The 51,035-nt window shown below is 36.8% G+C and overlaps 3 protein-coding genes, 1 non-coding gene and 1 pseudogene across 6 annotated transcripts; 1 reads left to right on the top strand and 4 right to left on the bottom strand.

Moving 5' to 3' along the window:
* Window positions 1-8,518: 8,518 nt before the first annotated feature.
* LOC148585868 (uncharacterized) lies at window positions 8,519-14,718 on the bottom strand. Its single transcript, XM_088516798.1, has 2 exons — window positions 14,622-14,718; window positions 8,519-8,889 (listed from the first exon to the last, which is right to left on the bottom strand). The coding sequence occupies exons 1-2, from the start codon at window positions 14,716-14,718 to the stop codon at window positions 8,519-8,521; spliced, it is 468 nt and encodes a 155-aa protein (XP_088372924.1).
* Window positions 13,656-13,729, top strand: TRNAW-CCA (transfer RNA tryptophan (anticodon CCA)). Its single transcript has one exon. It is a non-coding gene; the product is annotated as a tRNA-Trp (tRNA).
* A 1,075-nt stretch (window positions 14,719-15,793) lies between the features above and the next one.
* LOC148585869 (uncharacterized) lies at window positions 15,794-17,200 on the bottom strand (annotated as a pseudogene).
* Window positions 17,201-18,991: 1,791 nt separating this feature from the next.
* LOC132182341 (NAD(P)-linked oxidoreductase superfamily protein) lies at window positions 18,992-24,703 on the bottom strand. Its single transcript, XM_059595558.2, has 10 exons — window positions 24,231-24,703; window positions 22,871-22,962; window positions 22,740-22,780; window positions 22,483-22,647; window positions 22,334-22,356; window positions 22,143-22,214; window positions 21,765-21,932; window positions 19,999-20,081; window positions 19,865-19,927; window positions 18,992-19,430 (listed from the first exon to the last, which is right to left on the bottom strand). The coding sequence occupies exons 1-10, from the start codon at window positions 24,439-24,441 to the stop codon at window positions 19,245-19,247; spliced, it is 1,104 nt and encodes a 367-aa protein (XP_059451541.2). The 5' UTR covers window positions 24,442-24,703; the 3' UTR covers window positions 18,992-19,244.
* Window positions 24,704-35,111: 10,408 nt separating this feature from the next.
* LOC132181167 (Reticulon family protein) lies at window positions 35,112-43,247 on the bottom strand. 3 transcript variants are annotated; one of them, XM_059594256.2, is made up of 6 exons: window positions 43,050-43,247; window positions 39,522-39,707; window positions 39,259-39,439; window positions 39,003-39,150; window positions 38,240-38,309; window positions 35,112-35,533 (listed from the first exon to the last, which is right to left on the bottom strand). In XM_059594256.2, exons 2-6 carry the CDS (start codon window positions 39,700-39,702, stop codon window positions 35,364-35,366), a joined length of 750 nt encoding a protein of 249 aa, XP_059450239.2. In that variant the 5' UTR covers window positions 39,703-39,707; window positions 43,050-43,247; the 3' UTR covers window positions 35,112-35,363. The 3 variants fall into 3 exon arrangements, with proteins under 3 accessions (XP_059450239.2, XP_059450237.2, XP_059450241.2); XM_059594254.2 differs by having other exon boundaries at window positions 39,522-39,712; window positions 43,050-43,246; XM_059594258.2 differs by lacking the exon at window positions 43,050-43,247 and adding an exon at window positions 42,226-42,345 and having other exon boundaries at window positions 39,522-39,712.
* Window positions 43,248-51,035: the final 7,788 nt, after the last annotated feature.

Here is a 51,035-nt window from a genome sequence, read left to right on the forward strand (position 1 = left end):
ATTTCTAAGACCTCATATCTCCAAATAAAGTCTCAATGCAATAGAAAACACAATGGAATGCTAAGCCCTACTCTAAACAAGATCAATGGTATAACATGTCTAAAGTTTCAAACCAATGTCTAAGCTACTCTAGAAAGCATTAAAAGAGCATAACGACTTAGAAAGAAAGTTAAGTGCATAAGGTTATCTCCTAGAAGCAACTTTCAAGAAAACACCTCTCCTTCTCCACAAAACACACAATCTCACAAGAACACACTCACAAAAGGGTTTCTGGGAGCCTGAGGGAGAGAATGGGTGTGAGAAACCTTGAGGGTAGGGGGTATTTATAGCAGAGGGTGCTACCAACTTCTCTGAAAAGTAACGGACGTCCGGTATTATAGGGGCGTACATCCGGTACTATTTACCCAACGGTCCAAAGGCTGTAGCATACATCCAGATATTAACCAAGGACTATTCCAAAAGTAGCATACGTCTGTGTGGTCCCCAGCATATGTCTGTGTCCTATTGGTAGAGTACAGCGTATTATTGGTAAAGTATAGCGTATTATTGGTCCCCCCATGTACGTCCTCTACTATAGACAAGAGCATATGTCTGGCAACCCTAGCTACGTCCAATGAGACAGTCCAAAATTTCTAAAATGCCCTTCTAACTGTCCCTAGTGACCCAAAGTCCAAATTAACCCTCTAACTAGGCTACCTAAGCTTAGTTAATTATTTGGGTCACTACATTCTCCCCTCCTTATAAAAATTTCATGCTCGAAATTTCTTAGCCCCAAAACACAAGAAGAAACAGTAACATCACCTTAACATCCATAGTCTTATAAGGTTCGTGCTCATCTTCATCCTTGAAAAAATCGTATCCCATTTGTTCTTCTATCACTGAGCTCCTTCATCCAATATAAAGTGATCTACGTCGGCATCGTCAAAAGTTGTAGCAAATCCACTTGTAAGTCACCAAGGGTGTCGTTTTCGATGTTACCCACACTATATTGACCATCGTCAAACTTGACGACCCAAACGAGTAGCTTCACATGGAGTCGAGCTAGTGGGTATTCTAGACATGATGCTATACTTCCTAACCGGAAGCAAACTTTTCTTAATCGACTACTCTTAGGCAATCCAAATGTAGCGGTCACCCAAAACCATAACGGATAAGCATACAGTCCAAGAGAAAAGAAATTAACCATACGAATAAAATCCTTAAACCTCAATGTAAAGACATCATACTCAGTATTTCCTACACTGTACTAGTCCTCGTCAATCTGAACACCCAAGTCGAGTAATTTCAAATACAGTCCGAAATGGGTATCTATGCCATAACCCCAATCAAGTCATAAACAAATGTGGATAATGGTTCCGCATGTCCTGCTCCATTTCTCACCATGATACTTCCTTGACACCATGATTACACCATAATACCTTAACGATAGGAATCGTCTTGGTGCACAACACTTGCTTCTTCCAATCCATGATCTTCACTGGCTCGTCGGTGTACATCAATCCTTCCTGGATCTTCAAAGGTTTGTACTTCACCACTACGTCTAGATTAGCGATGTACTCCCTTAATACCGAGACATGAAAAATATCATGTGTTCCTAGCATGTATGAGGGTAAGGCAACCTTGGATGCCAATCTCCCCTTCCTTTCCAAATCGCATCACTCCCCTCATCAGTGATATCTTAAGGAATACACGATTTCTTACTTCGAATTTCAAAGGTTGACCTCGGTTATCGGCGTAGCTCTTCTGCCGGCCTTAGGATGTACTCATCCTTTGTTTGATTGTAAGCACTTTGTTACGAGTATATTGATTCATTTTAGGCCCTAATGTCTACCTCTCATTGACGTTGTCCCAATATAAGGGCGACTGACACTTACATCCATAAAGTGCTTCGTAAGGTGGCATTCCAATAGTCGCTTGTAGCTAATATTGTAGGTTCAATCAAAGGTAGGTACTACTCCAACTACCTCTGAAGTCCAACACGCAAGCCTATGACATGTCCTCCAGGATTTGGCTAGTCCGCTCCAACTGACCATCCGTCTGTGGGTGAAAATCGGTACTAAACTCCAATTACGTCCTCTTTTTCATCCTTATACATCTTGGTACTTTTGGGATGTACTGTATACGGAGAATGATGAGCTTGCTCATGGTCTCCTTCCTTAGTCCTTCGTTTTCCGACACACACTCATTTGAAATGGGTGAGCAACCAATCATCCTTAAGGCAAAACCCTTGTGCCTTAGCAACTGCTTGATCTAGGTACACTCAGGGTCCTCCAACTAAGCAACCTTAATCCTAGCAAGCAATTACCGTCGACTTCCTACTCAATCAGTTACTACATTAGCCTTGCTAGGATGATAATTGATCTTGCGATCATAACCCTTAGATTAGCTCTAGCCACCTCCTTTGTCTCCACAAACATCTATACCCTATAACTTCTTAGTCCATTCAGGTACAGAAAGATTCGCTAGAATCTCTTAGCTCATATGTAATCCAAAATCATGTAATCCATGCATACAAGATCCAAAGGTACAAGATTCACTAATTGCTCTTTACCAATATACTAGAATCAAAGTTCAAAAATATCAATGCCTTAACATCTTTCTAATGGGCAATTAACAAAATCATGAAGTGTATCATCAACACATCAATCATAGTGTAACAAGCATCATGCATTAACAAAACTCTTAGTTAATGTTACACTTTTAGGTCCAAAACCTCAAATCAAGTGCAAGTACAAAGCAAAATACAACTGGTCAATGTCTGAGTATACATCCAGTACCTCAGCCCCTAACTCCAAAACAAAGCGAACCCGCATGTATTAAACAATTCTAGGGGCTACGTTTATCCCTGGTCCTGCCATCCTTTCCTTCCAAGTAGACCAATACCATTCCTTTTGGCCTGGTTGCAGTTTCAAACGAAGTGTCCCATCTTGCCACATCCGCAGGCAAATTCTTCCTTGATCTATATTTCCCAAAATGCAACCTGCCACACCTATGCCACCAACGACTTTGTTTCTTGTTGAACAATAGCTCTTGGAGTGTCCTCCTCCTTAAGCTCCAAGAGTACTCCCAATAGAACTCTTCCTTGAATTGGGTCCACGTAATATCATCCTCGCTTCCTAATTCTATCACTAGCAAGTTCCTCTTAGCGTACCACCATTGCCTTGCTTCTCCAGTGAACTTGTAGGCCACGTACTTGACTCTTTGCTCCTCAGTGCAATCCATAACTCGTAGCAGTTCCTCCAAGTTCGTAAGCCAATCCCTTGCCTCTCCAGAGTTCAGGTTCCCTTTAAAGGCAGGGAAAGGATGGTCATAAAACTCCTTAAAAGAGCAACATTTGTTCCCACTTGGAGTCCCTTCTCCTCGTACATTGACCAAAGCCTCCACTAGAAGACTTGCCACAGTTTCCAATGCTTAAGTGGCGTCCAAAACGTTTCTTGTCTTTTCATCAGGTTGGGATGGTCCCTTACCATTGTTGCTCCCAATGCCATCGTGCAGTGACATCTCTGCAGTCACAACGATTATCAGCCCCTACTTCAAAGCCCTACGTCACGTCTCGCTCAAAACGTCAAACCTAATCACAAACCTATTCTTACTAAGGACCTAAACTACTACCTCCTGATCCAAAGTCCTAATGTAGATCTAAGCTTAAGACCTTATGTAACTATCTTAGTGCAGATCAAACCTAATCTCCAAAGTTGCATCATCAAAGCGGTCTTAATCCTGACTTCAACACCATATCGAATTCCAAAAATCCTCAAGATCATCAAGATTCACAACTCTGTATCCCTTGTATACATTTAATCCATCCTATGCTCTAGTACACTACAAAAATGGAATGATTAACTCGGAGTTTTTGACGTGTCAATGGTATTGACACGTCAAAAACCCCTTTCAACGTGCGCCTTTTGACGTTTCTCAACGGTTAAAACAAGGGGTGTCAAAAATTTCAGGTTTTTGACGTGTCTACAGTGCCACGTCAAAAATTTTTGATGTGCTGAAATTCAGCACGTTAAATTTTTTTTTGATGTGGCAACACTGCCACGTCAAAAATGTTGTTGACGTGGCAGTGTTGCCACGTCAAAACTTTTGGCCATCTTTTTTTTTCAATTAAAAAATTTATTAATTTAAATTATTTTTCAATTAAAATTATATATATATATATATATATATATATATATATATATATATATATATATATATATTAATTATTTTCACCCCATCGTGTTTCTCCCCCAGCTCTCTCCCTCTCTTCTTTTCTCCATTTTCTCACTCTCTCTCTTCTTTCCTCCATTTTCATAAACCCAAACCCAAAAAATCAGAAACCAAATCAAAAAATCAACCTGAAAAAGTCAAAAACCCAAACGTGAAACTCAACAAATCTTCAAAAACCCAAAAAATCTTCTTATCTTCTTATCTTCTATTCTTCTTCTTCTTCTCTTCTCCTTTTTTTTTTTTTTTTTTTTGCAGATCTGCTTCTCTTCTCCTTTTCTTTTTCTTCTTCTTCATCTTCTTTGTCTCCTTTTTCTTCTTCCTCTAGAGGGAGCTGGCCGGCTGCATTTGCTGTAGAGAGAAGAGGCTAGGGAGATTGAGAGAGGAGAGAGAGAGAGCTAAGTCTGGAAATGAAAGAAAAAGGACCAAATAAGTTGAATATATAAAAGAAGATAGGGAAAAAGAGGGAAAAAGTTAAAAACCCACTCATTTTTTTTAGTGACGTGCCAACATTTAACACGTTAGAAATTTCTGAGGTGTTATAATTAGCACATCAGAAATTTCTGACGTGCTAGTTTTAGCACGTCAGAAAAAAGTTTTTTTTTTTTTCCTATATTACTGCATGGAGAATAAAAAAATTTTTGAGCAGAAATAATTTCTGACGTGCTGGTTTTAGCACGTCAGAAATAAACCAGATTTAAAAAAAAAAAAATTGGAACAGAAATAATTTCTGACGTGCTAAAACTTGCATGTCAGAAATAAACCAGATTTAAAAATAATAATAATAATAATACCTAATTATAATTATAATTAATTGTAATTTTTGACGTGTTACTTAGACACGTCAAAAAGTTTTGACGTGTAAGAAATGCCACGTCAAAAACTTTTGACGTGTCAAAAGAACACGTCAAAAATTTTTGACGTGTCATCCTAACACGTCAAAACTTTTTGACATGTAAAAATGGCACGTCAAAAAGTTTTGACATGTTCCATTAACACGTCAAAAATTTTTGACGTGTTAAAATCTAAAACGTTAAAAATGTTTTTTTTGACGTGTCTATTTAGACACGTCAAAATTTATTGACGTGGCAAACATGAATTACTATTTGACACGTCAATAAAGTGCAGGGTTTTTGTAGTGGTAGATCATCTCCTACAATTCGCCCAAGCAAAAGCTCTAATAAATCATGACCTAATACCTAATAGAGCAATTCCTATGGTCCGAAGAGCAACTGCTCTGAAACCAACTATAACGCCCCAAAAATTAATTAAGTGGTAATTAATTCCACGTTTCGTCTCCCAGTCTTATCCCACGCGAAACAAGACTCAGGGACCTCTACTCCTCAAAAGAGATGATACTAAAGAGGGCAACAAAAGATTCTATAAACATTAATCATTACAACCAGAGCGTCTACCAAGGAACATCAAAGTAGATGAAATCATACTATACACATCATCATCTTTACAAGGGATTCATACTATGCCTCTATATGCAAGCATGCATAAAAGCTCCTAAGCCCACAACATAACTCAAAAGTACTAGTTACCATGAGTACCCGCCTAAGCTTGCAACAAATCCTTAAGCATCTCCCGGGTCGAATCCTCCACAATAACCAGAAGCTTCGCTAGATCGATCTCTACTAAACTATCTATAACCGCATAGTTGTACATATAGAGAAAAAAGGAAAATAATACAAGGGTAAATCCGACGACTTAGTGAGTATAAATGCACATGACGTACCCATCATTAAATGGTGAACTCAGTTATTTATAAAGCACATGTAACATTATGAGATGACAGTTTATCATGGATGTGATATAGATATAATATATGCTTATAATCATGAGTAACAGTAACAACTCAACCGTATGGTCTACCCGAGATATTACCCATTCTCAGCAGGGTTGACGCTATCTCGAGAGACCTGTAGTACAACACCGATGCCTTGGATATTGCATGCTACCGTACATAACATTAGTGGCACGACTGAGTCCGACCTCGGGTGGCTCACACCAGTAGTGACCATCCATTAGGGAATGGCTGGGCCTTAGTCAAGAAACCATTGGATCCAAAGTCCACACACACACATTTGACTATAAAGTTAACCTGTATAGTAAGCCCACGGCCGTTATCCCGTACGTACCAGTGTACCATGTCATACGATACAATAAATCTTATCAATCTTTTACATGCATAGTTTTACAAGCCTCATTGTTATCTTATTAATCAATACACGTTTTCACAAAAGAGAGTTCACAGTAGTTTTAAAATGTATTTCATAAGAGTTGCAAAATATGTATGTTTGATATATATAAGATAGACGTGCAATGCAGTAAAGTAATAAAAAGCATCCACGTGAGTTTCTACTCACCTGGGTCATAAGGTTCGTCCGTAAAATTCACTTGAGGCTCCATAACCTCTAATACTGAGAAAAGACATATCATTAGTTCTAAATCCAAATAAAACAAACCTAGAACATGACAACAGAGGCTATCGGACGACTTGGTCAAAACGTTGTTTCCCCTGAAATGCTTTTGACCATATGTCCTGGCTCGAGGCCGTATGTCCGCTCAGAAAGTTTTAGGTAGAACCTTGTTTGTTCCAAAATGTCCACCTATCCTCCCAAACTGCTTCTAAACCCATCTAAATTGATTTCTAAGACCTTCTATCTCCAAATAAGATCTCCATGCAATAGAAAACACAATGGAATGCTAAGCCCAACTCTAAACAAGATCAATGGTATAACATGTCTAAAGTTTCAAACCAACGCCTAAGCTACTCTGGAATGCATTAAAAGAGCATAACGACTTAAAAAGAAAAGTTAAGCGTAGAGGGTTACCTCCTGGAAGCAACCTTCAAGAAAACACCTCTCTTATTATAGGAAACACACAATCTCACAAGAACACACTCACAAAAGTGTTTCTGGGAGCCTGGGGTGAAAATGGGTGTGAGAAACCTTGAGGGTAGGGGGTATTTATTGCGGAGGGTGCTACCAACTTCTCTGGAAAGTTACGGGCGTCCGGTACTATAGCGGCGTACATCTAGTACTATTTACCTAGCGGTCAAAAGGCTATAGTGTACGTCCAGGTATTAACCAAGGGGTATTCCAAAAGTAGTGTACGTCCGTGTGGTCCCCACCGTATGTCCGTGTATTATTGGCAGAGTACTCGGCGTACTATTAACAGTGTACGTACGATGGTCCCCCCGCGTACGTCCTCTACTACAAACAAGAGCGTACGTCCGGCAACCCTAGCGTAAGTTCAGTCAGACAGTCAAAAATTTCCAAAATACCTTTCTAGCTATCCTTAGTGACCCAAAGTCTAAATTAACCCTCTAACTAAGCTACCTAAGCTTAGTTAATTATTTGGGTCACTACACTTTTAGGACTTGGTTTGTAAAGAAACCAAGTGTTGGGTCTTTCTGTTTGTCCGAGGATGAGCTTTGACTTTTCTGCGAATGTTCTTAGAGAAAACCAAGGGCAAAATCTGACCTTTTTTTAGGACTTGGTTTGTAAAGAAACCAAGTGTTTAGTCTTTCTTTCTGTCCGAGTGTGAGCTTTGACTCTTCTTTGATCACGGATATATAGAAGACCGAGGGCAAAATCTAACCACTCTTTTAGGACTTGGTTTGAAAAGACCAAGTGTTTAGTCTCTCTATGTTTTCGGATTTTTCGCTTCCTATTCTTGTTCTTTGACATTCTTTCCCATTTCTGTTGCCCCGGGGAGTTTACCCACCTTTGCTTTTCTGGGGAATTTTTCTGCTTCTGCTATTCGAGGGATTTTTCCCGCTTTTGCTTTTTCGAGTTTTCACGCTTTTGGTTTTCTGGGGAGTTTTCCCGCTTCTACTATTCCATGGAGTTTTCCCTCTTCCGCTTTTCTGGGGAGTTTCCCGCTTCTACTTTTCCAGGGTGTTTTCCCACTTCTATTTCTGCTAAAGGGAACTAGCATTGATTGTCCGCCGGTCGATTGACCGGGGACACTCTGATGCTTAAGTCAATATAGGAATATCCTTGACTGTGGCATCAATAAAGTGTCCAATTTTAATTGGGAATTGAGTGGCAATATAATGAAAAATAAAGAGTTCAAAATAAATATAAAGGAAAGAGTTTAATTGTTTCTCATTGATAGTACTTCTTTAAGTGCTCTACATTCCAAGGTATGGGTAGAGGTCTCTCATCTTCCACCTACAAGTATTATGCTCCTTGCCAGTGATTGTGCACGACTCTGTAGGGTCCTTCCCATGTTGTCCTAGTTTGCCTTCTGCAGGGTCTCTAGTGGCAATCATGATCTTTCGGAGTACCCAGTCCCCCTATTTGAACTCCTTGTGCTTGACTTTCTTGTTGAAGTATTTGGCCATGTTGCGTTGGTAGGTGTCATTGGTGACTCCGGCCATATCCTGCTTCTCCTGCAATAAATCCAGGTTTAGCCTGATGCCTTCATCATTTAACCCCAAGTTGTAGCCCTTGACTTGGAAACTAACAGACCCGACTTCCACTAAAATGACTGCTTCGATCCCGAAGGCTAAGGGAAAATGGGTCTCAATCATGGGTGTTCTTTCGGTAGTCCTGTATGACCACAGTACTTCCGGTAAGAACTCCACCCAAGCTCCCTTCTTGTCTTCCAACTTCTTCTTCAAAGTCTTCATCAAGGTTTTGTTGGTTGCTTCTACATTCCCATTTGCTAGAGGGTGTCCCAGTGAGGGCAAATAATTTCGAATGTGCAATTTTTTGCACCATGCTCAAAATGGCTCGCAGTCGAATTGTTTCCTATTGTCTATTACAAAAGCGTGTGGAATCCCATATTGACAGACCATTGACTTCCAAAGGAAACTTTTTATGGTCCCAGTTGTGATTATGGCTAGAGCCTCGACTTCGGCCCACTTTGTGAAGTAATTGACTGCAACCACTATGAACTTGCTGCCTCCCTTACGCACGGGTAAGGGTCCCACGATGTCGACTTCCCATTGTGTAAAAGACCATGGTGATGAGACTGGACTCAATTCCTCCGAGGGGTTGGTAATGACCTTGTCGAACCTCTGTCATTTGTCTCCATCTCGTTGGAGTCTTTGTTCATCCTGGTGCTAGTAATACCTCGCCCTAACCATTTTATAAGCCAACATCTGACTCCCGGAATGACTGCCGCACACTCCCTTGTGTATCTCTTGCAGCACGTACTTCCTTCCCGGCCAGAGATGCATTTTAGCAAAGGTGGGGTGTAGCCTCTTTTGTAGTGAACGTTTTTGATCAAGGTATACCTAGCTTATCTCATCTGTACTTTGTGTGCTACCTTCTTTTCGTTGAGGACCTTTCCTTCTTTTAAGTAGTCGATAATCTATTTTGTCCATTCCGAGCCTTCCTCGATATGGATGACCTCTTCTTTTTTCGTTATTGAGGGCTCGGTCAGGTCCTGGACCTTCCGGTTAGAGGCTTCACTTTCTTCATCTATCCCGGATCCGAGTCGCGCCAATGCATCCACCCGAGTATTGTCTTCCCGCGGTATCTTTGTGACCACTATCTACTCAAAGATCTCCTTCAATTGTTACACTCTGGCTAGGTACTGCTTCATCTTTTTGCCCCGTGCTTCGTATTCTCCCCTTATGTGGCCCGTGACAACTTAAGAATCGCTCCTTATCTCATGGTTCTTGGCCCCCATCTCCCAAGCTATTTCCATTTTGGCAATGACAGCTTCGTACTCAACTTCGTTGTAATACTCTGATCCCATATTGGGAAGATGAGAAGAAGGGCACATAGGGTGGTTTATAAAGATAGTCATGGGTGCTAAGTCCCACATTGCCTAGTTACTAGGTGAAACTGGGCTTTATAATGAATTATAGAGAAGCTCTAAATTGACTAGTCCTTTTGGAGTAATAGCTCAGATGTGGATAGCGTTTTTCCCTAGGTCGTTACATTCGTTGTTGGAAGTGGTGAAAGTCAGCCGGATTGTAGATTCAAACACTTCTCCTTCTGAGTTGGTTAATAATGTGGTCTTTTTGTGTGCAAAAATAATCAATAATAAAATCACCACTCACAATAAGACGAATACGTGTATGATGGGGCTATGTAAAGGGTGTCGAACCTCAAGGGCTACACAGATGTTGTTATCAAGCTTGTCAAGATGAAATATAATTCAATTCAAAAGATGATCATTTGTTTTTGGATTTATAAAGTAAATGCATAAAATAAAGCAAGAGTAGATTGTGATGAGAGAGAGAAAAGGGAGTTGATTTCACCACTAACCGCATAACAATGGTCAACCATAAATTAATAAGGGAAATTAATATTATGCATGAGATAGGGCTTGTCTCACTCAAGTAATGAATAAAATAGCATAATTCAGAGATAAGTATAATCCATTTTCAGTTGGCATGGACTGATAAGCGCCAAATGTTGCACATTCCAGCCCCTGTAAACTCGCAAGTGTTAATTCCTTAGCGTTGTTATTTGTTTTTTGTTTTTGTGTTTCAGGGTTTTTTTTATACAAAATGCAATTAATTCCATTGATTTTGACCTTAAGCACACTTTGAGAAGACCTAGCACACGTCTCAGTATTTTGACCATAATTTTCTGCTCGAGTATTAGATTAAGGTAAAACTAGTGGTAGTGGAAAGTTAACTCAAAATAATACAATTCATTGTAACATATAAATTTCCTAATTCGGACATTTGCTATGCCAAAATCATCCCGCAAGATAAGAGAACAAAGTAGCCTACGTGCGTAGGTGCTCTTGAGCGCACCACAGGTGGGATCGAGCACACCTCAGCCCATGTGCATAGGTGGGCTCGAGCGCACTCATGTTGGAAAGTCTGGAAGATGCTGAAATTGATAAGTAAAGCTTTTTTAGGTCTCCTAATGCGACTAGGAGACTGAATTATGGTTTTTCTGGGATTCCTAGTGCTTCTAGGGTTTGTTTTACACCATATAAATAGGTCTCTAAGACTTGAAGAGAGGTGTGCTTAGTTTTAGACAGAAATTATCTTCTTGGAGGCTTGGAGTGTCGAAGAGAAAAGCAACATGGCAAGAGGCCATCCCAGCACCAGTATGAGGAATTAATTCGTAATAGGGCGTTGATGTAGCCATTTCCAAGTAAAAATGGTTTAATTGTATTTTAATTTGGGTTTTTCTATATTCATGATGGTTGTATAACTGTGAGAATTTATCATAATATTTATATTCAATCATTATAAAATTCTTAGCTTGTCTTAAAAAGTCGTTTATATTGATTTAACTCAATCCTTCATATTTTCTGTGATTATAAGAATGATTGTTATACAACGGTTTTAACTGACACATGATCAATAGGATTTGATAGGCCTTGCCTAGAAAAGACGGATTGTACTACATCCTAGTTTTGTGTAATTTAGGTAGACAGTTCATGCCAACCGAAGATGGGTTATGCTTATTCATTGATTGTGTGTAGCCTATTAAGGAATTAGATAATCCATACCTAAGGAAGATGGATCATACCGCATCTTAGTGGTTAGGTGGACGGTCCGAGCCAACCGAAGATGGATTATATTTATTTCTTAATAATGGCAAATTTCTTGACTACTCGAGTGAGACGAGCATGCATAATATGAATTTAGCTAATTAATTTATAATTGACCAATGTTATGCGGTTATTGGGGAAATCAACCCCCTATTATATCTCTCATGCTATTTACTTTTACGTTTCTGCATTTAGTTTAAAAACAAAACAAATCACTCATCTTTTAAATTGAGTTATATTTAATCTTGAAAAGCTTGATAACAACACTCACGCAATCCTTGAGGTTCGACACCCTCTTTATAGCCCTATCCCACAAGGATTTGTTCTATTGCGAGTGATTATTTTTATTATTGATATTTTTTAACACAAAAGGACCACATCACGAACCATCTACCTAATCTCTAGATGCGGTACAATATGTCTTCCCTAAATATGAACTATCAAATATCTTAATCAGTTACACACAATCAATGGATAATCATAACTCATCTTCGGTTAGTGCAGATAGTCTGCTTAAATTACACTAAACTAGGGTGTAGACAAGTTCGTCTTCCCTAGGCATGACCTATCAAATTCTATTGATTATGTGTTAGTTAAAACCATTGTATAAGAATCATTCATATAATCACAGAAGATATGAAGAACTGAGTTCAATCAATATAAAAGACTTTTTAAGACAAGAGAAGAATTTCATAATGATTGAATATAAACATTAAGATCAATTCTCATAGTTATACAACCATCATGCATACAGAAAAACTCAAATTAAAATACAATTAAACCATTGTTACTTGGAAAGGGCTACATGAACTCCCTATTACAGAATTAGTTGCTCATGCTGGTGATGGGATGGCCTTCTACCATGTTCATCTTCTCTTCAACTCTTCAAGTGTCTAAAAAGATATTTTCTGTCTAAAACTAAGCACACTTTTCACTTGAAGTTTGAGGCCTATTTATAGGGTGTAAAACAAACCCTAGAAGCCATGAAAATCCTAGAAAAATCGTAAGTCAGTCTCCCAGTCGGATTAAGAGAGCTAAAAAGGCTTTCCATAGTAGTTCCGGACTCCAGGGTGTCTTTGCCGCCCATGTGGGCTCGAGCGCACTGTAGCTAGGCTCAAGCTCAGCTATAGTAACCTGCAATAGTAACTTGCTACAGTAACATGCTACAATAATTTTGCTACAGTAACTTGAAATGCATTTTAAGAACAAATTCAATGAGATTAATTGTATTTTTCCTTATGAACCTGAAAACACAAAAAAAAAAAAAAAAACACAAAATCAAATAGATAATAGTGCTAAGGAATTAACATATACTATTAGTTAAGGAGCTTGAATGTGAGAGCAAATGAACGGCGGTAAAATATATCAGAAAATTTTAGTTTTTTTATTCTTCCGTATTCCGATCAGGCACCAAATCCTTTTTTGGTAAGACCCGCATAGAAATATGCTAATGACGTGAGGGGCGCGCTCTACCACTGAGCTAATAGCCTGTCGTGCGGGCCTCCTGCCGGGGCCCGCTATGCAAGAAATTTTTGGACTTAGTTTGAGGGTTTTATTGAATCATCGTAGTTGTAGTATGAATCTGAGGTTTTAATCGATTCATAGGGTCTTAACAAGAGAATTCCTATCAATAATAAAGAAAACAGAAGTAAAGCTGCATTACACACAAATAAAAATTGGTAAATAGAAGATTTAATGCTAGAATCAGACCTGCTATTAACGTGGGTATTTCCGTCTCCAAAGTAGGATCCGTAGCTCAAATTAAAGCCATGAAACAAGTAGCCGGCAAATTAAAATTGGAATTGGCACAATTCGCAGAATTAGAAGCCTTTTCGCAATTCGCTTCTGATCTCGATAAAGCTACTCAGAATCAATTGGCACCAGAATGTTTCAGTTTATGCTCCTACCTATTATCTGGATATACCAAGAAAGATGTACAGTCTAATGAGGCTACTTATGAAGCGCTCTTAGTTCAGTTCGGTAGAACGTGGGTCTCCAAAACCCGATGTCGTAGGTTCAAATCCTACAGAGCGTGATTCCATTCTTGTTATTCTTAGGTCGAAAATTACAATGAAATAGGAGGTCAATCAAAAAAAGATATATTAATTAATCAAAGGTCCAACTGATTGCCCCGAAATGACCTAGCCCAATAGGGAAATCCCAATTCATTGGGCCTTTTGATGCAATCAAATATTCGGCGCTTATTAGTTAACACCACACCGACTCCACTTCTCTTTCTTATGGACAATACGTCTACGTACGCCACCCACGCTTCTCCGAGAGAAAGTTTTTCCTCTTCTAGAAAGTTGCAGAATTTGACTACGAAATCTGCTAGTGCTTGTCGCTTTATCGTCACCCTTGGGTGGTATTCTATATCGATCTCCACGAGTTCGATCGCCCAGTTGACTAGCCTATCTGAGATATCGGGTTTCTGCAGAATCTTCTTCAAGGGACACTTAGTTAGCACCCTAACAGTATGGGCCTAGAAGTAGGGTCTTAACCTCCTAGCTGAGACCAATAATGCAAATGCTAGCTTCTCTACCTGTGATTATCTCTCTTCTGCTCCATGAAGGGCTTGGCTAATGACGAACTTACAGTAGATGGAGACACCGCCAGATAACGATGGGCTCTTAAGGTACTCCTTTAGCTCCCAGAGAGCTCTATCACAATCTTTGTACTAGGAAAAGGCCTTCCTCAAAATCTTGAAAAATGGCAAGCATTTATCCGTGGAGCGGGAGATGAACTTGTTCAAAGCAGTGATCCTTCCCGTGAGCTGCTGTATCTGCTTTATGTTTTGAGGGGCCTGCATATCCAGCACTACCCTTATCTTCTCGAATTTGGCTTCAATCCTCTTTAGGATACCAGGAATCCGAGGAACTTTCCCGAGGATACTCCGAATGCGCACTTTTTTAGGTTAAGCTTCATACCGTACTTCCTCAGCGTTTGGAATGCTTCGTCCAAGTCATGGATATTTTTGACAGCTTGTATGCCCTTCGCCAGCATGTCGTCTACATAGACCTCCATGTTCCTTCCAATTTGGTGCTTAAACATCTTGTTTACGAGCCTCTAGTATGTTGCCCCAGCATTTTTTAACCCGAAGGGCATCACCTTCAAGTCACGGTCAATTTTGAAAGAAGTTCTTTCCTAGTCTGCTTCGTGTATAGATATCTGGTTGTAGCCAAAAAAGGTGTCTATGAAGCTTAGCTGCTCATGCCCGGACATCGAATCCATAAGGATATCTATGTGTTGGAGTGGGTAGCTGTCTTTCAGGCATGCCTTGTTGAGATCTGTGAAGTCTACGTACATCCTCCACCGCCCATTGGACTTCTTCACCAGTACTACATTGGTTATCCACTCCGGGTAAGAGACTTCCCTTGTGAATCCTGCATCCAGCAGCGTCTTAATTTCCACTTCCACTGCCTGGCTCTTCTCGAGAGCGTAGGATCTCCTCTTCTGAATCACTGGTTTGTGATTAGGGTTCGCATTGAGTCGATGCACCATTACTCGCAGATCAATTCCCAGCATATCCTCATGGCTCCATGCAAACACGTCTCAATTTCCCCGAAGGAAAGTTACTAGCTCATCTTTTATTCCCGATCCTACTCGCACCCTTTGGTCAGGGTTTCCCACCGAGAACTCCTCTAGTTCCTCGACAAGTTCCCCACCTTGTAATTGCTACTTCTCTTCTTCTGAGTACCCCCCCTCGGGAGTGGAGGGGTTTTGATAATTCTTCAACACTAAGTGGTAGCATTGTCAAGCGCTCCACTAATCTCCTTCTACTTCGCCTATTTTGCCCTCAATTGGAAACTTCATCTTGAGGTGGGGAGTTGAAGTGATAGCTCAGAGTTCGTTAAGGGCGACCCTAATGATAATGGCATTGTATGCCGAGGGTATGTCCACCAACAGGAACTTTGCAGGATGGTTGTCTGCTTGGGGACCGTTCCTACTGTGACCGGCAGTTCGATGCATCCAAGTCCTATTCTCTTGTGAATCTCGTCAATGGGAAGCGTTCCGGGGCAATCCTCTCCCGTGGGATGTTGAGTTGTTTAAAAGCCAATAGGTACAGAATATCAGCTGAACTCCCGTTGTCCACTAAAATCTAATGGATATTATGATTGGCCACAGTCAAAGTGGTGACCAGGGCATCTCTGTGCGGGAGCAATACTCTTGCGCAATCATCATCTGAAAACTCGATTATCGAGGATTCTTCCTTCTGGAACTTCGGAGGTCTCTCTACAGCGTAGACCTCCCAATCCTTTGCTTGCGAAGCATAGGCCTTCCTCGAGGAATTAGACTCTCCACCCCCTCCGAATCCTTTTACAATTGTTCGAATTTCAACTAGAACGCCTCGATTCCCGGCATCTCCATGGCGTTGGTTCCTGCTTCACTCTCGTATTCGATCAGCTCCATTTTCTCCATTGTCCCAAGGTGGTCTCTCCTGATCTCAGTCATTACCTTGAGGGTGATGCTCTCTGGGATGATGATCCCGTTGCTCCTCTCGCGGAGGTTATTCCCGAGGCTTGTATTCCTGGGGCTGTTGGTTCTGGGGCTGGCCTCTTCGGTTATCATCCTGTTGATTCCTTTGCTCTCCCAAAAACCGAACCAGTTTCCTGTTCTTGATGAATTTCTCTATTGCCATACAAAGGGCTATACAACCCTTAGTGTTATGCCCCGCTCCTTCATGGAACTCGCAGTATTTGTCCTTGTTCCTGTTCAGAGGAACGCTTGTTATTCTGGGTGGCCTTCGGAAAGCCAGGTCATTCTTGATCTCCATTAAGATCTCATGGACCCCGGTACTGAGTGGTGTGAAGTCGAAGTCTTTGAATTTCTTCTTCTGCACTTCTTCCCCCAAGAAACCGATTTCTCGAAATCTTTCCTTTTTTTCTTAGAGGTCTTTTCTTGCAGTCTCCTTGTGCTAGTTAGCGCCTTCAATGTTTCATCTTGATTGATGAACTCTTCATTCTTGTCCATCAATCTCCGATGGGTGGGTGGCTGCTTCCAAGCCAGTTTTCTCATTAGCGCCTCTTCAGGAGATATTCCCTAGTACAATGCAGAGAAAATCATATCCTCAAGTGGATCTTCAACTCCCATCTTCTCCAAATTGAACTGGACGATGAATTCTTTGAGGGATTCGTCGTCTCGCTATTGCAGGGTTAACAAATAACCCGACGGTTTCTTCCTTACTCGCGTAGCCAGGAACTAGGTCAGGGACATTTTGCCCAGATCTTCGAATTTGTCGACGGAGTTTGTAGGTAGCCTCCTGAACCAATCCCGAGCATTTCCCGAAAGGGTGAGAGGGAATGCTCAGTAGGCCACTTCGTCGGAGGTGTCGTGGAGATCTAGGTGGGTCAGAAATTCTCCAAGTGCTCAATGGGATCCCCCATTCCCACATAGCTCAGTATTTGGGAATCTTGAACTTCTTGGGTAACTTAAATTTTGCTACCCGTTTAGTGAAGGGTGAGCCTGTGCCCATCAGCAATTTGTCAACCAACGTTGACTTTCCTTCCTCCTTGCACCTCCGCAAACTTTCGCTCCAACTTTCACTCTAGTTCTTTCACGATTTTGTTAACATCCTCCGGGTCATTCTCCTGTCTTCATTCCTTCTAGTGATTGCTTTGCCGAGGTTGATCTTAACGGTTGTTCTTCTCCTTACGCCTCTCCTGTCGCGCACCTTCTAGGTTCGTCTAGCTTTGTTCGTCCTCCAGGTAAACCTGCGAGTTAGACAGATCCATTCTTCAATCAAATAGCTCTTCGTTTCTCTAAATCAAGGCTGCTACTTGTTCTTCCAAAGCAGCTATGTGATTCTGCTCTTATGTTCTTTGGTTGAGTGGCTCGTTGGGAGGTAGGAGTACTCTTCCTCCGTTCTCCAAAGCCTGGTTTCACGAATTCAGCTAATTTGGTTGGGCATTGTGGTTTTGCTGGACCTTTGCCCAGGCTTGGTTGCTGGAGCGTGTTTCGACTGCCATACTAGATATATTTTTATGAGAAACGAAACAATCATTCCCACAGACAGTGCCAAACTATTAAAACAGTTTCCAACACGGTGTGAAAGTGTCCTCCAAGATCGAACCTAGAAGAATAAACAAGGTAAACACGAAGAGAAAGCGCCCTGTATTGAGTGAGATCTCCTTCCGATGCTCAAGTAAGATCTTTGAGAAAAGTGTATATATTCTTTATGTATACTGTGTAAGTTGATACCTGGAGTTCAACCTATTTATAGGCTGATAGATTTACTTGAACTAGAACTCTATATTCGATCTTATTCGAGCCTTGTAGCAATCTTATTCGAACCTTGTAGCTTGATTTGAATTGAGAGTAACAGTTGTATGTAAGCTCTAACACTATCCTTATGATATTGGATAATCATCAAAGGAGTCTCTAACTCAATGGGAGTCAACCATTGAATACCAGAAGTTAGTTTGGCAACTGTGCTTGATCATAGTAATAAGATAATCCTCGGGAAGCTATGGGGTTGACAGCCTCGGGGGATCTATCCTAGGGTAACCGGGCCTTGGTAGTATCTTTCCTCTTCTCACTGTCTACTCTAGTGGGCTGGACCTTTATTAACTATGGACTATGTTAACGAGGACTTAGCCCATGGTTTTGTTTATGGGAAGTTTATTCTCCCAACAGTATTGAAACCTAGAAGCAACCACAATTGCAAGCAAAGACCAAATTCCTAATGACCGATCAGTTGGAATGGGAGGCTACGTGTGTTGATATAAATAACCATCATAGACACACTCAAATAACCTTTATATGAAAAATAATCAAGCAACAATTGTAGTCAATCACGTGGCAAGCATACTAGGTAATTAGCAATCTACAGCCCACCATCTAATCGGACAATCACCCAATCACCCTCACAAGGAAACTCACTCAACTCCTCTTAGAATCTTCTCCGCATGAAAACTCAGCAAATACCAATAGCTAGCAATGCAACCAAAAAGGAAACAATACATCTATCACCCAATAGGGAAAACTACACACTGTTGACACTAATGTTACAGTGTTAGACCACTCCCAAAGAGCCTCTCTCATTAGGAGCATACATCTCTAAGTAAGTACATTCTCTCACACTCTCTTCATTCGGTTCTCTAAAAAATCATATTGACTTAAGCATTAGAGGAAACCGCTGGCCTGGAAAGGACCAAGGGATCCTGTGGTTTCCTGTGACTTTTTCTCTTTATTTTGCAGAAGTTATATCGCCGGTTCAACCGTCCAAAAATCACTTCAACAAAAACAATCACAAGCAAGTGGCGTGCCTCTTTCTCGGTTGACAGTAAGCACCTTCATGAAAGCAGAACTTTTCAAATAAAAAAGGTTCATTCCAATAGAATCACCAACCTATGATACAGAATTTCAGTCTAAATCCAGTTCCAAATCCTGAAAGGTCGTATATCTTGTAAGCCTGTATAAATTGCAGTACCCATTTGCTTAGTGAGATTCATATACAGAAGTGAAATCTATTAACGTTTGTAATTGATGTAAGAAGTGTTCTTTCAGAGCTTAGTGAATAAGAGATTTATTTTTTCATGTTTGTATAAACTTTACAATTTCTCAACAGGGAAACCAACTACAGGTTTAATCTCCGAGGCCAAAGAGCGCAGCTCATTTATTTCTTCATCAGTAAGCCTCCAGCCAAGTGCTCCTGCAAATTCCTCAGCTTGTTCTGCAGTTTTGGCTCCTGGTATTGGCACAACATTCTCCTGGGCTATTAGCCAGTTAAGAACCACCTATAAAGAGGAACCTGATCATTAGTAAACCTCAGTGCAATGAATCAGTCATGCAGGTCACTTGGAAACCTAACAACAAGCCTTTTTCTAATTTCAGGAATTTTGCAAATGGAACCATTAATATGTAGTTTTAAACCTGATTTATTGTACATAAGCCACAGGAAGATGGTCTACAAAAAAAAGGATACTAGATAAAACTTGCTGTCTCAGATGTGCATAGTATCTATTCCAAACATGAATGGAATAGCACAAGCCAGTATGTATGAAGTGTTTGTTTCTTGTGTATGAATTCCAGTACAACTAAAGTTGCTACAATACAGATTTCTTAGCGAAATTTTCCTTGCCACTGCTTCAGCAGGCTAGAAATAACAAATGTAGAGCATCTGTGTTGATGAGATCACATGATATAGAACATTTAAAGAAGAAAAACAAACCTGTGTGGGAGTTTTACTGTAGCCCTCTCCTATTTCTCCGATTCTGTTCAGTAGCGGCTGGAGCTGCACGGCCAGAAGTATTTTAACAATGTAATTGGAACTAAAAGTTAATAGATCATTTCCACAGGCCTTACCCTTGTTAGAAACTCAGGAGTATAAATCCGCCTTCGAGGACCAGTTGGTGGATTTTCTGGTGAATACTTTCCCGTAAGAATGCCTACAATGTGTTAAAAACATTATATATCACTGTACTTCTCTCTCTCTCTCACTCATGAGCATATATTACTGTACTTCTCACATTATATGTCTAACCATTTATTAAGCTTGGCTTACAGATTACATTGCAGCAGGACCGTGCTAAATGATTGAACCACTTTAACAAACAGTTGAGAAGGTCTTGGGACTGTAAGAGAACCCAGCTTGGATTAACAAGTCTGTATGCAAATAAACTCTATTTGAAGTGCTTATAAAACTAAGGTAAACTTCATAACCATAGACTTGTTTGTCAGGCAAAAATATTGTCTTCCCTAATTTGTGTTTCCCTAATTTGCGTTAATATTTTCATATCTAGTTTATTTTCTTTTATCTCAAAAACATTTAGCAGTGGCTATCACTTCATGGGCGATTGCAACCGTTTACCGGACTTATATGGAATGGTAATGGTACAATTTTAATAGAATGACTATCTACCAAAAAACAGGACAGCATTTATCACCTATTGCTCCCACTGACTATCTATTAAACTTTCCTGTGCAAGATAGACACTCCCACTTTATCTACACTTAAAAGGAACTACAATCAACCATAACAAACACAAAACCGGATAAGTTGTTCACAAGAATGAATCAGATAGTAAAGAAATACATGGTTTTAAATATCTATTGCAAAAAACACAATGCCTCTCTCTCTCTCTCTCTCTCTCTCTCTATATATATATATATATATCCCCCCTTTTTTTCTTCAAAAAAAAGTGAAAATTCTAAAGACCGAAGGCCATTTGTGGATATTGTCCACATCGGGTCACCATATATTTCACTTTTTTTTAAAATTTTTTTTTTTAAAAAAAAATGGGATATTTTGCGCATTTTAACAAAAAAATTGGTGAAATTAAAAGGGAAAAATTATTGGGATACTGATATTGCAAAAATTAAAAGTTTGAGGTTTTGATTGTAAAAACGCTGACACTTTGGGAGGTAAGTGAAGTTTCCCCCATCTATATATCTATTAACTTTGAATTTAGATTCTAATTAAATTGGATCCTAATAAAATTGAGTTAGATCCATTTATTATCAGTTTTAGATTTTATATGTGGATCTTAACCTTCGGATCTATTGATTGATTTTGGATCTAATTTACTCATCTCACCTATTAAAAGATAGTTTGAGCCCACGCTTGAGGGAGAGTGTTTATGTATTCATTAAATTATTAAATTTACTTCTTCCTATTAGCTTAAGCTTTTGAAATAAGTGGTTGATTTAACAAGAGGAATTGGTTTTCTTTTTCCTTCAACAAAACTGCAGCATATAGTGGAATAGTAATAGACACAGATACATATTAAAACAAAAGTACTAATGGAAACCAAAGACAAAGAATAAAATGCTGTAGAAAAGAAAAGAGTGTTTGAATTCTCGGATGGATAAGCCTATTTCCTTCCAACCTCATATACACCTTTTGCTTTTGAAATTTCTGGTCAAAGTGCTCAAGTTTATATCATTGGTCCTCACAATTTGCAGTCATACTAGGATAAGTAAGATTCATTAAACTGAGAGTACAATGTTTCTCCCTGCGCATCTTATTGCCAATTGGGGCTAGCTTATGATTTCAGTGGAAATGACTAATATGTATATGTAGCACCTTATAAACATAATGAAGCAAGACCGTAGAAGTGTAGGAAATTTACCTTGAGCTATAGGTGAATATGCGATCAAAGAGATCCCAAGTTCATCACAGGCAGCCTTCACACCGTTCTCCTCCGGTGCCCTATATATGAGGCTGTAATTGACTTGGTTTGAGGCCAGTGGGATACCTCTCTTTTTAAGCTTGTTGTATGCATCACGCAGTCGCTTTTCTGAAATACAGAAAAATCTCACCATCAAGTTAAGGAAGAAACTTTTCCAAGCCATCTTCATTCATTAAAAAAAAAAAAAAAAAGAAAAAAAAAAAAAAAGGAAACAGGAAAACAAAAAGAAGACAATGATTACTCATGGAAAAAAAAGTTATGCATGTTTTAATCTGTGTAGCTCAGTAAATAGTAAGAAGCTAAATAGCAGAAATATACCATTGTAGTTTGAAACACCAACAGCCTTCACTAGGCCCTGCTCAACAGCATCTCCAATACCATCAATATACCCTGAAAATGATTTTTCAATGAACTAAGCCTCTTCAGAATCCGGGATTTCTGTAAACACCTGATTCTATTAGTTACACGAATTTTATTGTTCAATGAGACAGTAGAAACACATTAACAACCTTCATTTCCCCATATTCCAGGCCTGCAATTAGCAAGGAACACTTGGTTAGCTAGTATTGCCTTTATTCATTAATTAAAAAAAAAAAAAAAAAAAAAAATTGAAGAATGCTTATATAGAAATCATACAAAAGGCTCATGAATCACAGACCAATGGAGTTGATACAGGTCTACTGAAGAAAGTCCAAGGCGACAGAGGGAATCCTTAAGGGCATTAAGTACACTCTCACGGCCAAGTCTCCATGGCAAAGCTGCAAACTTGGTTGCAACAGCAACCTCCACTGTTGGATCCTTTTCCTTCCTTTCCCTGATAAATCTGTAACGTAGTGCAAGAACTCTAGCAGGTTCATCCGACTGTGTATTGTCTGAAGTAGAAATTTAAACCACAGTCAAATTGGTAGAATGTACCTTCCCAGTAGAGTTTCTGAATTTATTGCACCCATTGAAAACTGCAAAAAATGATAATATTTTTTAGACAGCTAACACTTTCACTGCATTTAATGGATAAGAATGGAATAAAAATAAGGCCCACTGCTCACCCTAGAGCCATAAACTTCAGCAGTATCAAAGAAAGTTATCCCACGATCAACACTAACATCAAACGCAGCCTTAGCAGCCTTCAATTTTCTATCTGAAATCATCACATAGAAAAAAGAAATGTGAACATTTTCTACAGTTGATTATCAGGAAAAATTTGTGGCTAATCACTTAGGTTGATGACGAGGGTTATTTCTTTTGTGGCTAATCACTTATGTTGGCACACAACAAACTGGGAATTACAGGCAGTACCCTTTGTTTTTTTTGTACAAAACAAGGATGGAGATGGTCTTTTAGAAATGGTGGGTGATTTCTTCAGACTGTATAATTCAAATTAGACGTGTCTGTGGAAGTGTCTTGTTAGAATAGAAGAAGTTGAGGGGAATAGATAGAACTCCTGCAACTCCTTAGGTGGCTTTCTTTGTTTGAACAGCTTCCTTGGGCAAGAATCTCAAAATGAAGAACCTCACCAAGCATAAGAAGACTATTATCAATTGGTGACACGTGTAGGAGTAATGGGGAAACAGTGGATCAATTCAGTACTTCATTTTTTAGTTCTTAGAGGTTTATGGTCTCTCCGGCATTAGCCAGGTCATCTCTAGAAATGAGGTGAAGTACCTGGCCTTTTTCTGCAGATTTTTAGTATTTCAAATTTGAGCTAAACATTTTTTTTTTTTAATTCAAAATTAAAATGTGCGTTTCAAATTATAGAAAAACACATTTACATTTTCATTGGGAAAGCATATACCCCATCAAACAAGTAACCGAGTTATATTCCTACAATTGTGTCAATGTTCACATATCCAGCCGTTTTTAGGAAGAAAAGATAATTCTCATAAATAATTGCTAGACAATTGGTTCTCATTTTATTCGGAGCCTCTTGGGTCATGCCTAGCAATATTGCAGAGCTACTTCAATGTTAAAAGAGGCAAGGTCGTGGACAATCCAAAGAGGCCATATAGAAAGTCATCCCTAGTTTACTTATGTGGAGCATTTATCGAGTCAAGTGTTCTTCAACTAAAATCTTCCTTTTTGAGTGCCCTCTTTAGATTGGGCTCTAACTTTGGTTCCTAATTTCTCGTAGATTTTGTTAACTTTTTAGATTTTCAACCCCTGTAGAGTGGTTGCTTCAAGTGAGCTTCCCTCTTCTTCTAATAAATTATCAGTCATCAAAATAATTGCTAGAAAAAGAAAATACATAAATGAACATAAAATGGCATACTAGTTCAAAACACCAAGTATAGGGCCAAGCAAAACTTGTTTAAATCTACAGTTTATAAGAAAGATTAAGTACCAATTCCAAATGGGAATCTCAAAAACAATTTTTTTTCCCCATTTCTTGAGAGAATTGAAGGAACTTACCATCCCATTCAAAGTTATTCCAATAGCTGGTGTCACCCCAAGACCAGGCTCCAATCCCAAGCCTTGTGACCTTCAATTCTGAGCCCCCAAGCTTCACCTTCTCTTTCTCTGATTTCAAAGCAGTGAAGTCCTCAGAAGCAACAGCTCTTGTTCTTTGAACTCTGCTGTGACTGAATGCAGAAAAGCAGGCACTGCTAACATGCATGGCCATGATTCCTTGTAATTACACAACTCCAAAAACAACTAATTCAAAACAAGAAATGGGTTTCGCAGATTCCAGAAAATACTTTGTGAAAGTGAACTAAAATGCCAGGATTTCAGAAGAATTGGATTAGAAAGTGAACAGTGGGACACAAAATGGGATCAGGGATGATGCCTTCAGAGGCGGAGAATAGATGGTTGGTGACAGAAATTTTCGTGGGCAAACGGAAGCGCAGAGAAATGGTTTTGAAACGAACACGTCAGATGGTCACTTTGGGTGGTCGTATTCCTCAAAAGTTAAAAGCGTGTTGATATTTCTCTGCATACATGCAGCCAATGAGCCAATTAGAAATTTTGAGACGAAAAAACTCAAAAAGTAAAAGACAGATTAATGCGATGGCGGCCACATTTATTTATTTTTTATTTATTTATTTTTATTTTTAATTTCCTCAGATTCGTATTCAATAAAATAATGAATCCCCAAAGGGTTGATCAATATGGTAACACTAAATAAGATATCTAATTGATAGCAAATATAATGTGTTAGAACACTGTCCCCAAGCCAAATATCGAGCCAAGGAGACTTGTAAAAAAGACTTAAAGGTTAGAGAGGTATTTATTTCTCTCACTCGGTTCTTAAAAAATAATATCTACCTAAGACGAGGAAAAAGACATGAAAAAAAATATTATGAGAGTATCTAGCATTTCTCTAATAGAAATGTCAATGAAACTACCTTCAACACTACTTAACTCTACAATAATGAGGTGAAGGGGATAAATTGATAGATTATATAGGCAAAGAGATAAAAATAAATAAATAAAATGAGGTACCTAAGAAAGCTACTTCGTTTACATTTTGCTCATGCAACACTAGGTCTCCTACATCGAATTCCTAGGTTTAACCGTCGTGTTGAAGTACTTGGCCATCTTTTGTTTGTAGGCTGCCATGCATTGCCACTTTTGTCCTTTTCTCATCAAGGAGATCGAGAATCTAGACCCTACACATTTTGCTCTTAGCCATGGTTGCTGGTAGCCGGCGAGTCCTTTTTCAACTAGCATCATTGCTTCACTGCCAAAGGCCAATGCGAAGGAAGTGGTAGGGCTACATGTTGTTGTCTTGTATGCCCACAGTATTCCAAGGAGCTGTTATGCCCAAAACTCATGGACTTGATTTAACCGGGTTTTTATTATCTTGAAGATGGTTTTGTGGGTGGCTTCGGCTTGTCCATTAGGCACACCAATATTGAAAAGCTTTGTTGTCAAACTGCTTTCCATTTTTTGACAACAACGCATGCGAAAATTCGTAAATATTCTTCTCGGTAATTGTAGCTAAAGCCTTCACGTCTGATACCCACTTCGATAAATAGTCCATTGCAACCACAACTTCACTTACCTCTTTCCTAGTGGGAGGGGCCTAACTATGTCGATTCCTCACATCACAAAGTGTAACACTCAAAATTGGCCATGACCATTTGGGTAGAGTTATTGGCAATTTTACCAATTCGGTTAATTGTAAAGTAACTGAAAGGATCATCTGTCAAGCATATTCAGAGTAAATATAACAGAATGTGAAAATGACAAATCTGAAATATCTAGAAATCACAAGGTATGCATATATTATCATTAATCATAGAGTGAAAGCTACTAATCGAAATACAATTATTATAATCAAACCTGGTATATACAAAATAAACTCTTGGTTTCTTTCCATTAAAAGTCATCTTAAAACAGATAACCTGACAAATCGCAAATATTGAGTAAGTCTAAGACTTAGTAAGTGAACCTCACACTTGAGTATGGAATGAGCTCTTGTTTATATGTAGAAGTAAACATGTATTTTTGGTAAGCAAATGAGGTGTTGCCTCTGTTATTACACCATAAAAGTATAATTTTGGTTCCGGAGATGTGTAGGTGTAATCCAAGTGACAATCACTTATAAGTTTTAATGCAGAAAACTAATGCATTATTAGGTTATAACTATTATACATGATCTACTCAAGATATTACCCTTTCTTAGTATGGTTGACGCTGTCTCAAGAGACATATAATACAATACCGATGTCTCGGCTATTGTACACTACCGTCCATAGCACTAGTAGTTTAACCAAATCCGACCTCGAGTGGCCCACGCTACTAATGATGTACGTTGTGTAATGACCTGCCAAGCAAACATGGCTGCGCCGATCATAAACAACCTATGTAACACACACTTTGAAGTAGCCAAACCTAAAAAAACAATTTATTAAAAAGAATTCAAGAACAAACAAAACAAACTTACAATCCTTTAACGATTTATACGTTTGTAAGGAGACAAACACCCCACTTTTGCCTTCTACCACATTAGCTCTAGATCCTCTCTTGGCAATTCTTCTCCTTGGTCACCTTACCGACCCACTGGTAGACATCATGTTAGTTGACGACAAACAAGGTTTAGTTTGATCACTAAACTCCAAGAGAATTAGAATGAAGGCTCACAACAAAATATGTTTCTTGACTCAGAACAATAAAGCTAATCATTCAATGTATGAGCGGCTCTTGAGGCTTAGGCTTAGCCCATAATCGTGCATAAACATCCATATATAGAAGAGGATGAAAACCCCAACTCTGCAAGTGAAAAATCTTCTATTGATTATGCTTATCTATACATGCGAATTTCCTTAAGTTACACTATATATGATTTTGGTGTGAGCAAAGAGTACTTTATCACACAAAAGATCCTAATCATAATCTCTTGTAGCTTATAATGATTGTTCATGATTTTTGATGGAATTAAGGGCATTACATTGCTATGACCATAACACATCAACTATGATAATCTATCTTAATCCTATGAAGTATTACTTTAGGATGATGTATTGGTGCAGATGCGATGCTATGAACGAACTAAGTGAGTCATTATTGTCCTTGTTAAACAATGAGTCATCATCAAGATGCCCTAATTACACTAGAAACTATCCAGGGATGTTAGAACCCTGTAATCAGGCCTAGATGACGTCCATATGACTAGTATGTGATGTCTTGGTGCCGAGTCTCTTCGGAACACTTCCGTCAGCACGTTCAAATGATGTCTAGGTGACATGACCAAAATCTAAAACTTAACAACAATGAAAGCCCAACATCTAGAATTTAATGCAAGATAGCCGCCAAAAAGAAGCCAAGTCGGCCTACCTGTTTTCCTTATGAGAAAATGATAAAGCCTTCAAGAGCATGAAAGCTACGACCTTCTAGCTCATCAGACGAAGAGTACTGGATCTGACATGGTAGTGAATATTTAAAGAGTTCGTTCACGTGCGAAACACCAATGCGGAGACGGGAGACCCCAACAGAGGGTCAAAACCACAATTGACTAAATTCAATTTTCACCGGCGCCATGACACTCATCTTATTCATTACTTTCCAAAAATAGTAATTGATTAGATTAAGAAAGTATTTCATAATTAACAACATTCTTAACTAGCATGTAAAGTTTTTTTCATTTTGAAAGCTCTTTATAAACTTTTCTTGCAGGCAAAGTCATTATATATAATACATGGAGGAAACAATATTCACATGTATGTATTTAAGGCACTAAAAACAATGGATAAAATCACATGACACATAAGATCGAGCATTCTTATTGAGTTCTTTAAATTTGATTTTTCTTTAAAAATTTGAAAAAACTCACCAAAATAGTCATTTAACAAGCTAGTTCTCTAGCTACGATCTATTTCAAATTTAACTTTAATCAACAAGGCTCTCCAAATATCAAGTGCAAAAAAGTGAAAGTTATTTAGTTTTTTAATCTTATATATTCATTTTCCTTTTCTCTCATCTACCAAGAACAAAAAAAGAATTAAAAAAAATAAGAAAATAATAATATTTAACTAAAGTAGAGGAAGATATAGTGAGTTTGATATTTGGTTCATTTTAAAAGTAACTCTTCAAATTGAAAAAAAAAAAAAAAAAGTTTTTCTCTTCAAATTTAACTTTTATTTGAAGAGCTCAATAGGGATGCTCTAATATCTTTAGAGCGGGTAGGAGATCTACTAACCTTCTTGATCCAGCTAAGTACAAATGTACATCCACTTTAATAACTTAGTAATTATATCTTATTTAAAAGGGCACAAATGGTCTTTCCCTAACCAAGACTCTAATGATATAGCCCTAAACACTCTAAATGGACCAAAGATGTAGAGCACTTCTATTTACTACAATTGAGCTTAATTACAATTGAGCACTTCCTAGCCCAAAACTTAGGTTAAATGTGGATCAAATGGACTCTTAAAACATTATGGACAAAAAGTTGTAAAATTAATGTGATTCTCGTTCATGATGCAATTTTTCAAGAAATTAATCAATTATTGCCACTAGGCTTACCTTGGATAGAAGGGCTTTTGTTTAAAGTAAATCTAGCACTCTAATTAAACATTTAGTACAATAATTTAGGCCACAAAGTTTCTGCTATGAGCTTAGTTCCACGTTCTAAATCTGATTGGTTCGGCTAGGGTATGCTAGCTATTCCCTTGGCTGATCCATATATGTAAGTGTTCCTATAACATGTTAAAAATAAATATTGGTTAACCATATTCATAGCTATATGCATAGGTTTAATAAAAATTGACTAAGGTTTAATACCAGCATAGTATATAATATATAGGTATATTGAACAGGTATTTTTGTCTCCTCATAAAGTGAAGAGACAATAATACTCCTCCAGTTCATTTGAAATGGAAAAGATCCTATTCCGTTAGTTAAGAGCATTAATTAACCGAATTCATAATCATTTTTTATTATGGATTCTATTAATTAATGCCCTTAAACAACGGAACATTATCTTCTTCATTTCACTATTTCAAATATTTTTCACTAGTTTGCTTTTGATAATCATAAGATTTAATCCGTTTGGAGTATTCCCAGTTTTCAGAAAAAAGGTTTCTCATCATCAATTTGTAGGAATAGGTCAAGATCTAAGCATCCCAATGCATGTAATGAGTAATTTCTGACCGTTAATATGAAGCTGGGATGGAATAACTGAAATGATACATAAATTATCCATAGTTCAGAATTATTACAAAACATTATATAGTAAATTCTCATGAGCAATCCTTTGCATCCTACCTTTGGATTAAGACAATGTCAATGCCGTCAATTCACCTCATAAGTGACGTTATATTTATTCATTTATAAACCAATAAAGTACTAAAATTGAGATTTCGTATACCTTTGAGTGTAATAAAATAATTTGATATACTAAACATGATAGTAAAATTATTATTATTATTATTATTATTATTATAATATAATACCTGTTTATAATTTCGTATAGAAAATAGTCTAATATAAATATATATAGGGTAAAGCCTACTTAACCCCATCAAACTACCACCTCAATGACAATCTACCTCACAAACTATCAATTATGACAATTTACCTCCCAACCAACCAAAACAATAACAATGTACCCCCAATGCTAGCAAAATGAAGAAATTACCCCTATAAAATTTTTAATAAGACAAAAATACCCTTAAAATTTTGAAAATTTTAATTTTTTTAGTAAAGGTAATTTCGTCATTTTGTTAAAATTGAAGTACATTGTCATTGTTTTAGTAATTTGGGGGGTAAATTATCGTAATTGATAGTTTGGAGAATGGATTGTCATTGAGGTGGTAATTTGAGAGGGTTCCCCCCCCCATATATATATATAAAAGAAAGGAACGGCCAAATTATAATGGCATCAACACGCTTTTCTCAAATAATATCTACATTAATTTTTAGTGAGTATGTCTACGTGACAATTAATATATTTAATTTTTAAGCATTTAAGACCTACATGCAAGAAATGGACTTGAATTTTTTAATAACCTTATTTTTAAAAAAGTAAAATTTTATTGGTTTTTAAAATATAGGCCTCTCAACCAAGGTTAATTTGATATAACACGTAGCAAATTAAGGATTTTTGGCTTAATTCCATAAATATATATAAGATAAAATCAGATAATTAACTATAATATAGCTAACAAATTCCATACCTTGAGTATGTTGCAAATAAATAGTATCTCCAAGAGAGTACCAAACATGAGCTCTTTAACTTCCCTCCTAATTTACATTATTCTAAAATAATAATAATAATAAAAAAATTTAAAAATTTAAAAATTTTTAAAAAAAAAATGAAAACCCAAGCCATTTTTAAATCTCTTCTTATCTTGAGTATATTACAAATAATTTTTTTTTTTTTCCTATTAGTAAACAACTTTTTTCAGTTTTGTCTCACAAAAAATTGAAATATTATTTCACATTCTTATGATCACTTCAATAATTTCTTATAGTTATTCAAGCAAAAAACTCACAACAAAACTCTATACCCAAGTAATCATATTAATTAGTACTTCATCAACAATCTAGCATTCCTCACTAATAATATCATCTCGACTTTCGAAGTCATGTGCAGTAGCAATAATACCAAACCAAATACGACGAGTAGTGGGGTCCTGAGCTAACAAGATACTTTTATCGGACAAGGGAGATATTTTAAGCATTTCATTATTGAACTATTGCTTTATGTAATTGGAAGTAACCAATTAGGTTTAAAAAGAAACTTAAAAATCGATCATTGATCTAATTTAAGTACCTCTCCAACAAGCGATTGAGTTCATAGAGAGAGAGAGTGAGAGAATATAGTAATACAAATTAATATTAATACCAAAATGCATATATTAATACTTCCATCTCACAATCTATTACACTGAGAACCTTACATGAACAAACAGTAAACTGATTCCTAATTAACTACCAACTTCCATTTTTATTTATTTATTTATGGGAAAACAGAAATTAATTAACATCCTTCTTCCCATATAGAGTTTATATATACTACCATTACGATATATAGCAAAGATGGTATATATAACTCATAATGAAACACGAGTTTATGCCGCCGGGGCCACCTTTTTCCCATCGTCGTCATCGTCGTCATCATCCCCGTCATTCTCTACGTAGCCATAGACCCTGCCGGCCTCGGTGCCGTCGTAGCTGACGGCCTGCAACATGGGAAACCCAGATTTTTTGGCAACAAAAATCACCATTGAAATGAAGTGAAGGGCAGAAACTATATGTTTATGTTATATGAGATTCTTCTCTCACTCACTCTCTGAGAATAGAATTAAAATATTGAAGGATATGAAGGTGTATTTATAGTCGAAAAACGTAATGCATGGCACTTTCACGCAAAACTCCAGATCTTGTGAAATCTTTGGTGATTCTTTTGGTTGTTTCATTCGTCTTTTCCGAATTACTTTTTTCCTGTCGAATTTTGACATCGGTTTGGGGTGACATGGTGGGCTGGTCTCCATACGTTTATCCTACATGGCATAGAGAGAGCCCACACGTGAGGAATGCTCATGGCAGGTGGCTGCATTGCGCATTCCACACGTTGAAGCAACAATCCTTGCACACTCTCACGCTCCACCGTCTCGTGCATGTCTTCTGACACGCTGGATATACACAATTTGTATTTGTTTCAAAAAGACAAAGAAAAAAAAAAGTTCCCAAATAAAGCAAGAGAAGTGCTTTGCCCCCAAAGCAAAAAGGCATCTGGTTTTCTCTTCAGCTTCCTTGCCCCTTTCTGTCACAAAAAGACATCTCCCACAACATAACTATTAAAGAATATATTTGATATTATTTTAGGGTTATTTCTTTTTTTATGTATTCTAGGGTTTTCTTAATCTATTAAGTTTACATTTCCTTAGTCTACTAGGTTTACTTGTCAATCACTTATAACTTCTTTATAAATAGAGGTCTCTATAATACTTCATATAATTAGTCTTACTACAATATAGTCCATTATATGTTTCTGCTCTCTCCTCTCTATCTCTTTCTTCTTCAATATATCTCTTTAATATATTTAACGTAGTATCAGAGCCACTTTTCTATGGCCTTCAATAAACGTCATCAAGTTTTATGGCGTTATCATTTGCCGAATTTTAGTATCGTCACCCCATCCCAAGCATCACCAATAGTGTCCAAACGAGCTGCCACGTGCCAATGAAGAATCTGCTTGTTCTATCACACGTCATCACAAAGTGCTGATCGCCTCAGTAATAGCAGCAATCGACAGATCATGGCTTGACAAGTCTAGAACTGCAAAGTATAGCCTCATCGGATTAGCCACACGCTCACATGCGCCTCCCCAAGGTGTTGTCGTTCTGCCACGCGCCACCAAGTCCTGTCGATCAGCTTGGTTGCCATACCACTTCATAGATCCGATGCCGGTGGTTACATATCCGCCTAGAATGCTGCCAACAAAGCTTGGACTCGCCAGTGAATATCCTGTGTGGGTTTGACGCGCTAAGGCATGGCAGCCAGTGAAGCGCGTGTACCACATATGCCAGACGCTTTCCATTCTTCCTGCAGCCACGTGTCATCCAGATAGAGTGCCACACCAGCCCTATAGTCACGTCAACCCTAGCTACAAGTCAGCATTATGACTAGTTTGACTTATTTTGCGTTGACTATTGACTTTGATCGTTGACTTTTATTGGACCAGTTGTTTTCTACTCAAGTTTTCGTCTTGATTTCATATTTGTGATCTATTTTTGCTTTTGGCATCTCTATATGGCACAAAAAGAGATTCTTCACCAAGTTAAGGTGTTTGTTTTGTTGGATTCAAGTCGGTTCATGTATTGTTCAAGTTGATTCCATAGCCTTTGTCGGCGCAGTTCAAATTGGGTCAATCTTCTTGCGATGGGCACTATAAGGTCAGACCAATCTTTCATTCAATCCATGGGTTCGGGCCAAATAGGCCCATTTCAACTGGCCCACTTATGCCTTGCCGACCACTACCATCATCGGTCACTATCGCCGCTTCCCAAGCCATCAATCCATTACTAATTCATAATTTTTCAAATTAGACCTTTCAATGGTCCACGAGTTTTTGGGCGTGATTAGCCCCTTCAACCGACCCTTTCTCTCCACTTAACTCAACCAACCAAGTGAGAGAGTCTAAGGGTTTCGTGCCAAATTAGCTCGTTCAACCAACCATTTTCTCTCCACTCAGCCGACCAAGCTAGCTAGTCCATTACTAGTATATGGTTTTCAAGTCAAATTGCCACCAAGTGAACCAGGCTCTAGTCTAAATGCATGACTCAATTTAGTCAAGGCCCATCACAAGGGTTCAATCCACTGTTCCAGCAACTTTTATGGCGTCACTCAAGAAACTTTTTCGGCACTAGCAGCTTTTCCAAGGAATTCCAAAAAAAAAAAAAAAAAAACTCTTTCTTTCCCTTACTTTTTCCTAAACTCAAGCTTACACCTTGAGTTTGAGGGGGAATGTTAAGAATATATTTAATTTTATTCAATGGTTATTTATTTCCTTATATATTATAGGGTTTCTTTAGTCTACTATGTTTACCTTTTCTTAGTTTCTATAAATAAAGGTCTCTGTAATGCTTCATATAATCAGTCTTACTACAATGTAGTCCATTATATGCTTCCGCTCTCTCCGCTCTCTCTCTTTTTTTCTCTTCTTCAATATATCTCTCTAATATATTTAACAATATATAACAATGCTCCATCTTCATGTCTTCAACCTTCTGCAGTGTAAACCTAGTCTTGTTGCATTTAAACAAACACTCTGAAGTTAACCACAAACAGTAGTAACTCAGTAGAAGCGGAACCTCTTAATAAACTTTGTACTAACATGTGATGAGGGGATTTAACTCACTCATGGATTTTATCGATCGGGGAGCTTCTCCCGGAGCCTGCATTTTTGGATGAGCACTTTTGGGAGTGAGACTGTCTTGTGCTATGTTATAGGCTTCTTGGTTAGACCTTTAGTGGTGATAAACTTATGACAGATTTATGATGCTTGATGCTTCTAGATTACCTGTTTTTTAGAATAGGACTATGTTTAGGCTGTTTAGCTATGTTATGTGATTGACATATGATTAACTTATTCTAGTACTTATGTTTGATCTTGTTAAGATTGTTATGGCTTGATGGTTTGGTAGTTGCTCTCGTTTAATTTCAAGATGATTATTTTATCTAGATGGTTAAAGATGATTATTTTATCTAGATAGTTAACAAATGTATATGTGTGCATGCACGAGTTCACACTTTCCACGCCAATTATATGATAATGTAAGGGCATTAGTGATAACACTTCAGGTTATTTAGTTGAATAATCTAGGGAGCGTTAGATAGATCTGTTTGGGTTTACGGTTTCAAAAAGTGCAATTTAAAATAACGATTTTAAAATATGCGATTTGAAAACTTAATTTTTAAAAACACAGTTAAACGTTTGACAAAATTGCAGTTTGACCGTTAAAATTGCAATTTAGCATTTTTAAAAGTGCTAACATTTCACCCACCATGTGGCAAAATAGATCACCTCGAGATTTTTTTCAAGAAGTATTCCCATTTCCCCCTACTAATCAATTTGGCTAGATAGTAGAAACTAGAAAGGACCCCTACTGAACATGGTAATGGTGATAGTAGCTGGTGAGTATTTTCGCTATAGTAGGTGGGATGATGGGGAAGAACAGCTTATGTTGATGGTTATGGTCATCATGCAAGGTGGTTAATGGTCATCAAATTCAAACCCACCTAAACTCCATATCTTGTTTAGCAATAAGAATTGAAGCTCAAAACACAAACTCATTGCCTCCACTAATCTACAACAATCACATCATTCTTTTTCCCTCAACCATTCTCAAATGCTGCTTCTTAGAAACTGATCAGTCACAGTTTTACAAGATGACAAACTCTCAAGACAAGATTCAATTGAACCAGAATTCAATGAAGCAGCAAAGACCATTCTTCAAGTGGAGCTAATTGTCCAGTTCAATCCAAACAAACATGATTTTTCTTCTTCTTTATCCATTCAAATACATATTTAAACATAATCCCCCCATAGACAGATGAGATTAACAATAGAAGTTCTTTAAGAACTAAATAATTCTACTCATTCTTCTTTCCCTTAAGCCCTCCCTTAGGGATCTTGCTAAGGAAACCAGCATCCAGCTTGCGATAGTGACCTTGAATCTGATCAAGGACATTATACACAAAGCTGTCAACTTGATCTTCATACCTCTCATAGAAAACTGGCAGTGTGTGGGCAGCAACAATACCTAAAGAAAAACGAAACATCATTGAAAAACAGTTGAATGGAAAATTAAGCTGCATCAGGTTATCATAGATATGTAGATCGACGAAATGGTTTCCAAGTTCCATATATGTTTTCTTACACAAGCAGGGGCACAAATTTTCAATGATAAACTCTACAATGAGCCAAAAAGAAGGAAAATTGCATCCCTCAATCTTCTTTCTAGATTGGTTTCATTTTGTTTTTTGATAAAAGTAGATCCATGTCATCATAAAGAAAATGTTTACTTAATGATCCTTACTGATCTCTATTCTAAACCTTGAAAATTACCGGAAGTATCCTCAATTTCATTTTTACATTTACTGTTAGGATTGGTGCCCTAAAAACCAATTTGAATTCAATACTTTTAAAGAGAAATGATCTTTTTACATTTCCCGTACATCTCCGGTACATCTCTTTTTCAAATCAATCATTGGATCATGTGGATCCTACAAATCCAATGGTTGATTTAAAAAAGAGATGTATGGGAGATGTACGTCTAACAGGTCTCCTTTTAAATAAAATTGTTTAATTTTGAGATTCATGATATTTGGATAGTTATAATTTATGAGATGAATTGCAATCCTCAAGTTGTATATGTGATTAAAATCTAAATCATAAATCGCTTAAACCTTGTAATTCGAGTTCATCGTCAATGATAAAATTTGGCATTTTATTTGTGAAGTAACTACTATATGATAGAATGATTTGTCTCCATCATTGAAGTGGAGACTTCTAGAAAACATGTCAATACATTTGGAATGCATTGAACTGGACCACTATGGGAATGTGTTCTACAAACTACTCTCACATAAATGAATTTTTCATATCTACTAATCGCAAAGACTCTTAAACCTAAGAGAATGGTGAATTCATATACGAAACATCAATCACTTTTGACTCACCACCAAATTAGATCTTGTAAAGTCAATACCTTGGTATTTTGGATGATTGCATTAAGCACTGTGGGAACACGTATTATCAATATGACATCCATAATCTCCACAAGAGATAAACATCCCCTTGAGATAATTTAATAGAATTGATCATCTAAGTCCAAGCCTGATAACTTTATCAAAGTGGTTAGTAAAATTAATACTCTAAACGATTTGAATTTTTTATAAGAATATTGTAGATGATCATGTGATTATAACGACTCAAGAATTAAAGATGCACTTGGATAAGGTGATGCAAAAATTAAATTATCTTATTCATCTATGGATATCTCACGGAGTGGTTTATTTGCAAGTATTAGTAGGATAAGTAACTCTCTTATAATTAAATAAAATCTAGAGTGCAATTATAATTTTATAATAGAGTAAAAAATTAATTAATAGGACTCGCGAGGAGGTTATGAGATAACCAGAAACTAAAAACCTATGGGAACTATGTTTTTATTGTTCATCTAGGTCCCTTTCCAAGCTCTATAAATACCCCACCAAGGGGTGTCCGGCCATATGGATTTTTGTAGACAAAAATCAGTCTTTTCTCTCCTCTAGAGAATAGGGAGGAAGAAAGAGAGCCAAGCCAACACTTTCTTATGGTCGTGTATCACATAGAGAATAGGGAAGAAGATCAGAAGGTTTTTGGAGCATTCTTTACAAGGTTTGTTCTACATTCCATCATACTTGAAGAGAAAATATTAGTTTTCATCGTCTTTTATCTTATGATTTGCTTCTTGAAGAAAAGAAATAAAAAGATTCATGGGAAATTCAGTAAAAAGTTTTGATTTTTTAAAAATCCGTTTCCAATAGTTACTCATGAGGAAAATGTAAATACATATGAGTCTCAGCGATCCCCAATCATTTGAAATCTTTGCTGGCTTCAATTTCAGGCAAACAAACAAAAGCTCTTGAACCATTCACTAGACATGATCATGATATAATATCAGCAATAGATTACGCGGTTCACATTATAAAAAATGCTTAATCAAAGGCCATCTATATAGAGTCCAACTAAACAAGTAAAATTTAAAATTAATATCCCAATAGATTTATTGCCCAGAAGTGGTCATTGCTATATCATTTTCCATCTTCATCAAATAGCAAACAACTTATCAGCTAATGTTTTTGATAAGTAATCAAAATATCATTAAAAGCATATGGCATCCCTAGGTACATAGGAGGTATACGAAAGAAAATACCTAACTAGGAGCAAAAAGAATAAAGAAATCATGATAACTAATCACCAAAAGAGAAATAAAAGCAGTTGTCCAAAGATACAGAGAATTCAAGAATAAAGACTTAATTTCCTCCAAAGTTCTCTCATGTTCCTCAAAACTTTTGTCGTTCATGTCCCTCCAAAGACACCACAAAAGGCAAGAAAGCACCATCTTCCACATAGCAGCACTCCGAGTGATGCCGGTAGAACTTACAAGCTAATTAATTTTGTAGTTCCAATTTTAAATTATGCTACATCTTGCAATCACTGTTTCCTATTTTCATTATGTTGAGTCAATTTGAATAGGATATATACAGACATGTGATTTATCAAATTATTAAATAGCCCACAAAGTTTTTCCGATATTCTGAAGAGAAAGATGAACATGCCTTGTTCGAAATCCAAGATATTGAGAAATTCACAAGCATTGGGTAAACTTTTAAACTATACAATCAAAAGCGCATACAGTATCCAACCAGAACAGTAAGAACTTAATAGGAGATTCAAAAGTATAAGAAGTAAGATTACTCACCAATATACAGAACAGTCAGAAAATTGCACCAGCTTCCTAACACAGCAGCAGCCCACAAGCTTGCTACAACCTGTGAGGATTTCTTGATAGTTAAATTGCTATCTAACAGGTGGGAGTCACTGGGAAAAAAAGGCGCAATAAAAAATCTTCTCTCCTATTCAGTGCAGCCAATTACAACCTTATCCAATAGCATTCTCTAGATTTGTTACTGATTTTGCAATTAAGTTTTACATTAGGCAAAACATTAACATTTGAATTTGACCTTTCATCATGCATGTTCAGGTTAATTCATTTACCAGCATCATCAGTCAGTGGTAGGACGATATTCAAATTAAAGGAAATTTAGCATCATCAAATAAATATACCAAAAAGTAAATGTGTGATGCAAAAGGCAAATAAAAGAATGCATGCACATACAAAACATGAAATAATATAAGATCAATAAATATTAATCAATTGTGATCAAACTTGACGTTTCTTTTTCCACCACTGAATTATCAACATCAACTTGTTCTGGTGCTTGCAGAAGCTAGGGCCTTAATAATATCTACGGCATATCCCATACTTCTCTCCCTTCTGCTTTAGTTCCAACATTAACTTTTTGAAGGAAAAACAACTGAAATTTTGAAGCTAGTGCAAGGTTAAAGGCAGAAGTGGCTTTGGAATAACAGAGCAATGGAGATTTAGAGTTCCAGAATACTCATGGGAAATCAGGGCCTAATTATTTCTACTCTTTTCTGATCTATCAAGAGTTCAAACATACCAGAAGTAATTGCTTGATATTTCCTCCACATGCAACATCCTGAAGATAACTCAAGGCTCGATTGATCTCAGCACTTATTGAGATGGCAATGTTGACAAAGATCTCCTTGGGCAGCGCAAGACGGGGGACCTTAGTTTGTGACCTGCCACTGTGTGCAATATGTCACCGCAAAAAACAATTAGCTCTACATCAAACAAACTTACTGAACCAAGAAAAACCAAAGAGCATAGAAGTGAGCATTTTAATTTAAGATCACCTGCTGAATAAGCCAGAAGCATTCGACCAAATAAACTGGGCAAGCATACCAAGAACAAGAGCGAAGAATACAAGAGTTAAAAAATGGTAATTAAGCCATTCAAAGAGCACCCAGATAGTTGTTGCACCAGTTAAGAAACTAGCTGAGACCTTCTTGTTCCTCCATAACAACACATCAGCAGCTACAACATTCACAAGAATTCAGTGAGAACAATAGTTATATAAATTACAGGGACAGAAATACACTGATCAGAATGATACTACATTTTCCTCCCCCCAAAAGACCGTGGACAGGCTTCTGGCGTCCAAACAGCCGATTGAACTGAGAAGTGACAGCGTTTGATTTCTCTTCCCCAAAAAATGACACAGATTTCTGCTTTGAACTACTCTCAGCAAGTTCCACAAGGCTGTTCAAAATATTCTCCGCAGTTGTTTTCTCAGGCATTGTTCCTATGCTTCAAGTATCAATAAAAAACTATTATCAGGAGATGAACTTGATGGCTTCATAACCTCACATCAATGGTAATTTTTATATCCAAATGCAATGAGACAAATGTAAAATATTTGGCAGGACCCACAGCAGTGGAAGTACACAGTAAAATTCAGTATATAGATTTACCTAAAGGCAATGACATAGGCCAACAAAGGTCTTTTTTGTCACTTTAAGGAATAAGACACATGAGAGGTCTTTAACCTGATCCTCATGTTATTCCCTAATTCAAGACTCCATAATGGGCATTTTGCAATCAAAAAATTTAAACTGCATCTAATTATCCTATTTAAGCATAGATTAAATTACGATAAAACTTAGACCGTGTAGAAGGCCTCTTCAATATATAAAAGCAGGAATATGACACCCAGAAATGAATAGTTCACTGCAATTTCCAACATCTACCCAAATTTTCATATGTATTAACCTAGCTGTTTGCTTTATAACCAAAACAACATGCTTCCAAATCTATCATAATTGATATTCTAAATTTAAAAACAATAGGGACCCAAACAACTATTCCATAAAACCCGACCTTGTAAATAAAGATCTAGCTTACTTAACAACAACAAAGAAGCACAAAAATAAGAAAAAACAATTAAGTACTAGTCATATATTGCCTATGATAGGACAAGGCTAAGGTTTACCACCTTGTCCTCTTTTGTTTCACATATTTTTGAAAGTTTTAGATAAAAAAAAGTTGGACTTTTGTTCAAATACAACATTGCAAGAGAAAAGCTAACCAGTTAAGAGCTCCAAATCACAGTCATTTTCCCTAGATACAAGTGAAAATTATAGTATCAAAATCAGTCATTTTCCCAAGATACAAGTAAAAATCAGTCATTTCCCAAGCTAACCAGTTAAGAACACGTTCAGTGGTCATAGCATCAAAATTATAAGACATCATCTACTCTAAAAAGTGTCACTACTTGCTTCTTTGGTAAAGCCACTTTGAAATTAAATATTAACAAATACTGAGTTGATACACCCCACATCATAAGAAACTTCATTTATTCTTTTGTAATATTATACTTTGGCCACACACCTGGTTGACAATCTGGACCTTCAATTTTTAGTGACCTTCTAAACCACCCACAGGCCTTAATGAATATTTAATACTGGGGCTCCAAATGGACCAGAAGGGTAAAACATGACCTCTTCATGCTCTTAGTCAGACAGTGTCTGCTATATCCAGCATGATGGTTTTAGCTTATTTGCAGTAGTATGAGCTACATGCAGGATAGTTATAGTTTCTGTCAGGTGTCTGTTGTTTGCCATTGCAGCATGCCTGCTTGTTTTTCTGTATAACATTCGTACTTTCTTCAGGTTTGAGTGAATTCACTCATTCACCAATCCAAAAACCAAAAAAAAAAAAAAAAAAACAAACAAACAAACAAAAAGGACTTCTATCTTTCAAGATCCTCCCGTGTATCCATCCATAGACCACCAAGATTTGTGTGTGTGCATAAGATGCAAAAATTACCAAGCCGCCAAATGGCCAAGAAGCTACAAGGAATGATTTAGACTCTATGCCTATATCACTGAAACTTGGTATGGCAATACAAGCACAAAACAGACATTGCAGGAAAACATTTCGTAGAAGTTACTCCAAGCTAACTTTAGTCCTTCTATTTCTCTGATTGCTGACTTACATATCAAAAAAAAAATCTCTGATTGCTGATTTCAAGAGTTAATTAAAAAAAAAAAAAAATCTAGAGAAATTTGAAAGGAGATACTTCTGGTAAGAGTAAGACAGTTGGGAAGATCGCATAATAAGAACTCTAAGCCTCAAATAAATTCTTAGCTCTTAAACTACAGAGGTCCCATTAAAATTATGAACCAAAAGCCGAAGAGGGATGGCAAAAAGGAAGAAGAAACCAATAGCAGCCATAGAGCATGATCACATAAAAATCAATACTACTGCATATAGAAGATAAAGCCTCAAATCCAGTTGCAGCAGATAATCCAAAAACCAACTCGACCAAGAATACCAAGACACAGATAACAATAAAACCCAAAATAGAAAATTCAAAATCTAACTTACTTGTATCTAGATGATGATAGATGTATATTCAAATTTAAACTTTTGTAATCTCAAACCATTAACTAATAAATATCTCCTGCAATGAGAGGTATGGGAGAAACCAAATTTTCAATATTATCTTTTACTGCATAACAAACAACAATGAAAATCTAATTAGTCCCCACCCCCACCCCCATCAGAATCACCAAAAGAGGAGAAGGTGAGATATAATCGTAGGCCTCTTATACAAAAACTACAAACTTTACTAGCTAAGCTAGCCCATATCCACGATGAAAGTTCACAGTTGGAAAATCACACTAACCCAAAAAATACCACACCCGATATTCGTAACCCAATCACAACCTCAACACGATAAACTTTACACTTGTAGAAACCTCCAATTTTTCTATCATCAGAACACATGTATAAGCAGACTCATAAGGTCTTGTTATTACCAGCACCATCATCAAGCTATAATAAAGGATTTGAAATCTTCTGGCCCCGTTCTTCTACCACCTTTATGCCATACATAAAGTGCAAAACAACATGAACACCTTTCTTCTAGGGAAATAAATATGTTTGAATTCTGAAAGGGGGCTCTGTGTGTCAGTTTCTCGGCACTTTCATTCTTTCCTTAACCCACAAAAAAAAAAAAAAAAAAAAAAAAAAAAAAAAATCTCAAAGTGGAGTACATATCCATTCAAAACCACTGCTGCAGATTGCACGGGAAAACAAAAATTTTCATACTTCAAAACAGCCACTGTACCACCATAGCAGTTACATTTCACATGCCATAAACAAATCCAAGTATTTTCACTGGAAAGCTGACCACTACTAAAAACCAATGTGGGGAAAATGAAAGCCAAAGCAGACATAAAGAAATGGCTAAAAGGTTAGAATAAATCCTCAAAAAGGAAAAAGGAAAAAAGAAAAAAGACAGAAGAAATTTTGAGTAGCATAAAGCACATTGCAGCACTAATCTTGAGCATGATTTTAAAAAGTGACCTCCAAGAGACTGAATTTGACACCACAGACCCATAAAAAAAATTATAAAGCACAAATTAAGCATTCGATGACCCATAAACTGGAATTCAAAAACAAACCAGAATCATCAGAAGAAACACCGCTAAACTTCAAAAAAACAAAACTTTAAATCAACCCATCATCTATGTGATCCCATTCATTCAGCACAAAGCATCAAATTCTTACTAAGATAACTACTGAATCACATAGTAAATGCAAAATAGAAATGAAAGAACCAGACGCTGAGGGCACAAACCAGAGAATACGGATGGGTTTTCTGTGGAGATTAGAGCAAGATGATGGACCAGAGTAGCTATGGGTTTTTACTTCTTTATGATGGCGGTGTGAATCTAGTGCAGCATGGAAGACATGTAGGAGTTGCAAGCCGAATACGAACCGGCAAAAGTTGCGTGGGGGAACTGAAAATTAATTATGATTTTTCCGCAAAGTGGCAGCTACTTTAATGTTCGAGGTATATTTGCTATCAATTTCTTACATAATTCTTGTCCACGTTTTTTAAAATCCACAATTGATTATGTAAAGCTCGAATATAAGTTTTAGGGGTAATTTGGTTTTACCCCATGAAAGCCTTATAATTTTTTCTTATAAATTATCAATTATAACACTTAATCTCATTAAACTATCATCTTATAACAAAAAGTTCTCTTCCCTTAATCAAAAAGGTTAAAATTGACGATCAACGGTCATATGTAAATCATGTACCATTTTAAATTCTTTTCTTCTACTTTTGCCCTCACTTCAGACTAAGAAAATGACGCTTATATCCTCCTAAACATATTAACTTTATTCGTTTGAAGTGAGGGCAAAAGTGGAAGAAAAAAAAATTAAAATGGCATATGACTTGCACATGACCGTTAACCGTCAATTTTAACTTCTTTGACTGACGAAAGATGGCTTTTTGTTATAAGATGGTAATTTGATGGAGTCAAGTATTATAATTGATAGTTCATGAGAGAAAAGTGTCAAGACGTTGTAGTTCATGGAGGCATAAGGTAATTACCCTTAATTTTTATAAATTTAATCATAAATTTATGCATTTTTTATATCGAGATAGACAAAAAATATATAAGAAAATGAAAATGTTTTCTTTGGTTTTATTATAGATTAAGAGAAAACATTAAGAGAAAACCACTTTAATTTTTTTTTTAAGAGCACTAACAGCAGATGCCCTATATGCCAGTTTTTTCTTTATGTTTAAGAAAAAATTTAGAAAAACCATAAAAACTTACTCACATCAAATTTCCTACATTTAACTAACCCTCAAGGGTTGTTACAGTGTTTCTCAATATATAAGGAGCCAAAAGTAGTTCCCTATACATTATTTTAATATAAATATTTATCTTTTCTCTTACATCTTTCATCATTTTGTCTTTAATTGAGAATTGTGTTGAAATTTTGTGAAAAAAAAAATAAGGATAGATATGAAACTAGTATTTTGTAAAGAAATAATATTTTAATGGTATATAAAAAAATAAAAAAAATTATTGTGAAGTATATTTTCATAAAAAAGGAAAATAATTTTATACCCAAACTTACAAAAAAATCAAAGAGAAAGTGTCGTGAGTAATAACTTTACAGCGAAAAGTAAGAAACGTTGGGTCAAAAATATTTTCAATTCAATTTATTAAAGTAATGGGTGTCATGTGTAATTACTACAGTTTTTTCCTGGTGTTCTGTCATCTCATCGCCTAATTTTCATCGCCCCACGTGATTTAAAGATTAACTCATGTTTAATTATAAGTTTATAACAACCTCGTCACATTGGAGTAGGAGTGATAAAGAGGTTGAAGGAGTAACCAATGGAATTTCTCCATGACATGACACCATAATCAAGAAAGACGGCTCCTGTTCGGAATTTAGAGTCAAAGAGTGAAGGGGATTTAGCTAACAACCAACTGCTTTGACTCATGGACTGGTGGTTGAACATGTGATTTCGGGTTATTTTAAGATTTATGTCAAAGAAAATATATATTATAAGTATGTGTTACATTTCAATTTTTATGTTTAAATTATTAATTGGGTAAAGTTCACTTAACCCCTCAAACTATCACATTAATGACAATTTACCCTTCAAACTATCAATCACGACAATTTATTCCCAAACTACCAAAACAATGACAATATACATCTCCAATGCTAATAAAATGACGAAATTACCCCTATAAAATTTTCAATAAGACAAAAACATCCTTAAATTTGAAAAAAATAATAATAATTAATTTTAATGTTTTTGTTTTTATTTTAGTAAGAATAATTTCGTTATTTTGTTAAAATTGAGGGTATATTGTCATTGTTTTAGTAGTTTTGGAGTAAATTATCGCAATTGATAGTTTGGGGGACAGTTTGTCATTGGGATGATAGTGTGAGGGGGTTAAGTGGACTTTACTCTTATTAATTTTATCTTAAAACGGTTAATTGTTTCAATTCAAATCTTTAAAGTATCAAAAAGTATTGCTCTTTTAAATTAAATTATTGGTGTAAAATATATATTTTATAATATTTACATGACACTAAATTTGGTCCTCACATAATAACATTTACCTAACCTCAAAATACTTTATTCGAAAAAAAACAAAAAAAACAAAAAAAACAATAGGGCCAATCTATTATCTCTGTATTTTTATAAGACCAAATTCTCTTTCTTCAGCCGAATGGAGCTCAAGAAAGTTCCCCAAACGGCCAAGCCTCATGTCAAATTCTCTCCCACGCTTGGCGGCTCTTGGAACTAGCTTTCAATAATAGCCTAGACAAGAATTTGAGTACAAAAAGATAAGAAGATGCATGGAGGGAGGGGACCATTTTGGTTGTTTGTAGCATTAAAGTGCTGCAACGTGTCAAAAATGGTATATGAAAAATAGTTCTCTCTCTCTTTGCTTTTTTGAGTATGGTGAGATACTTAGACTCTAGAAGCATACTCCACCGCCGAGCAAAGAAATTGTTGTTGATTCAAGACTCAAACACGTGGAACAACTTCAATTACATAATTTCTAGGTGTTGAGACAATTGTCAACCCGGATAATGACTTGACTCCAAAGCCTGCTCAGAATAAAAGATAGATCAGTAATGGAAGGTTGCGAAGTGGGGGGGTGTGACGGCCGTTCCACCTCTGATGCCTAAGTTAGAATTATAGAGGAATAAGAGTAATTAATAGAGTAATGATAATAACAAGATGAGAGTGTTAGAAAGTTCACTGTGTGTTTGGTTCGACTCCCAAACTCTATGGAGCCATAATAATCTCTGGAGAAGTTGTAGGCGGTTTTAGAAGTATCTGGGCTCTGTTTAGTAAGATTGGATTTGTCAGGCTAATTCTGCTTTCCCTTACCAATTGGACCCACATGATCTCGTTCCTAACTGCATGATTCTAAGGTGGATCTGGCGGTAACCGTTTGCGTCTTCTCTCTTACGGGCTTTTGATTATAGAGTCAAGTTTCACAGGCCTTTTCCAATGTGCCTTATAAGTCATGGGCTTTTATTCATGGTGAGCCTTTGTTTCAGGCCTTGTAAGGGGAGAAGTATTTTGTCTCACCACTACGGTATAGGAAAAGTACCGTAATTTAAGTTTCTCATTTTTTTTTTTTTTAATTTTAACGTAGAGATCAGAGCCCTATTAGTTGTTCTTGTTTTGGTATCATTAAAACAAAACAAAAACAAAAAAACCTCTCTTGAGTGCATGATTTGTCTCCTTTTACGGTGGTCCACAAGTAATACCACGTCATGGTTTAATGAGTCACAAACGGTTGGTATTTCAACTTCACCGACGCAATGGCTCTTAAAGTAGTGGTTTAGGTCAGTCAGGCATGGCCAAGTGGGGAGCTGGTTCAGCTACATATGCTGGGGACTCACAAGTCATCCGTCAATGCAATAGGTGCATGGTGAATCGTTGTTCATCGTTCTTTCTCTCATGTTGTTTCTCGCTTGTTTGGATCTTTGGGATAAACTGTAGAGACTACGAGAGATTTTGAGATAGATTCAAATAGAGAGTTTAGGATTTGAAAAGTAAAAGAAAAGTCTAGCCATCAATTCCACGCTTTGCCCCTTTTTGGTAATTTGAAAAAAAAAAAAGTAAAAAAAAAAAAAAAAAAAAATCTCAAATCAAATCAAATTACAAGTTATTCCCTTCCACTTGTATCTGAACTTACATTTTATTTTTATTTTTAACTATTAAACACCATGTCTCGAGAAAATCAAACCACACCCACTTTTTCAGTGCAAAATAAAAACAACTTTAATGACTTTTTCTCTTGTTTTTATTTTATTTTTTTCTTTTCTTTTCTCGAAAGCTTTTTTGAAGGGGATGAAGATAGAAATTGAGAGGGACGAATACAAAATATTGCAGACCTTTCATATCAAAATGCTACATCTACGTGAAGTTTTTAGATATTTTAGGGGGAACATTCCCCACCCCCACCCCCCCCCTCTACCTACGTCCGGCCAGCAACAACTATAACGCTCTTGGGATTTATTAAAGGTAATCAACCTACTAAGTGTCACCAATAATGTCCTCGAGCCTATTTAATAAATAAATAACACGAAGAGTTATTTCTATTGTTAGAATCATGTATCTCGGATTCAAACTTTATAAAAATCATGAAAATACCATGCTATTTTACATAAGTAAATAGCAAAGAACAAGTCACACTGCACACATACTTTTGTGGTGGAAAGTATGGAAAACTTTTCTTCCAAAATTTCTCCAATTCAATTCATTGAAGTAGTATGTGCTTAAAATGTCAGTAAAAATTGCATGCCCATAAAATTTGTTTGAGCTAATTTTAAGAAAATCGTGGTCTGAAAAGTAGTATTAACATATATGGTGTTTGGTTGGAAGTAATCTTTTAGAATTCCCAATTACAATATTTGGTTAATTTAAGTGAAAGAAATACATATGCCCATAAATATTTTGGATTCTCCCTAACTGTCTTTTGCTGGGAATGTGAATTCCTTATAAAAAGGTGGGAATCCACATTTACTTTAACTTTTTGATGTTACCATTTGTTTCTTTTATTGGATTTTGTTATGGTTAAAGAAGAAAAGTTAAATCCGTAAGAATTTTGTTATGGTTATTTTTTAATGTTACTTTTTGGGATTGATTGAGACTAATTGTAAAATTTGTATATAAAAGTGAAGAACTATTTTATCCAAAAAAAATGAATAGGTTTTATTTCACTATAAATGAAAAATAAAGAAAACAAATCAAACAGTATATATATATATATATATATATATATATGAAAAATAAAGAAAACAAATCAAACAGTATATATATATATATATATATATATATACTGTTTGATTTGTTTTCTTTATTTTTCATTTATAGTGAAATAAATATATATATATATATATATTTTGAGAAATGAAATAAAAATCATGATTGATATATTATTTTATTTCCTTTCATTTTTTTAATACTTTTATATCAAATACAAATAGTCTTATGCGTTTGAAGACAGAACATAAGAATATTTTGAAAAACATAAATAATTCTTACATAATGCTTAATTGCCAATAAATATGCGGGTGGGAGATGGTCGAACAGTCAAAATCTAGGGTGATAAATGGTTGGACTCTCCAGTGACACATACTATTCAAACCCGGTCCGAGGCCTTGACCGAGATGCGACTGTGAGTGTCCTGATTGATGAAGACACAAACTGGTGGAATAGAAGCCTAGCTTGTTGAAAAAAATTTCCTGGCAGATGAAGCGGAAAGAATATGTGGGATGGCAATCAGCCCTAATAAACAACCAGACCAACTAGTGTGGGTGGGGAATAAGAACGGGGAATTCTCGGTGAAGAGTACGTATCATCTAGCAAGCTAGGGGCAGGCTGGAGATGGAAAGTGGCACTACAAAAAAATTGTTTTTCTTGACCAACGTTTCTTGATATAAAATCTGAACGAATTAGTCACATTAAGAACTTTTTATTTTTGGATGCATTAATTGAAAGTTTTTAGGTTTAGGGGAATAATTAATGCAAAAGTGCTGAAAATTTAGAGAGGTTAAGTTAAATTTCTCCTCATTATTATTGTATTATTGTCCACACTCATAATATTGCAAATATTCATGATCTTTCTAACCATCTTATTTTTCCAACGCTAACAGTTATATTTTCTCAATTGTCATTTTTCGAAATGGTTATATTTTTCCAATGCGGGTGTTGAAAAGAGAAACATTAAAATAACCAAAAGTCTTCTTGAGATTTTATAAAATGAAGTAACATTTTGCTATATATAGTAATTATTAGTTACAGGTCGAGAATCGAAGTCCCCAAAGGTAACTTTGTACAAAAATATACGACATTTAAAGCCCTAAAAATTAAATCTAATCTCTCGATCTATATACAATAAGTTATTTAATTAATTCTAACCCTAAACTACAATGATATATATAGTTATATACACATATATAGGGTATACCAATTATTCTTAATTACCTAATGTCCTTCTTTAAAACACATAATAAATATAAATTAACAAGATTATAATTAATCCCTCTTAATTAATAATTATAATTTACAATATTGTAAATTGTATAGGTATAATCACTGCCCTGTAAAAATAGCAAGTCAATAAATATTGATGTGTTAAAATGACATGTCAATATTTATTGATGTGTTATTTTAACACATCAATAGTTATTGACATGCCATAACTCGCCACGTAAGTAATTTAATATAATTTTTTTTAAAAAAAAATGAATCTAAATTTAGCAACGTTTTAAAATTGGACACGTCAGTAATTACTGACGTGTGTACTTTGCCACATCAATAATTACTAACCTGGCAACTTTAACGCATCAATAAATTATATACTGACGTGTGGATTTTGACAGGTTAGTATTTACTGACGTGTCAAAAATTCTACTAATGTAGCCACGTCAAAAAAAACACTATTTTTTTGTAGTGTGGGTACAGCTCTAAGCCACCAGGGAGGTTTCCCTCTAGAAGGCAATTTGAAAACTAAAAGCAATTAGGGTTGTGATCGTTTTTATTTGGAAAGCTTGCAATAATATATTGCCCACAAAAGAGAATTTGTTCAAAAGAGGTATCACTAAAGACTCCAAGTGCCCAATCTATGGACATGCACCAGAAATTGTGGGACATGCGCTGTGGACATGCCCAATTGTGAAGGATATGTGGACAGACCATGTGAAGCGGATTCAAAATTGCCCAAGCTACGATGATACGTTCATCAAGGTTTTTGAGATGCTACTGGGGCGCCTGAGTGAAGAAGAAATCCAACGCGTAGTCTTTGTTGCACGACAAGTGTGGTTCAGACGTAACAAGTTGGTCTTTGGTGAAGAACTGTATTCTCCCGCAATTGTCAATCGCATTGCTATGGAACAGGTAGAACTCTTTACTTCAACTAAGCAACGTCCAACCAGGAGTGGCACAATTAGTGGGGTTCCCGAGGTTTCGAGGTGGGAGAAACCACCCACAGGCTGGATCAAAATTAATTGGGACGTGTCCCTTGATAAGCATGGGAGGAGGATAGGGGTGGGGATCTTGGTGCGTGACCATGATGGAGTAGTGAGGATGGCGAAGTGCGGGACAAGGTGTAGTGACCCAAATAATTAACTAAGCTTAGGTAGCTTAGTTAGAAAGTTAAATTGGGCTTTAGGTCACTAAGGACACTAAAATGGTAATTTGGACTTTCGGACCGGACGTACGCTAGGGTTAGTGGACGTATGCTTCTATTTGTAGTTTAGACGTACGTGGAGGGACTACCGTACATACGCTTTGCAAATAGTACACGGACGTACATGGGACCACACGGACATACGCTACTTTTTGGAATACCCTTTGGATAATACCTAGACGTACAAGGCAGCCTTTGTACAGTTGTGGAAATAGTACAGGACATAAGCTAGGGTTTGTGGACGTCCGCTGCTTTTTTGGAGAGTTGGTAGAGCCCCTCAGGTATAAGTACCCCCTACCCCCTTCAATTTTTCACACCTCTCTCTCGCCCCTAGGCTGCCAGAAACCCTTTTGTGAGTGTTGTGTGAGATTATGAGCATTTGATGCTAACAGAAGGAAAGTTCTTGAAGTTTCGCTTCAAGGAGGTAACGCTTAAGTCTAGCTCGTTTTTACATCGTTATACTGCTTAAACGTTGTCTCAGTTGTTGTTTGAGTAGTTAGTTTAGCTTTAGCTTTAGTTATGCTTTAAATCTTGTTAGAATAGCGTTGTCTTGACGCATGATTTCGTTTGCTTGAAGACATTGT

This window comes from Corylus avellana, chromosome 5 (assembly GCF_965113065.1).
Source record: "Corylus avellana chromosome 5, dhCorAvel1.hap1.2, whole genome shotgun sequence".
Lineage (NCBI taxonomy): Eukaryota > Viridiplantae > Streptophyta > Magnoliopsida > Fagales > Betulaceae > Corylus > Corylus avellana.

What these genes read in the sequence shown, in the direction of transcription:
- LOC148585868 (XM_088516798.1), bottom strand. Translation starts at nt 14,718, where the DNA reads ATGGAGGTCTATGTAGACGACATGCTGGCGAAGGGCATACAAGCTGTC. An exon ending in CCAAACGCTGAGGAAGTACG is followed by an intron (nt 8,890 to 14,621) that starts GTATGAAGCTTA and finishes GACACCCTCTAG; the next exon opens with CAAATGGGAATGTAGAAGCA.
- LOC132182341 (XM_059595558.2), bottom strand. Translation starts at nt 24,441, where the DNA reads ATGGCCATGCATGTTAGCAGTGCCTGCTTTTCTGCATTCAGTCACAGC. An exon ending in TGGTGTTTCAAACTACAATG is followed by an intron (nt 21,933 to 22,142) that starts GTATATTTCTGC and finishes TCTGTATTTCAG; the next exon opens with AAAAGCGACTGCGTGATGCA. An exon ending in ATATTCACCTATAGCTCAAG is followed by an intron (nt 20,082 to 21,764) that starts GTAAATTTCCTA and finishes AACACATTGTAG; the next exon opens with GCATTCTTACGGGAAAGTAT.
- LOC132181167 (XM_059594256.2), bottom strand. Translation starts at nt 39,702, where the DNA reads ATGCCTGAGAAAACAACTGCGGAGAATATTTTGAACAGCCTTGTGGAA. An exon ending in GCTTCTGGCTTATTCAGCAG is followed by an intron (nt 39,151 to 39,258) that starts GTGATCTTAAAT and finishes TATTGCACACAG; the next exon opens with TGGCAGGTCACAAACTAAGG. An exon ending in ATATCAAGCAATTACTTCTG is followed by an intron (nt 38,310 to 39,002) that starts GTATGTTTGAAC and finishes AAATCCTCACAG; the next exon opens with GTTGTAGCAAGCTTGTGGGC.